This window comes from Ziziphus jujuba, chromosome 1 (genome assembly GCF_031755915.1).
Source record: "Ziziphus jujuba cultivar Dongzao chromosome 1, ASM3175591v1".
NCBI classification, from domain to species: Eukaryota; Viridiplantae; Streptophyta; class Magnoliopsida; order Rosales; family Rhamnaceae; genus Ziziphus; species Ziziphus jujuba.
In genome coordinates, this window is record NC_083379.1 from 9,083,157 (window position 1) to 9,155,245 (window position 72,089).

The 72,089-nt window shown below is 33.1% G+C and overlaps 3 protein-coding genes across 17 annotated transcripts; 2 read left to right on the top strand and 1 right to left on the bottom strand.

The window, feature by feature from the left end:
• Positions 1 to 15,599: 15,599 nt before the first annotated feature.
• Positions 15,600 to 25,676, bottom strand: LOC107435405 (disease resistance RPP13-like protein 4). Of its 15 annotated transcripts, none has more exons than XM_048472443.2 (6): positions 25,347 to 25,676; positions 24,996 to 25,240; positions 24,729 to 24,827; positions 23,717 to 23,808; positions 22,139 to 22,200; positions 15,600 to 18,399 (listed from the first exon to the last, which is right to left on the bottom strand). In XM_048472443.2, the coding sequence occupies exon 6, from the start codon at positions 18,368 to 18,370 to the stop codon at positions 15,809 to 15,811; it is 2,562 nt and encodes an 853-aa protein (XP_048328400.1). In that variant the 5' UTR covers positions 18,371 to 18,399; positions 22,139 to 22,200; positions 23,717 to 23,808; positions 24,729 to 24,827; positions 24,996 to 25,240; positions 25,347 to 25,676; the 3' UTR covers positions 15,600 to 15,808. The 15 variants fall into 15 exon arrangements, 14 of the variants coding, with proteins under 14 accessions (XP_048328400.1, XP_048328366.2, XP_060674846.1 ...); XM_048472409.2 differs by having other exon boundaries at positions 23,010 to 23,808; XM_060818863.1 differs by having other exon boundaries at positions 22,139 to 22,252; positions 23,010 to 23,808.
• Positions 25,677 to 28,315: 2,639 nt separating this feature from the next.
• Positions 28,316 to 29,235, top strand: LOC132799314 (tonoplast dicarboxylate transporter-like). Its single transcript, XM_060818766.1, has 3 exons — positions 28,316 to 28,388; positions 28,479 to 28,574; positions 28,690 to 29,235. Exons 1-3 carry the CDS (start codon positions 28,350 to 28,352, stop codon positions 29,206 to 29,208), a joined length of 654 nt encoding a protein of 217 aa, XP_060674749.1. The 5' UTR covers positions 28,316 to 28,349; the 3' UTR covers positions 29,209 to 29,235.
• Positions 29,236 to 37,903: 8,668 nt separating this feature from the next.
• On the top strand, positions 37,904 to 41,072 carry LOC132800396 (brassinosteroid LRR receptor kinase BRL3-like). The gene is made up of 5 exons (XM_060813965.1): positions 37,904 to 38,146; positions 38,450 to 38,606; positions 38,967 to 39,038; positions 40,526 to 40,597; positions 40,707 to 41,072. Exons 1-5 carry the CDS (start codon positions 38,020 to 38,022, stop codon positions 40,834 to 40,836), a joined length of 558 nt encoding a protein of 185 aa, XP_060669948.1. The 5' UTR covers positions 37,904 to 38,019; the 3' UTR covers positions 40,837 to 41,072.
• Positions 41,073 to 72,089: the final 31,017 nt, after the last annotated feature.

Consider the following 72,089-nt stretch of genomic DNA (forward strand, 5'->3'; position numbering starts at 1 on the left):
CCCACGGTTTGCAGATTGGTACATTGTATGGTACATTGTATATGTTTGTATATATTGTTGATTTACAAATATTGTGATGATTTCTGCATTTTCATATTTATTTGGTGGAACTGTATTTATTATATTTTATGCTCAAATATTTATATCATGATTTGAGACATTTCATAATATTACAATGATCGTTCATTCATACTTTTGAGCATCGGTTTTTATGATATTAATTGGGGTACAAGTTTGGGTTTTGTGAAATGATTTTTAAACCGGAAACTTTTCAAACAAGTGAAACGAGAGGTCTTGAGAGAAAGATTTTTTAGAAGTAAATCATTATTCTTCTATTATACTATGCCACTCACTGAGATTTCTTTATCTCACGTTTTATTTTTTTAAATTCGTTCCCCTAGGCCAAGGCAGCTAGTAGCAGTCTACCTCGCGTTTCCTTCCACTACAGCAGCTGTATTTATCCTTTCTTTACCTATTGTTATCTTATGGACTTATTTATTACTTATTTGTACTCACAGACTTTATTGACACTCTTAGAATGCTCTGATTTTAAATATGGGACTCAGTAGAGACCATGGTACTCATGTGTGTGGTTATGGCCTGTAGTACAGTAGGCCGATTGTGGACTTATTTATATATATATATATATATTGAGGTATTAGTGTTAATGCTAGTGTTTGATTATCTACGTTTTAAGGTGAGGTTCCATTAGATATTTTCTAGGAATTGTCCAGTGGGACTTCACTAGACGGGATCACCCGGAAGGTCCTGAGAGGGTTCCCGGGGTGGATCCTGTCAACTCTCACCATTCACTCCGTTGGAAAAGTTTCCCTTTTAAAACATTTTACAAAACCCGCTATTTGTATGCCACGAAAACCAAGGAAAACAATTAGTCAATAATTTTCCAATAAAATACGATAATTCAAGGATCCAAAATTTATAATGAAATAAATAGAAATAAAAATAACTTGTAACAATTACTAAATAATTAATGCATGTCATAACAATTAATACTGAAATATTAATAAAACTCACATTAAAACAATTCATAGAATAATTAAGTAATTAAAATAAATCAATTTATTGAACAATTAAGCAAAGGAAAAATTAAATCAAATTAAAACCTCCATTTGAAATAAATAATAAAAACAACATTAAATATATTCTTAATTTAAATACAATTTCAAAATATTAAATTTGAAATCCATGTTCTGAAAACCATTTGATGCACCACTATATACCAGTGGCGCCAACGGTACCCAGCGTCCCTAGCACCGCCAGAGAGGAGGTTAAATAGAGAAACCGGCATACAGTCGCATGGCGTCCCACCGCACCGCTGCAAATAGGCGTCCCAGCCATAGAGGGGCAGCCTACCCTCATTCGATGGCAACCACAGGACAATCCCATAATCACCTGTGTGCTATTCATACCCACTTGCGCACTCACCACATCCACCTGCGCGCTAATCATATCCATGTATAAAGAACATCAGTACGTGTATGGTGCATCTAAAAATCATAAAATACATATATTTATTTTCAAATCTCAAAATCTCATAAATACTACCGAGTTTATTCCATCCAATTAAACCCGTAAATTTTTCACAATTCCTTTATAAATCATCGTCATAAATCCATCACATAAATTCCATCAATTTCAAATCCATCAATGAAATTAACAACAATTTAAAATAAATATTCCTTCAATTCCTCAAAATTCAAAATATAATTAAATCACATAAAAATTCCAAAATTCACAAATCCATATAAATGCATTTTTATTGCTTGAAATAAACTTACAATAATTTCAATAATAAATCAAAAATGTTAAAATCATAAGTTCCTTAAATATCAAATTTTCATAAAATGAATTTCCATAATTTATCAAAATCAAAATATGCTTTAATGCACATATACATTTCAATTTATTCAAATTGTGCCATCAAAATTTAATTCACATTTTAACACATAATCAACATAGAATAAAAACATTCCAATATTAGAATATTTCAAAATATAATTAATTTAACATCCGAAAATAATTTTAAAGGTGGGTCACTCACCTCGAGCACGTAATCCAACCAAGATCCTCCATAGCATCAATTCTACGGCTCACACGTACTCCTAGAACAACAATATTACATAGGGTCAAATAAATTAATATTTTATTCAGGTAAATAATATCCCGTACCCGGGGGCTAACACAAACGATATCCAAAATTCACAAATAAGGTATCAAAGGAAAGCTAAGGAGATGAGGATCACATTACCGACCTCTGTTGGGCTCAACTCGATCGGAGGTGGCCGGAAAGTGGATGAAAGGTTTCAACCGAATTTCCCCTTCTTCTATCCCACAAATGGCTCGGAATTTGGGCAAATGGAGGTTATTTTCGGAACCAGGGGGTTGAAATCTAGGGGAAAAGACTAGTCTCACGGTCGAAAACCGCCGAAAAAGGGGTCAGTCGGAGGACCACCAGTCGCCGATTTTGGACGGTTGATCCCGGTGCGTCTGCCAGCCAAATGGCCTGAAAATTGGCCATTGACGTTGCCTGACCATGGGCTCTCAAGCCCATCGGCACGTGTTACCTTCCAACCGTTGAAACCTTGCCAAAATGACCGGTCAAAGAGAGAGGGGGAGAAAGTCAAAGGAGAGAGAGAGAGAGACAGAAGTCAATGTGTGTGTTTTGCTAGTGTTTGTCGGGCTCGGGGAAGAAGAAGGAGAAGGGAAAGAAAAGAAAAGAAAAGAAAAATGTTTTTCCCATGTGGGGAAAGGAAAGGAAAGGAAGGAAAAAGACAAAAAGAAAAAGAATAAATAAATAAATATTAAAATAATAATATATAAAATAAAGACAAAATAATATAATATAGTATTTTTTTATTGCTGACATGTGTCACTTCTAAAATATTACACATGGTGCATCCCACTTGGTGACACGTTGTGAGATCCCATATCAGTTGAAAAGGGGAACGAAGCATGGCTTATAAGCGTGTGGATACCTTTCCCTTCAAGAGGCCTTTTGCCAGTGGGACTGGCAGAAACAAAACCGTGAGGGGCTAGGTAGCTGGGGCTAGGAGGGCCTTGGGCCCGAACGCGGTGAACCCAAAGCGGACAATATCTTAATGCGGGTGGTCTGGACTGTCACAGATGGTATCAGAGCCGGACCAGGATCGGTGTGCTAGCGAGGATGCTGGGCCCCAAGGGGAGAAGGATTGTAAGATCCCAAATTGGTTGGAAAGGGGAACGAAGCATGGCTTATAAGCGTGTGGATACCTTTCCCTTCAAGAGGTCTTTTGCCAGTGGGACTGGCAGAAACAAAACCGTGAGGGGCTAGGTAACTGGGGCTAGGAGGGCCTTGGGCTCGAACCCGGTGAACCCAAAGCGGACAATATCTTGATGCGGGTAGTCTGGGCTGTCACACACGTGGCATAATTATTCACATTTTTATAAATAATATTAAAATAATACTATATTTGAAAAATTTTTGTAGGTCCATAACTTTTTAACGAAATGTCCAAACCAGATGTGCAGTCTATGAACTCGTGACAATACGTACTTCGCAGCAGTACTTCGGTCAACGTAAAATTCCACCGGGAGCAAAAAGTCAACATTTAACCCCTTCTTGGTCAACAACGGTCAAATCCGGTCAACCTCAATCAAATTTGAGAAATTTCCGGTGTAGTTCGAGGCGGGGTGTTACATGATTGGTCAATGCAATTAGATATCTAAGAATTCTTTGTCCGGTCCTCTCCTCGACTTCATTACTAATTAGACTTCTATCAGCACTCTGTAAGTGTTAAGTTTTCTTATATGGTTGATTAATTAACTTATTTGTTAATTAAAATCGATTATGAACTTTTGTGATATGTTCACATGGACAGCCTAGTAATGATAATGTTCACATTCTTCGTTATGTGAGGTCCTAAGTTTGAATAACTTTAATGATTAAAAAATAAAAATAAAAAACTTTTGTGATATAAGATTGATTTTTAGTTCCTTTTTTTTTTTTTATGATAGTAATTTAGCTAAATATATTTTTCTACACTTATCATGCAGCTCGCTCTATGGAAACAACTTTCATGGCAGGATACCTCCAGAAATATTTAATTTGGAAGGACTTAATGATCTGTAAGTGAATATTCATGCTATCTATAAGTTTTTCTTTTTTCTTTTCTTTTTTTTTTTTTTTGGGGGGGGGGCGGGGGGCGGGGAATAAAATGCTGTCTGTAATTGTTTGGTGACATTTGAGGTGTTTTGGTAAAACATTGGTTTTTGGATTTGGTTTTTGATATCTTGTACTTAATTATGCTTAATTTGCTTATTTCTAATGATAATAATTTGTATTAGTTAGAGTTTCATAAACATTTTAATTTTTCTACAAACGTAAGGAAGAATTTAAAACAAAAAAAAAAAAGCCATCAAATATTAAAAATAGTTTAAAACGGTTCTAAATTGATCAGTTTTTATGTCTTTGTGTTTTTTTAATAGTTTGTAGTCATTTTTTTGGGTGAAAATGTTTGTAGTATTATGAGGTATTTTTAAATAAAACAAATTTCACATACTTAAGTTAGAATTCAAACAACATGACACCTTATATTTTGGTTTTTAGTTTTTCTTTTTTATTAGAGAAATCAAACATACATGAATGATAAGTGACAACTATAATACTTATCTATAATGACCTAAAGAAAAAGGTTTATCAAAACGAAATTCGTTTTATAAATAGTTTGTGTTAATTAAAGTATAAAGACCTAGTCTCACATTGGCTACATTTGGAATGTCTAAAGAGTATAATCGGTTCAACTTTTTGGGCGGCAAGACTTAATACGGTTTGGAACAATTATCAATTTGGTACATTTTCTTTAATATTGCAGCAATGTTACAGCTTGTTTCTTTTAGCTTGTACTTAGATAAGAAGTCCAACAATTATTTAAAGTCCAAATCAATTATACACAACTAAAGTAAAATCTTTAAAAAAATAAAATTCAATATAAATAAGAAAGCATAAACATTAGAAATCAAGCACCTAGAGTTATGGTTTCTAAAGAGTTGAGAGGTCTAACTATTATTTAAAGTCCAAACAAATTATACACAACTAAAGTAAAATCTTTAAAAAAAATTAAAATTAAATATAAAAAAGAAAACATAAACATTAGAAATCAAGCAACTAGAGTTATGGTTTATAAAGAGTTTTCAATTTTTAGTTTTCTTTATTTGTTCTATTTCTTGCAGAATGATAAGTGAGGTATGGAACTCTTTTTTCCAATTCCCCCAGATTTCAATGCTAGCCGACATAACTCGTCAGTAAGTTAATTAATTAATTATTATTACTGCATGTTGCATAAAAATATTTGTTAGCAAACATTAATCTATTTATGACAAAAAGACAAATATTTATCCATTTATTGAAAATTCTAAACAATTTTGAAGATCTAGAGGTGTATCTAATATGGATTTTAAAAGACTTTCCGTTTAACTAAATGACTTTTAGAAAGTTGATAGACTTCTATAGATTTTTATAAAGTATGCAAAATTATAAAACGAATCCTATAGACTTTTTTAGCTTTCATTTGAAAAACTTACTAAATATTGATAAACCTTGAATAGTGTTTATGGTAAAAAAAAAATCATATTTTTTGTGCCAATAAAAATATTTTCTTAAAAGAATAAAAAAGAAAAGTCACCTGAAGAATGAAAAAAAGTGTTTATGAAAAAACAAAGCGGTAAAGATTCATAATGGTTTTGTATTTTTTCCAGAACTTTAAAATATAGGAGACATTTCATTTTGTGTATTTAGTAGAAGTAAAAGAAATCTAAAAAAAATAAAGAAAATAGCCGTAAGGCCCTTTTTCAATCCAAATTACAGATTAATTGCACTTTGGAATGTGTATATTTTAAAAAAAAAAAAAGGAAAAATCAATTTTTACATTCGTTTACTTAAAAAATATGAATTGTTTGTTTGAGAAAAATAAATCACTCTATGACATTTTTTTTGGTTAGGCCTTTCATTATAATTTGGAAATATCTACTCGGAGAATATTTTATGTACATTATGACATTTGACCCTCACAACCTCTTCTGGTTTCCACAGGGTAATGAGAAACTACGCGATCAGCGGTGAAATTCCTGAATACCTTTTTAATGTGTCATCATTAGAATATCTGTAAGTTAATTGTTATACTTATAATCCATTCAAATGACGTCCATAAAAATTTGTTTCACTTTATTAATAATGTCGAGCATTTATTGAAGTGGAAAAATCTGTTGATCAAATTTGCAAATCAATAATGCTTTACATAATTTTGCCTTGCAGAGACTTGAGCTTCAACGACTTAAATGGAGTTATCCCAAATCCTCTGACCGCCCACTTAAAAAGCTTAAATTATATGTAAGGATTTTAATATTTTACTAAATTTATTTTAGACTATTAAAACATCATTAACGATTCTATATATACATATGTCTATATAATAAGATTTAAATGAAATTCTTAATAATAAGATTTAAAATTATATATATTAATCACCGAGTTTTGATATGATTCACTTTCTTTAAATAGAGTTTTAATTTATATTTAAACTCATATTTGACTACTTTTTAAATTTTAAATATCAACTTTTGATATAATTCTATGATCATCAAGGATAGACTTTAGTTTAAAAAATAAGATAAATTTTACTTGAGACTAACTATATATATGTATATGTATGTATGTGTGTGTGTGTGTGTGTGTGTGTCAAACCCACATCAAGTTAACTTGATAGAGCAAAATTATGTTAGTTTAGGAGTTGATATTCCCTCCCCTAATACACATATAAAGATCCTATGTAGGGTCTATATGTATATATTGTAGGAGGGGTACTTTTGGAGTATTGAAAATTTTTTCAACATGATAATTTTAGCATTGAATTTTTTTAATTAATTTTTGAATTACTTCAAGAATTAAAATTAAAATTTAATTAATGACCTATTATAAATTTAGTAATATATTAAAATTCTACATAGAAAAAGTAAATCTTATAGAATTCAGTATGTAAAGAGATTTAAAAGTTAATAAAAAAAGCATGATAGTAAAGTTTGTTTGTGTATGTATATATATATATATATATATATATTTATTCTATGATATAGGTGTTACATATTAAATTAAAAACGTGCAGACATTTATAAAGATGATAATTTTTGAAAAAAACCATATGTTTTATATGATAATATATATATTAACGATAATTTTTTAAAAAGTCGTAATCTTTATAGATATTCGCATATTACAATTATGTGAAAACATCTACATCATAAAATAACCATGTATATATATATATACATATAATTTTACTAGAGCAAGTATTTATGACCCAACATAATGTGAACATCTAGTATTTTTATATGCCATTCTAGAAATTGGACATCCACCTTATGATGGAGGATAAGTGTCCATTGTATTGCAAATATATATATATATATATATATATATAATATCAATCAAGTGAGGAAGCTAGCTATCTTATGGGGTATATATACTTGAATCCACACGACATCTACAAGTTAGTGACTTCACCTAATAATTATTATATGCACATATATTTACTTTGAATCATTGTACATATCTTCTCATGGGCTTATTTTCCTACAAGAAAGAAAATGTATAATTCGTATTGTATTGCAAACAGTCTTGCGCATATACATCATGTTATCTATGTCAATATTACGCTCAGGTCGCTTGCAAATAATAAGCTTAAAGGGACAATTCCAGCTTGGATTGGTGATGGTAATTGGATTACGATGTAATGTTTTACCATTCAGAGCTTTGAAAATCTTCATTTTCATATCCCATTATTTTCTATCCATAATAAAATTTCATCCTATTTTAACAAAGCCATTACTTTTTTTTAACTCAAATTTTCATTTTTATTTTTTATATTGATGTTTTTAAATGAGATAGCATGGTATTAATAGCAAAATGGACAGCGATGGGACAACATTGAGCCAGCTTTCAACATGAAGCGTGATAATACCACAGTACATGTCGAATAGCGTGCTTCAATGATAATGGCATATAATTAAATTTCATTACTGGTTTTGGACTGGTTTACTGTCTTCTATATTTTTTACTTGTTTATTAATTATTGAAAGCATCTGCATATGACCCTGTACTTTTATCTTACATGTTGCACAGGAATATTGTTAATTCTCTTGTGTGACATGTCCTAGTGACATGAAAACTAATGTTATTACGTTTCATCGTATTTATATATCTCAGAGATCTTTCCTACAACGGCTTTTCAAACTCAAGCCCCGAATTACAGGCGAGAAGAGATTTGTAAGAATTGACGCTGATTTCTCAATTTTCTCCTCTCTGTCTCTCTCTCTCTCTATATATATATATATATTCAATATCATTGGTAACTTTAATTGCTGGAAATAGAGTAGATTGAACTTCAGTTATGAAAGTGATTAATTAATCCTCGTTTTTGCAGGAACGTGTTTCGATGCTGACCGCATTGTGTCAAATGCGTAGGTTATTGTTTGCTCTGTTGAGCCAAATAACTAAAAGAGATTTCTCAACAACTTTTTATTATTACTTTTTTTGGGTAAATGATTTCTAAACAATCTGATGGTTAAAATTTCAGGACTAATTTGAATCAAACGATAGAGGAAAGGTGTCCTGAAGGGAAACATCGGAGTAGGTTTATTTATTCTTCAAAATATATATGTTTGACCTATTGATGAATGTTTCAGTTTTAAGTCTTTCATTAATTATTGATTGACCTAGTAATTAAATTAAAATTTCGGATTACAAATGAATGAGTCTTTGGATCTGCTGAAGATTCGTTGTTCATAAATTGTGGTGGTGAGGAAATCGATCAATATGACAGTGATAATGAAACATCACAAGCTTTTATAAGCCCAAAAGGAAACTGGGCTTATAGCAATTCTGGAGGCTTTTTATCAACATTTTTGAATTCCAGTGAATATATCAAAAGAGAGAAATGTGCAATTCCTGTAGCTGATGCACCTCTATATGCGAAGGCTCGCCTCTCTCCTGCCTCTCTAAAGTATTCTGGATTTTGTCTGCGTAAAGGTCGTTACAATGTCACACTTCATTTTGCTGAAATTGTTTTTGCCGAAGATGAAGACTACAGCAGTTCAATGAAACGGATTTTCAATGTCTATATACAGGTAAATAACCAATTTTTTTTTTTTTATTCTGAAATTTTGTCAAAATTTTCTAATTTCAATTTTTGAAGAACTTATTAGAACTTGTTATAAATTATAGGGTGAGAGGGTATTAACAGATTTCAACATCAAAGACAGCGCAGGGGGTCCAAAAAAAATTATAGCAAAAAATTTCACGGCAAATGTCACTGGTAATGATTTGTTGGAGATCCACTTGTACTGGGCTGGAAAAGGATCCTCGACCGATACAACTCCTTTTAATGGGCCTCTTATCTCTGCCATCACAACTCTTGGTAAAATGTTTTGCCAAAAGATATGTGTATGTTCCTTTCAGTGAATATTATTGAGCATAAGAGAAAATTTGATTGTATGAATAGAAGTTCTCACATATTTTTTTTTTTTTTTTTTTTGTTAATTTTGAAATTTTTCATTGTTTTAATTGAGAATCCGAGAAAAATCTAACATAAACAGATTTTGCATTTTGATTTGCTAACATTGATCAAAATCAAAGGTAAGAAACTGTCTCCTCTACAAAAAGCATTGATTGCATTGGCATCAATAGTATTCGCTGCGCTACTTCTGTTGGCTTTGGCTTTGGCAATGGGCTGGTTTGGAAAAGAAGAGCTTCATGGTAAGATACAACACTATGGATACAGGATAATAAACAATCAATTAATTATATATGTTTAAGTAACATTTTATACTTTCTTTTGATTTTTTTTGTTATGGAACAAAAATAAATGTAGGTCAAGAGAAGCCTGTCACTCTCAAACAGTTAAAAGATGTCACTGGAAAATTCAGCAAAGAAATGGAGATTGGTAAAGGGAGCTCCGGAACAGTTTATAGGGTAACATTTTAAAGTGCAGATTCCATTTACCAAAGTATTTGATAAAAACTTTTGTCTAATTAATATCATCTTATCCGTGATACATCTAACAGTGTATAAATCACGCATAGTCATAATTATTTATAACTTCATTCTTAAGGAGGGGGGGAATAATAATAATAAATAAATAAAGAAGAGTATTTATAACTTCTTATATTTTTTCACACTGTTAGGTGTACTCATTCAACGTCCAAGATAATTTGTCATAGATTATTTTTGTCAACTATTTTGGTTCATGTAACAATCATCAATTTTCATATCCTTATCTATTGAGTAGAGGTTAATTTGGAGATTCCGAGGGGTAGGGAATCCCATTCTGAATCGTTGGGTTTTTCCTTTCTTTTTTTTTTTTTCATAAAAAATAAATAATAATTTGTCAATTGAATGGATGCAGGCTCAATTGACGCCAGAATATAATGTAGCTGTAAAGAGGGTTTTCATTAATTTGATTGAAGGGATCAACAAAACGAAAAGTGAATTTTATAATAGCTTACAAAATTGGCACATGAGAATCTGGTTCGACTATTTGATGTCTATGTGAGAAAGGGCATGTATTTGCTCATATACGAATATATGGAAAACAGATCCGTTCAAGATGTCTTGTTTGGCAGTATTCCTTTTCTATGTATAGCTACTATCATAGCTCCAGCATTTTGCCTCAAATACTCATAAAAAAAAATTAATAAAAAAATCCTATAAGAGTTTATTATTTATAAATGAATTAATTTAAATACTCATAAAAAAATAATAAAAAAATCCTATAAGAGTTTATTATTTAGAAATGAATTAATTTAAGGGTCTCAATTTCAATGAATTATTTGATTATAATATAGAAATTTTCAATTACTTAAAAGCGTTCTATTCTACATTAAAAAGAAAAAAAAAAAGAAAAAAAGTATCCTGTTCCAAATTACAAGACTTATACTGTAATATATACATAAATGGTCATTCTCTTATTTGAGAGAATTCTATCTAGAATGATCTTAAACATGTTATGTGACATTGTCCCCAATAATCCTAAACATATTTTGTCGGAGATGATCTTCTTTTTCTATTTTATTTATTTATTTATTTATTTTTATGTATGGAACCATATCATATAAATATGACGTTTATGGTTATGGGGTGGTTATACTCGAAATTGTTTGTGGGAGGAGAAATGCAGAACAAAAATTGAACAGGGATGAGCTCGAGTATCTTGTAGATGATGTAAGCAAACAAAGCAGACTTATGCCTTTTCCTTTTGTTGTCAAATTTAAGGATTTATATCCCATTTGTGCACTTATTAAGCCTTCATTTTGTCTTGGTAATTCACATAGTATATGCAAGAAAAAAGTGCTAGAGAATTTTGTTTTCAATCTCTGTACAAGCTGATAACATTAGATAAATATTGCTACAGGTTGTTGTTGCAAATTCACAGGGAAGGCTACGCGAGATGGTCGATAAAAATTTATTGGGGTATGATGAAAAAGAAGCCATGACAATTCTAAAGTTACCAATGAGGTGCATCAATATATCCACTAGTTTCAGGCCCACACTGTCTGAAGTTGTAAGTGTTCTGATAGGTGAGAAAATTATTGACGATATTTGGAAGCCTGATTCCACCCAAAATCTTTGCCAAAACTGTTTAAAATCTCTACGTGAATATGACAGTGTAGTAGAGCATCCACGCGCCTAGCTTTTTCTGGTGATTAATGTGCAATGAAAGTGTACTATTGTTGATTGTGTGTGTTGGTGTACTAAATTTCATGTAAGAAAGTGTGAATTTCACTATTAACACTGATGATGTGTGTAACAAGGATTGTCAAAAAATAAAGAATGTGTATGTGAAAGTTTAAAAAGATAACAAGTGTGAAGAAAGAAAAAGATACTAAAGCTGAAGTGAACAGAGAGAAACAAGTGAAGTGAGGTCCATTTGGTGCTCTCGCTTGTATTGTGAGTGTATGTTAGCAAGTAAATTGTGTATTGTGCTATTCTAAAATAATTTGAATCCAATCGCTTGTGATTTGAATTTAAACCTATCTCATAGAAATGTACAATTTACCGTGTATTGACATGCTTTCTTGATCATTTATGTTTCTCACTAAACTTTTTAATGCACGCTGTCATTTATTATCACTTTCTACTTTTCACCATCCTTTCAATTTCTTCTTTTTGTCTTCAAAAATGCTACTTAAGATTTAGCAAAGATATGGAGATTCGTAAATGATAGGACCCGCCCCAAAAATCTTTTTCGAATCTCCCAGGTAGTCTCGCTTAGTGAAGTCCCACTAGACTATCTCTAGAAAATATCAAATGGAACCCCACTTAAAATGTAGACAAGCTAACACATGCAATAACAAATAATTTCTCCATATAAAGATAAAATCACAACATCATAACTATACATATATAATACGGTCAATACTATATCCAATGTCTAGATTAGAGCATTCTAAGTGTATTTGTAAAATTTAAAAGTACAACTTATACAAATAAGTCTCAAAAGATAAAGATAAATAGAAAAAGACAAATACTGCTGCTGCGATGGAAAGTACAAAATAACAAGTGATGTATAAGGTAGACTGTTCGCTAATTTCTTGAACCTATGGGAACAAATATAAAATAAATAAAATGCGAAATAAGAATATCTCAGTTAGTGGTATAGTATAATAAGAAAATAAAAATTTGTTTCCATAAAAGTTTCTCTCAAGATAGCCACTTTTAAAACTTTGAAAGGTTCAACTTTTAAAAATCATTTCACAAATCCTTAGCTTGTACTCTAATCAATGTCATAAAACCAATGCTCAAAAATTATAAAGTGAACGATCATTACAATATTATAAATGTCTTAATCATAATATAAACATTGAACATAAAATAATATAAACACAATTTCACAAATTAATTATGTAAGTGTAGTAACAACCACAATATCAGAAAATCAACAATATACTCAGAAACATAGACAGTGTATCATACAATATATCTAGCGCTATCAGGCGATGAACGGCATCCCAGAACACCATCAGATAGTAAAAAAAATAAAAACCGTAAACCATAGGATATACCCACCTCACAACCCTTAATCTACGAGAGATATCGTGGCAATAATAAACCTGTGGAATGAACTCAACCTCATAACACCATGACAATACTAAATCTATGGGGTGAACCCAATCTCACGACATCATGACCATAATCAACCTATGGGATAAACCCACCTCACGGCGTTTAATGTACTACATGCATCATGGCAAACTTGTATACTATAATATAATACTGATCCCAAAAACAAGTACTATATGGTACACTAATTAAAAATAAACAATACGGTATTCGTAAAACAATATTGTAAAATCATACTTTTCTAAACAATACTGTATTATAAATTATAATTTAATATTCAATTCCAACCATTTATTTAAATATTCTAAAAATTTCAATTCATCATTTCATGGCAAAACCAGAAATTTCATAGTGAAATATATATCACCATAAATTAATTTTAAGGACATAAATTATAAAATACTTGAACATGCTAAAATTATATAATTTTCAATCTACCTTCTCAAAATCAATTATTTTCCAAAATGATTTAAAACCTCAATTCAAATATCAAGGTACTTAAATACCACAAATTCATTATAAACTCATTAGAATTGGAAACCATTTAAAATATTATCATAATTCACATAAAATGATAATACATATATAAAAATGCGGATATTTATATATGCATAAAGTAATCATTTAAATCAAATGATACATACATAAGATAACCAAGCTATATATATATTATACTGCATAGGCAAAATATTTTAAAAATATTACCACTCACAGTACTGCAGATGCTTACTTCTGCGCCCTTGTAAAATCACCTCCGAGCTCAACACGAGTGCCTGTAATATAATAAAAATATTTCTCATGCTCCAACAATTAAACCAAAGACATTCATGTACATCAAAAGTCTTAAAATGATTTTTACAATTATAAAATTATATATATTGGATATGGCTGATCTAATTATACTGCGTATCCTAAAGAACCGGTATCCAAAATTGGAACTTTTTCACCTTAAGGCCAATCTTTTAAAATTAAACCATCTAATGGGTTCTATTAATATCTAATTTCACTAATCTAACTTCAATTTTGTGCAATTTGACCAATTTTTTCCAAACATAGTCCGAAATTATTCGGTATTTAACTAATTGACCTAAAAATGAAAAAATCATCAAATGATGTCCAAAATTCACAAATTTTATATCAATAGAAAGCCCAAGAGACAAGAAAAACAATGGTGTGCTCACCTCATTCCAAAAGTGTCATCGGTGGTCGGAAAACTTGTCGCATAAATTGGCCAAACTCCCTGTTAATGTATCTCTCAAACCATGAGAAATCTTGGCAAACGGAGTATGGAAATGAGTTCAGAGGATCAAAAAATGGGGCAAGGGTGTATGGCTTGGCCTAGAAGGGCAAAAATGGCCAAACGGCCAGAAAATGCCAAACACAGTCGATCCCGACGCGTAGTCTGGCGGTTTGGATTGAAATTTGGCCTATATGGTCACCCAAAGGTGGGTAACAAGGGTGGCTAGCATGTATAGATAGATGGTGGCTGGAATTGGGCAAAATAGTGATGATCCGGTTGAGCGTTAAATGGGTTCGTGGCGATCCGATTTGGACCCGTGGATCTTGAGAGAAATTTTTCGGGTTTGGAGGATAAAATGAATATTTTGGGACTTATTTCCTGTTGGGCACACTTTTCAACATTCATATAGAGTCTTGGGTCACTAATAGACAAAAATCTGAAATTGATTTAGACACTGATATAAAACTAATATTCAAAACTTCTCAAAGCCATAACTTTTTATCCGTAAATCGGAATTTGATGTGTCACTAGTCTATGCACTCGTATCGACAAGCTCTACATGATACATCAGTCAAACCAAAAATCTTAATCATAGTAAAAGTCAACCTTTGATCCATACACAGTCCATTTGGTCAAACCTGATCAAAATTATACAACAAAGGTATTTTGATACGAATTGTTATAGTAAATGGCATTTTGGCACACTTTATGGTGTTAATTTCATATTTATATAATTGAGTATATGTAAATTTGTGATTTGAAGTGTAGGGAATTTATGTTCTGCATCTTACAGCTTCATAACCAAACATTTGTCAATTTCTTGGATGCAGGCAGAACTGCCAAATCACAATGTAGCTTTGAAGAGGTTTTTCACTCTTTTTGACTGCTACAATTTGCAGCTAGAAAAAGAAATCTCTTGAAGATTGTGAATAAAAGTTTTTTTTATTAATTGTAAGATACAAAATAAGTGGGTGCTAACATATATCCGCCAAGTGTGACACCAACAATATTTATAGTGGAGTGTTATGACTGTTAGTTAGCTAGTAGAAAGCGAGCCCAATAATATATATCAATGTTTGAAGTTTTGAGTGTTGTGGCGATATTTATGTTCCTTCATCCAATGGAAGTGGAAGGCATAGAGTGGAAGACATTCCTCTCAAACTTCTTAAAAACTTCAATAAAATTACTATGGAATCAACAAACTTAAAGTTAAATTTATTTCAATTATACATAAATACGCCAACACCAATATTACAAAAGAGGATCAATACAATAAAGCATAAAAATATCCACACATCACACATATTACAACAGTAGCATCAATGCATAGAAAGAAAATAATATTTATAGTGACATCACACAATTAAAGGACTTCTTGGACATTGTGATTTTCTTCAATCCTAATTTTTTCTCCAAAATCCTGATTTTTTCTCTAAAACTGATTGAGACTTAACAGAACAGGGGAAACCTTTCAGTTTGTAGCAATGACTAACCTCCATGTAGCGTAGCACCGGCATATCATTTTGCAAGTCCGTCCAGTTCACATCCAATCGAGCCAAGAACTTCAAGCATAGACCCTCGATGTTCCAAGCAATGTGATGATTGTCATCCTCAACCTCTGGGGCTAAGTTGATAAGATCTCCATTTTCAATGGAAAGGTATTGCAATCTAGTAAGCCGGGAGGGACAAACCCACAATGGTAGAGTTGAGTGACGGTAATTCCTAAGATACAGCTCCTGCAACGCTGGAGGAGGAACTAGCCGATCCATCTTCTTCAAGATCTCTGAGGTGTTCCTCTTACAATTGCCAGCATCAATACCTAGAACCTTGAGGTTTTCAAGATGAGCTAGGACGTTCAGCTCGTTTTCTGAGACTTCAGTATCATCACTTAAGTTGATTCGAAGTACTCTCATCTGTTTAAGTTCTCCAAGCTCAATAAGTTGGCAGCAGTTTCCTTTCGACTGACTCATCACCATGAATCCAGATAGTTCTTGAAGATTAGATAACCCTCCCAATCCCCTGGGTAGGTTCTCAAGTGGACAAGACCTCGAGTCTAATAATATCAGCCTCCTTAAAGTTGTAATTGATGGATGTATACTTTTCAGATCGACGCATTTGGTCAAAACCAATAACTGAAGATTGAGAAGTTTTCTAATTGAAGATGGCACTGATTCTAAGCCTCGAACTCCAGCAAGATTCAGATTCGCTAATCGTTTGAGGGAACTAATCCACTTAAACAGCTCTTCTGCATTGATCTCTTTCAAGTTGCTATTTGAGATATCCAACACTCTAAGGGATGTCAGTGAGCCGAAATTCTTTAAGTCATGCTTCACGATATTTGACACCAATAAAATTAATGCTCTGATCTTCGACTTGTTTCCTAGTGGCTTTCCTTGCATGGCATTGCTGAAACCTAACCACCGACATTCCTCTGTCAATCTTTGCTGGCCTTTTTCATCAAAGCTACAAAATGCCTCCTCCTGAGCATTCATGCTGATCAATTCCCGCACCATATCATGTATCTTACAGTTGTAGATCCTCCCATCATAGCGTCGTTGTTGCATAGCTTCGACAAGACACCTTTTCACTAGTTGCAAGAGGTATTCGTACCCCATTTCAATTGCTGATTTTGAGCCTTTGCCCTGGATAAGACCCTCACCAACCCACCAATGGATTAGTTGTTCGGTTCTTACCTCGAAGTCTTCAGGGTAAATGGAGAAAGACAATAGGCATTGCTTTAGATGAGATGGGAGTTCATCATAACTCAGTTGAAGAGATGCCATAACCGATTTATTTCTTCCTTCAGTTGTCAAGTCATGAAAACTTTCCCAAGTTTGAGTCCAACTAGCAAGGGATTCAATCTTTGGTGCTAATAAAGCTCCTATTGTCTTGATTGCTAGTGGAAGCCCCCCACACTTCTTCGTGATATCCTTGCCTATTTTCTCAAACTTGGGATTTGGACAAATTCCCTTATTAGAAGAAAATGCAAATTTGGAGAATAAAGACCAACTGTCGATGTAATTTAGAAAATCAGGCTTATGGATTCGCGAGTTTTCAATGCCCATATCATTAGCAACATTTTCATTCCTTGTAGTAATTATGATGCAGCTGCTTTTACCATCTCGTCTTGGAAAAATGGAGCACAGGGTTGTCCACCATTCCATATTCATTTCCCATACATCATCCATAACAATAAGGCAAGTCTTATCAGCAAGAACTTGTTGAAACTCTCCAAGCAATTGGCTACTATCGAACCCAGATACCTTTTTCCCTAACCTTTCCAACATGCGCTTTAGAACATGCTCCTCCCTAAAAGCTCTTGAAACAGTAACCCATATGATCTTATCAAACCGACTTAGTACCTCATTATCATGAAAGATTTTCTGGGCAATGGTGGTTTTTCCCAAACCCCCCATCCCCACAATGGCAATTTGCAAAAGTGTTTCTTGGGTGTCAAGAATCCACCCTTTGATCTTCTTCAAATCAGCTTCCAATCCAACTGTCTCGGATGGGTAGGAATCCTGAGACATGAATCCTCTAGCATGGCTTGAATCTTCAGTGTGAATGGTATGATGTGGGTCTCTTTGGAAACTACCCAAGCTCTTCTCTATCTGCTCAATTCTCGTATTGATGTCTTTCAATTTCTTTCCTGTCTTATACAAAAACAATGGATCAGAGAGGTATGAATGGAAGCAAGAACGATATTTCTTGTATTCATCTCTGACAATGCAATCAGTAAGAACGTTATCAGCATCATAAATCATTCCCCTAAGCTTGATTATAGCTGCCTTGGCAACTTCATTCTTATTCTTGAGATTCTCAGTGTCAATCATGAAGGCTATCATAAGATCAAGGCGTGACTCCATTTTATCAAACTCAACTTTGAAGTCCAATGCGTATTGTGCCTCGTTCTTTACTAGTTGAAAAAGGTTTTGGAGCATAGCATCTACCGGCTGAGACATGATTGCTTCCTGCTTAATTTGTCTTCTACCTGTTACATATAATTAATTTCACAGTGCTGTTATCTTATTTTATCCCTCACTTTCATAATTAGAATTTAAAATATCAACATATAAACAAATAAATAAACAAAACTACAAATCATCACTCTCTTTTGTGTTGAAAAATTAATATTAAACTTGGATTAGAAGATTTGAAATGAAAGCGTTCAAGATATATTGAAGTAGTAAATTTGTATTTGAAATTTAAATAACTCTAGATTAGGTTGTAGTTAAATTTAAATGTATAATATATGTCTATTTAGAGACTTATATTTTATGTATTGAAATGTGAAAAAAGGTGCGAAGAAAAAAAAAATAAGTAAAAAAAAAAAAAAAAAATTTGAGAAATAAAAATATTTGTTTAGTTCTTGTGAGTTCTGTTTCCTTCCTCTAAATTGATATTTTTATTAAAAAAAAACCAACAATGGTATTAGAATAGGATACTACACTAGACTTGTGATTAAAAGGGCAAAAAAAAAAAAAAACAAATTCTCTGGTTGTTACAATCTGTAGGTAAGAAAAAAGAATTGAGAAATAAAAATATTTGTTTTGTTCTTGTGAGTTGTGTGTCCTTCCTCTATATTGATATTTTTATTTTAAAAAAAAAATAAAAAAAGAACCAATACTGGTATCAGAACAGGTTACTACACTAGACTTGGAGTATCTGAACAGGTTACTACACTAAACAAAAATTCTATGGTTGTTAGAATCTGTAGGTAAGGGGAAAACAAAAAAAAAAAAAACATGGCGGCTCCAAGTAACTCTATTCTAATTCCTTAAAATTATCTACTTTATTTTTCAAAGGTCAAGAATATCAGTTTTGGAGTATCAGAATGAAAACTTTATTTGTTGCCTTTGACTTATGGGAACTAGTTGAGAATGGTTATACAAATTATGATAACAAAGAATGAAGAGAAGCAAGACCAACTGCAGCACAACTGAAAGAGTTGACGGAAATAAGAAAAAGGATGTTGAGGCTTAATCTATTATTCAACAAGCTTTGGATGACACAATATTCCCAAGGATTATGGGTGCAAGTTACTTCGAAGTGAGTATGGAGTAGCGAATCAGGTAAAAACTATGAGATCGCAAATACTAATTCGTGACTTTGAAACTTTGTTCATGAAAACTAGGAGTCAATTGATTTTCTTGCTATGGTTATTGGTGTTATAAATCAATTAAAATCACTTGGCGAATATTGGATCAAAAAGTTGTTGAAAAGGTGTTGAAGAGTTCAAATTCTAAATCTGACAGAATCGTGGCAGCAATTGAAGAATCAAAGGATTTATTTCAATTATGTTTTTCTAGACTTAATGGTTCTTTAAAAATGCATGAAGAAAGATTGCACAGGTCTATTGAAGTTTGAGTAGAGCATCCTTTTCAGGCACGTTCAGACTACAAAAGAGGTAAATATCAAAATTTTTCAGGGTTGGAAAATCATGCAAAACACAAAAATTAGGATTTTCAGAATAAAGGACAAGTTGAGGCAGAAAACCAAAATGGTGAGAGGTATTCTCGTAAGGATAATGGTATATGCATACTTATCATCACCGTAAGAAGATTGGGCATATTGAGAAAAATAGCTGTTATAAAAATAAGAATTCTAATATTCCTTATTGTTCCTCTTGTGAAAAATATGGACATAAGTTAAAAATTGTTGGCATAAACCAAAAACAAATGTGAATTCTGTTGAGGAAGAAAGTGAACAAATAATAAACAAGAATTGAAAGAAGAAAGTTCGTTTATATCTTGTGTTGCTGATATAAAAGAAAATAGTTGGTATATTGATACTGGATGCAGTAATCATATGATTGGTGATAAAACTGTGGTTTTTGTTTTAGATGGGTTTAAGAGCCAAGGTAAGGGGAATTGCTTTGGTTGACAGTGGAAGAATTGTGCACAATGTTATGTATGTACCAGGTTTGGCTCTACATTTGATAAGCTTGGGACAGTTAGTGAAAGCAGGTTATTTTGCAATTTTTGGTGAAGAAAGTTGCACGGTATGCAAAAAGGAAGATAATGAACCAGTGATGGTCCAACAAATTTGGTCAGAGAGGGCACAATTGAAAACAATTGATAATAAAACTAAAAAATACTTATTTATGAAGTGCATGATTAGTAATTTATATTTTCTATTTAACTATAGTGTTCTAATATAAAATCATGCAATAGTTATAATAGAAATAATATTTAAAAAGACAATATTTTACATTTAATAAACTCGAAAACTATATAGAAATTGATTTTTTTCTTTTTTTTCTTTTGTATAAAAACTAGTTTAAATGGTGAAAAATATTCACTAAAAAAATGGTAAAAGATATTTTTAGATATTTTTTTCTAAAAGAAAGAGATTTGTAGGCTTACATGACAATTTTAAAAGTGTTTTTGCAACGTTTAAAAGAGTAATATTTAGTGTTAGATTAAACAAATTCATTAAGCAAAAGAGGAAAAACTAAATAAAAAAAGGAAATATGAATTAAAGGGGGCACATGCCTAACTTTAAGTGAAAATCAACCAATAGGAAAAAATAAATTAGCCAAAGTGTTTGAAAAAAAAATTAAATTGAGGAGGGCACTTATTTTCTCTTGATTTTTTGTTAGACGATGAGATGAAAAGCTAGATTCAAAAAGGTGGAAAAAGCTTGAAAAAGTCTTTGCAATTGAGAATTCACAAGCTGTGGACAAGATGTTGATGTTGATGCTGATGAAGTTTGAATTAACGAGATATTTGGGTATCGACAAAGCAAGTAGGAATCTAAAATTCTTTAGAAAAGTAAAATTTTCTTTTGTTTGAATAATTTTTAAAAGCAGGAATTTATAGACTCCAACAGAAAATAAATATCACAATGTGGAAAACTAAAATGGAAAGTGAATTTTTCTAAAGAAGTTTCATTTTAAAATTTTTTGAGAAATTACTTTTACATAATTTTTTTAAATATAGTTTTATCTTTTAATTTTAATGCACAAATTTATTTAATTACTTGTAAGTCTTATTTTCTTCTATAATTAACCAAATACTATAAAACAAATCCTAAAAAAATTCACTTTCAAAAAATTAAATTCTAGAAAACTGATTCTTGGGAATCAGTTTCCTTTAATACTTTTTCTTTTACCAAACAAGCTATAAGGGACGGTTTATTGGAAAATTGATTCAAATTTGTATTCAAAAATTTAAATAAGTTAAAATTAGATTGTTGATCTTACTATTTTCGCTTACAGACCCATAATATCTATAACCACAACTTTATGTGCGCTGGAGGCCATTGCATGGCAACTACACAATCCATGACCAAGTATTTCTATGCATAGAATATCTTGTATATGAACATGTCGTGTACATCAATATAATGCATGCCCATGTATATCTTCAATAGTCAATCTCAAACGCAAATATTTTATGCATATTATGTAATCATCGAAGTCTAACATAGTCAATATAACACATCAAATAACACATATTGGTTGAGGTGAAGATTTACTTACCTTCCTACTTGCACACGCTAGAGAAGAATTTTATGCTTGCTAGGAGATCTATTACTTAAAACACAAATCTTGGAACAAAATCACTTAGATTTCTACTTAAGGAAATCTCTCACTTGCAATAAAAGGGCTTGAAGAGAAATTTTGAAAGACTTGAAATGATAGCTTTTTCCCCCCTACTACCCTAAAGGCAAGAATTAGAATGAATGAACTTATTCAATTACTATATTGGTTTGGTCTCCAAGTTTACCTGGCTTGGTACTTGGCTTGGTCTGCAAGTCTACTGGACTTGGTCTCCAAGTTTTACTTAGCCTGTATATAGAAGGAACTTAATTAACGTACAAGGCAAATCAATTCCCACCACCTGTCAGATAATAAGCATGACTAATCAAGAATGAATTCCATATAAATATGGCTAAGCAAACTGGATTCCATGTATCGAAATTCAAGTATGACTAAGCAACTTATCCAACCATCTGTCAACTGCCAAACAACTCCTTTTCCACTAGGCATTAATTAAAGCTTATGCAATGACTAAGCAAAAATTAAGAAAATACATAAAACTTATAATCAATTTAAGAAATAAATAGTAAGACGACTTATGATTGTACGGTAAAACATATATGTTAAACTAGAATATTACAAAAGGCTAGCATAATTTATTTCAAATGTTAACTTGAGGATATCGTGCAAACTCGAGTAATTTTAGAAGGATATTTATGTATTTTAATTGTATTTTGAAATATACATGTATCAGTAAGTTAACTTTTTTCACATGAATTGGACTATATATATATATACATATATATATGCTGATCACGTGAAATACAGGATGGATTAACTAAGATTAGACATATTTAATTGGCATATTATTCTTGTTTATATTTTTGTTCATATGTTTATAACAAGTTGATTTTTTTATTTTTCATTTTTTATTTTTTGTCTTGCTAAACTTTACTAGCTTAATTAAGGTGTTCTTTATTAGGAAGAATTATATAAATTAAAGGAATATTGACATAATTACAACTCAAACTGTATTAAATTTTGCACACTGCATCTTAAATAATCTTTTTTGGCAGCACCATTTGTCTTCTATTAAAGTGTCAAACGGAAATACTCACGTGCACGCACATGATTCTCCAGCAAGTGTGATCGATCTCATTTTACCCACAGCTCATCTCTCTCTGCAATTTTTTTTTTTTTTCTTTTTCTGGGGGAAACAAAGGAAAATTCCACTGAACAAAAGCAATTAGATCAGATCAAAGAAAATAAAAAGATTAATTCAAATCAAGATCCTGGAGGCTGAATCTCACGTTTCTATATACTTAAAATTCGCAATGAGTTGAAGTTCGAGTAGAACTTAGGATCCACAAATAACTTGGCTGAAGGCTGATGCAATAGCTTAAAAACCATTATTTACAGGTTGTACTTTTTTTTAAATTTTGATGCTAGAAATTAGATTCCATTCCCACGGAGTTTCTTAATGTCCAAGATTTAATATCACCTATTAAACTTAACCGTACTATATAAAATGCTATCATCTAAGTTCTGAAATATCACCTATTAAATGCATCGTACAGGACATTTGACAAACAGTTAAAAGACTATAGCACAAAATAGCAACATAAATGTTATTTCAAATCACATACTCAGGATAAGTCAATGACAAAATTAGACAACATAAAAGTTTATGAATAAGGTAAAACGACATTTGTTCACAAAAGTATTATAATGTAGCTGCAACCTGCAGTAACTAAAATAGAGAGAGTCAATAAGGTCTACCAACTCTAAATGAAGAATTCTTTACAGCTGTCTGAGACTTCCTTACCTCCACACCTAAATTCATGCTTAAAAATACTGAATCTTCCTTGGCTGAGACACTAAACTACAGACTGGATATCTCAATGGTACAGCCATAATCTGTACAAAGTACATAACACAACAATCATATTACAACATTTTCTCTCTGTCATTATTAGTAAATGCGAAACAGCCTCACTAAGAAAAGCCCAAATTTAAAGCATGCAAGTGACCATTAGGATTTGGTCAGCTTCATTTCACGTACGTGTACTGCTAACCAGTTCGATGTTCATGGAAAGAAATGGATAACAACAACAAAGTAACTCATATATAAAATTAGTAATAATAATAATAATAACTAAATAACCAAAAAAGCTATAAGCCAAAATTAGTTTGCATCATAGCCAATTATTACTATCTAAGTTTGCATCATAGCCATTGCTGATAGAACATAACAGGAGAAAACAAAACCCAGGTCCATGAGCCTGCCTACGTAAGAAATGTAAAATGAAAAGAAGAATGAAGTAAAATCACCATGAATACAAATTATGAAAGGATGTAATTCGCTGACAATTGTAACCTCTAAATACGTAAACCAACATGATTTTTAATCAGATATTTATCTAATTTTGATTAGTCAAGTATATTTACTGGAATACATAAACCAGAAACAGATCAAAAGAGGAATCATGCATTTTTTTGTGACATGGTCAATTTTATGAACATTACCAAAGTTGACAACATTGTTTTCGCATCAAAGTCCAAGTTTCTGTTTATTTTCTAGTAACACTAATAGCAAATTACTCTAATTCCAATATCAGATTCACCAAACCAGTAAAGTTTCCCCAATAGTAAAAGGAGGATCTGTAAATTGAAAAGGTATACAGATATGGATGCATGAAAAATGAAATAACTACCAAAAAAACTAAGAAAATATAAATTTCTTTTCAAAAATTCAATATAGAAGATGCCAGAATACGAAGCTAATTGAGATGGAACATTAGTATCACACACAATAGCAGAAATTGATCTGACAGTACCGCTTCCACATGCTGCGGAACGTAGCTAGGTTAACCTCCAAGGTCCGACAACTTTGTTGTAACATTCCCTTTTGTTACCTTTTTCATAATAAATCCTACCTGCAGATTGGTATGTATCCAGTATTGTAATAAATTAATTTAATATATTCCCAGATGGAAATGAAAAGAACTCATTATAAGTGCAAAATTTACAAGCATTTGATTTATCCTTACTATGCAAAAATTAATGGTTATTAGCCATAAACCTTTTCAAAAGGTGCAACTCACCTTAATGATCATATCAATTTTCATCAGCCCTTGGAATCAGACGAAAGAAAAGAATATTAATACAGACAAGCGAAGTCTTTCTAGTATTCTAAATCCTATCGAAGATAGCTCCATTTCCTGCTTGAAAAGGAGGCTGAAATTTAATTCAACAATGAAATTGGCACAAACACCGCAAACAGCTGATACATTGAGGTTAAACATCATGAAAAGGCAAACTGATGATATTCCTGAAAATTTTGCCATCGCTGCAAAGAGGTTTTAGGTGCAATCAAAAGAGACATCTATAAAAAATCTGTTGTAGAAGCCTAGAACTAATTTCTAAAATAAAAGCAGTAAAACACACAAATTTACCGGGGTTCAGTCAAAATCGACCTACGTTCTCGTTGCTCAGGCGTCAAGCTTCTGCACTATATGAATATTATGTTTACAAGCTTAATCACGGAACCTTTAATGGTGGATTCACACAAGAATTTCCAAAACCAAACCCAAAATCCCAATAGACCCATTCACTCTTCGATCGCCATCGAGATCTCTCTCAAACCCACTCTGAGAACACAAAGAAAGACAAAGAAGAATGTCTCCGAAAGCTAAAGGGATTTCTTTTGCACAAAGCTCTACACGGTCTGCAACATTCTTTTTACTCTGTTTTTTTCCCTCAACTCCAAATAGAAGAAGACCAGACTATTTAGATATAAGTGTATATATATATCCAAAAGACCAGGAAACAATGCTTCAATTAATTTCTTCAACAGCTTCTACGTGGCAAGCAACCTGTGGTAACTAAAACCCATGCGAGATGACCTTTCTGCCCTTCGTTAATTGAAGGCAGCAAAATGATGCCGTTTTGATCCTGGTGTCTAAGTCTGTACTTTTACTCGTCTTTCTTACCTGATCATTAGCTTATGAACACAGATATGGACAGCTTGATTTGAGGATTATTTTCTTACAAAATCAGTTTCTATCTGCAGTCACAGCTGTTAGCATTAAACTAGCTTTACATATTGTAGGACATACATTGACTGCTAAAAATGTCCAGATTCAGGAATCAAACTGAAAATTCCTTTTCTTTACCATTTTAACAGTTTTAAGTGATTTGAGTTCCATTATCAAGCTGCAATACATGCTCTTACTCTATAATGCTCAGCAATATGAAGCTATATATTTTGTCATTTTCTTAATATTCTTAAATCGTAATAGCCAATCTGGCAGCTGTAACCGTTCCATTCAAGTTCCTTTTTCTTTCCTTTTTCTTTAAACAAACCCCCTTTTTTTTGTTGCCAGTAGAATATATTAGAACCACTGAGAAATTATAATATCATTTCAAACTAACATTTGGACCAGTAGAAATGCACAAGTTGAACAAAGTGCCAAATTTCACATACAGGGAATGTCATTATATGGACATCCTTCGATAAAACAGAACTAAAAGCAGAGCATTCTATGGGGAATTTTTATGCAATTGACTGCTGAAAACAATTGAGTTTTACAAAGTGTAAATATTTACATTTTAAAACTTACCTAAGCTATTAAAAGAGATATAGCATATGTTTGCTAAAGATGCAAAGTTTTAATGGTTCAAATTATCTTGCATAATCTGTTGTTTGGTGAATTTATTGTGTAAAACAGATAAGCAATTTCTGTGACTGACTCCCGTAATGAAGGGTAGGATTTCATCTGACGTAGTGGAAAGGTGATCCAAGAGCAACAGATATGATGGTCATTTGCCCTACACATGATAAGCAAGTAACCTTGAGGCAATACAGAAAAAGAAAACTCTTGGCAGAGAGTATAGTAACTTGATTCAAATCAGTTTGGGCTAATAGGATTTTCTTTGCCATGCAAGTATGCAACCTTAACAGTTTGATTAGCCATGTCAGAAACTCTAATGATACAGAAAATGACAAGTTAAAGATCTTTTCTACTATTTTTGAAATCACAGAGTTTTATACCCAAACATGGAGTCGAAGGCACACTAAGAACTAAACATAAGGACATTTTCCTAACTGAAGCAAAACCTTTGCTAATATCACCAAGGTCCGAAAAATAAGGAATTGACTGCAGCTCATTGACAACATAAGGACCAGCTAATGCTGGTTGAGATCCTTGAAGTGTCAGAAAGCCAAACAGAAGCAGTCTTCAGAAAACGACCAACTGAATTGTCCAGTAAAAAATTATTAGAAAAAAAAAATTTAAAAAAAGGACATCCCCAGCTACGAGAAATTCCCCCTTTTTAAGTTATTCTCTACAATTTCTTTATCTAGGGAATCATAACCATCCATAACATGACTTGATTCAGTGGCTTCCCTGCATCTCTTGTAATCAGCATATCTTAACTCCCGCTCAAATTTACATTACTAAAATAAAAATATGTATTGAGAAAATAAGGATGAAAATTATAATGTAACAATTACTTAGAAAACAAGTTTGGCATATGGCACTAGTAAAACTAATTCTGCGCATTTTATACAAGGAAGTCTAAAGTCTTCTCTGGATGCCAAGTAATTACATCATTGAGGAAAAATTCAATGTATTTTGAAAACAAGAAAAATCAATATTTAAAATGCAAGGCATGAACATAATGAACTTTTGCATTAAACTATGTAAAATAAAGGATAACTCATTCATGTATTGCAAAGAGTTTATGGTTTCTGACCATGACAGAACAGAAGTTAGCCATCCATGTGACAATCTAAGTAGACCAAGTAAGTAGGACTGACACAACCGATAAGGTCCTGTGGAAAAGTTATCCAATAAGAGACTCATTTAATGGTAAGTAATTTTTGTACCTGCAAGGCTAATCAATCTTATAGAGTAGGACTAAGCAACTAATTCTTTTAAAACATTTAACGCAGTATGTATTCATAAAAATCTGATCTTAGTTCAACTTTCAATTTTTGAGGAAGGACAAGAAGAAAAACATCCACTTGTACCGGACTGGAAAAGGGTCCCTGGGCAATCCACCTCATTTTAATTGGGCCTCTAACGTAGGCAAAAACTGTAACTCCTGGTAAAAAGTTTTCTAAAGAAAGATTTTGGTCATATAAGTAGAAGTTTCCACGCTCTTTTTTATTGTTTTAAATGAGAATGTCAAACAATCAAACATCAATTTTTTTTTTTTTTTTTTTTTTTTTTTTTGTGGCTGGCATGGTTTCATGTATATCACTGAATCAGAGTCAAAATTGAAGATGACGATGGACTATCTCCCCGCAGATATTTCACTGATTACTTTGGCTTCAATCGTGTTTGCTTTGCTGCTTTTATTGCTTTGGCTTGGCCAATGGGCTGGTTTGGAAGAGAAGAGCTTCATGGTCAGATATATTGTAATAATTTTCTGTATCGATATGAGCAGGTCCAATGGCATTTGCAGAGAAGATGGTATTGGCAGTGTTTTCGGTGCGTTTCCAAAATACTCATAAATGTTTTATTAACACTGCCTCTCTTGGCTGTTCTTTTCTTCCATATAACATAGCAGAATTTGTGCAGGTGCTAATAGTTCTATGGATGACAAGAAGCATAACAGATGATATTCCTGGTTGGGCTGCACTCTTCAATGGGCGAGCAGGTGATGGAACTGTCAGTGTAAGTTTCTCTGCTTTCAAGAAAATCCCAAATGCCATCCACACATATATAATTCCTTATCGAATTCAAATTGATTATTTATTTTTTATCTTCTAACTCTGAAATTTGAGAATAGGTGATGATGGCAACCTTCTTGTTTATAATTCCAAACAAGAAGCAAAAGGGTGAGAAGTTGATGGACTGGAACAAATGCAAGAAACTACCTTGGAACATCATATTGCTGTTAGGTGCTGGCTTTGCCATAGCTGATGGTGTCTGGACTAGCGGCCTGACAGATATATTGTCGAAAGCCTTGGATTTCTTGGAGGAAGTTCCATATTTAGCCATTGCCCCTGCTGTCTGTCTTATAAGTGGGACTATCACTGGGTTCACATCAAACAATGCCACTACAACCCTTGCGATTCCTCTGCTGGTTCAGATTACACACAGTATGCATGTCCACACACTTTTGCTTTTGGTTCCTGGAGCAATTGGTGCACAGCTTTCATACTTGCTCCCAACAGCAACACCTTCAAATGTTGTTGGGTTTTCAACTGGCCATATTGAAATCAAAGATATGACCAAGACTGGTATCCCACTTAAGATTGCTGGAATTGCTGCACTTTCCCTTTCGATGCCTACACTTGGTAATTAATTACTAATCCATCCTTTAATCTTTTGCTCACCTGTTTCATTAATCTTAACAGATTAGAAAATTTGTAAGCATTATACTGTATGTGTGTCATTAGTAACTGAGTTTTGCTTGTGCAGGAGCTTATGTATTCGGGACGAACGAACCAGTGAAATAACTGGCAAATGCTTGCACATTATATATATATACATAGTTGTTGTGAAATTCAGAGAATCAAGAACACAAAAACAGCAAAGAACACAAACAGTTTAACGAGCTTCGGCCAAGATAATGCCTACGTCCTCGATGCTCAGGTCTGAGCCTCTGCTCTTATTATCTAATGAGGAAATACAAGCTTCACAAAGTCTCCAGTGGCGTTTACACAAAGAACACCCAAACATCACTTTGTGATCCCTTTACACCCTCACTAATCTCTCAACGTTTTCACAAAGAAAACTACAAAGAAAACTTACAGAACCTTTCAATGAATTGAATCAGTAAAGAAAAACCCTGAATTTCTCTCTCTCAAACCCTTAGTCATATCAAGATACGACAAAGAACTATTTATAAGATCAGCAACAATTTGATTGTTCTTGGGACGACGAAGTTTATCAGTTCCTGGTGTAGGAAAAGGTCAGATCATTGTATAGGCACCATGAAAGAAGTCACTAGAGAAAATGAGAGAAGGGAAATTTTTTACACATTAATTTTCTGCAACATTTTCCCAGTATCGTTTTATCTTTCCATTGTTCGTACGTAGTCTTCGTTTGTATAGCTATATAACGATTTCTGTTTTTAGAGATTGGAACCGTTTTCAGTCTGAAATTTCATAATGTGAAATATGTTTAGGCTTAGACTCATTCATGCTCCTTTCGAGTAATTTTGGCTGCTCATTTCATGCCCAAGCACATTCTCATTACAGCATATTTTAAAAGAAACTACAGAAAGTACAGCTGCTCGGTATACACCTTTTGACGCAGAGTTGAGGACATCCCTCTCAAACTATAAACTTACTTCTTTGTACAAGGTTGGCCTGCCAAAATTTGGTTCTCTTAAAATTATACAAACTAGACTTAAATTTCATTTAATGGTACACAAATACATCATCCTTTACAGAAAGGGGCCTACAGAACTTAGAAGTACAACACCCAAGAAGCATAACTCCATTGCATACCGAACATATATTTACAGTGGCAATGTCAATGTATAGAAAGCAAATATAACAATCTCCAACTCATACAATCAATGGCCTTCCTTGACATCGTGAAATTTTTTTTTTTTCCCCCTGTAAATCAATTCCTGAATCTTGATTTTTTCATCCCAACCCCTGGAGACTTAAAGAGTAGGGGAAATCCTTCAATTTGTGGAATGACTAACCTCCAAGCTATCTGAGGCTCTTAGAAAACTACCCAAGCTCTTTTCTATCCGCTTCATTCTCATATTGATGTGTCTCAAATTTGTTGCCAGTCTGGTGCAAAAAAGAAGGGATCGTGAAGGGATGAGCCCAAACGCGACACAATGTTTCTTGTATTCATCTCGGAGAATGCAATCAGTGAGAACATTGTCAGTTTCATAAATGATTTCCCTGAACTTGGTTAAGACTGCCTTGGCGACTTCGTTCTTATGCTTGAGATCCTCAATGTCACTAAGAAAGGCTTTCATAAGATCAAGCCGAGTCTTCATTTGCTCACAGTCCTTTGAAGTCAAGTGCAAACTGAGCTTGGTTCATAAAGAGACGTGAATAACTGCTGCATAGGGGGTCTGGACTCTAGAGCATGGCATCTACGATAGCCATGACTTCCCACTTAATTTGTATTTTTGTCTGTTACATATATACAATTTGGTAAAAATTTTGGAAAAGCCTATCTTATTTTTATTTATTATAATTTAGTTTCTCCTAAAAGTAACTTTTGGCATAATTCAGAACTTGTAAACTAAAGCTAATTGCAAATTTTAATTACAGTATGAAGGAATGAACCGCAATGAAACTAATTAGATAATTCGTCAGAAGAGACATACCCAAAATATGCATATATATAGATGTAAAATATATTGAGAGATCCAAGTCAGTTCGGAAGTGAGAGAGAGGGTGGAGGAGTGCTTCAAATGCTGTGTTCAAAAGCCAAAATGATTAAATATATCTAATATCAAATTACAATGAGGTTGATAAGTTTTAAGTTTGGGTTTCTCTCACCCTCTCTCTCTTCCTGAAGAAAAGTGGCTTAAACAATTAGGTGGGAAAGTGGGTGAAAAGTGCGGTAAATTAATAGTTTTCTGAAGGAGAAAACATTGACGCTAGAAAACAGATATTAAGCTAGTACAAGATAGTGATGGATGGCAAGTGCTAATCACATATGGAGATCTTTATTTTTATTATTACTATTTATTATTATATTTTCGGCTTCCAGCAAAGTAAGGCCATTTTTTTTTCCCCCTCCCAAGCAGCGAAAAAACCAAAAAAGAAAAGAGAGCCGGAGCTCATCTATCATATTGATGATTTTATTTCTCGGGAAGTAAAATTCAAAATTATGATAAAAATATGAAAGTTCAAAATATAAAAAATATTTATAAAATTATCCCAAATTATCCTTAAAAAAATTAATGAAAATGTAAAAAAATTAATGAAAATGTATTTCAAAAAATAAAAATTTTGATTAAAATTTTAGAATTAATTAATTTAATTAATTAATTATTAAATTGCCTATTAAATTATAAAAATATTAAATTTCTCTTAATCAATCAATTTGTAATAAATTTTAATAGTTAAAAATATACTATTATTAATAAAAAATATAAATTTAATAAAATTATTTATTAATTAAAATATATAAAATAATTATTACAATTACATTATATTTTATAAATGTCATTTCAATACTATAAAGAACTTTTCAGTTGAAAATTATTTATATCTTTCTAATTCTCATTTTAAAATATAAAATGTAAAAAGTAATTACTAAAATATATGTTTCCTTAATAATTTTGTATATAATTATTAATATACCATTGATATAAATATTTGAGAATTAAATTTCTATGTATTAAATATCATCAATATCGAAGTTTTAAATCATTATTTACAAAAAAATATAATTTCTGTATATTTTTCAATTTTTATCTACTTTCTACTTTCTATATATTTTTTAATATTTACACAAATATTAAATTTATTATTATAAAAAAATAGATAGGTAAATTTATAATTTGTGATACTAAATTTTTTTTAAGAATATAATAGATAAACTTATCTAATATAATTTTAGACATTATTTGTTAAATGTGAATTTTTTTATTTTTATTTATCTAATTATTGAAAGACAATTAAAAAGTAAAAAAAATAAAGTTATCAATAATATTAATTTGGAAAAAAATTTTATTAAACATCAATAATATTTATAAAAAATATTTGATAAAATTTTTTTTGAAAAAATCATAAATATTTTCAAAATTTCAATGAAAAATTATAAAAAATTTTGTAAAAATTTTAAAAATTTGCATGAAAATTATGGATTTTTTTATCCAAATTATGAAGGATTTGATGTAGATATTATAATGAAAAATTTTATTGAAATTGTGAAAAAATATCAAAAAATTTGATAGATGTTATGAAAATTATTCCTATTTCCACTTAGAAGCTAAATTTTTTTTTGATATATTTAAAAAATAAAAATTTCATAGAAAATTTTGATATTTTAAAATATAATATAAAGTAATTATAGACTTCAATATGAAAAAAGAAAAAAAGTAGTTATTATAACAAAAAGAAAAAAAAAATAGAAAGGTAAATCTAACAGTGTAAAATGAAACTCAAAAAACGGCTTTAGGCACCTAAGGTAAGGTAGGCACTACTCATGAGTCATATCCCCACGGTCGGTTAAAAGATTGGAAGTTTCAAACTAAATGATGAATCAATTATAGACGTTCGTACCATCTTCAATAATAAATATTATTTTATTATTATTATTTTTAAAATTAATATGACATAAATTTTTAATAGTAAATATTGCTATCAATGCAAAAAAAATGCATTTTTTTATAATGATACATATTAAAAAATGATATAGTTAAATTACAAATATTATTGGCTAATTATCAGATTTATTTTTATTAGCTGAAAAGTAAAATTTATAATAATTTAAATATGAAGTTAAAAAATATTAAATAGCGGTTGACCTCGTTACAGTAGAATCCACTACTAAAATTTGGTAATTAGTAATTACAATTACCAAATTTTGTAATGTATCATTAGAGAAGACCTATATCAAAATTTAACATTTCAATGACAAAATGAATGCCATTAGAGATGCTGAATGTTTTTTTTTTTTTTTTTTTTTGAATAACCTTATCCAAATGTTAATTTATTTTTTTGGGGATAAATTCCACTAATGAATATATATATATATATATATATTATATCATATCATGTTTCATTTTGTTATTAGTTAGTCAATGAATATATATTGAACCTAGATTGTTTCGAGGGATAAATTAAATATCTTCAAATAAAATCTTGCTCCAAATTCAGGAGTATATACGAAACTGGTCTTTAAATATTTTTAACTTTTTGCTCAAATAATGATTGATTGCTTTGAGATGTCCTTGTCAGATAATATAATAGTAAAAATAATAATTTCTTCGAATAATAACTCTCTCGAATTCCCACCTCTAATATGTATTCATATATATATATATACAGATTTGATTATTTTAAAGTGTCCTTGATGGAAAATCTAATACTAAAAATAATTATCTTCGCAGATAATAAGCCCTTTTCAAATTCCCTTCCCCCTCCCCCTCTCTAATATATACAATTTTGTTAAGCCAAACGGTGAGTTTCACATCTTGCCTTAAACCACGCACCATCGTTAACAAAGAGCTTACATCCTGCCTTAAATCCCAAAGAGCTTAAAAGTTGAACCAAAGAGCTTAAGAAACCCCAAATAGAAAGGTACCAATTTTAAGTAAAACTAGTGGAATAGAAGATTCAAAGTTGATGATGGAGATAGAGATGGTCCTGATTCGAAGGTGTAGAGGTGTTACTGTGGGTCAGCACACTCGGGATCATCGTCACTTCCTCTTGCAGTCAAAGATTCTGTGGAAACTTCCAGAACTGAATTGCAGTTAAAGTCGGACAATTTCAGAGAGAAGAGCAAAATGTTTCACAAAATCGTGTTATTTTTCACCTTTTTCTGGAGAGTGGAAGATAGGGATCGGTATTTTGCTGATCGTGCTTTCTAAAGGACGAAGAAGAAAGCGTTCTATAAGGGACTTTGGAATTTTTAGCGCAAAAATAAGGCAAACAAAGAGCGCACCGTTTATTTCAAAAAACAAAAAAGAGCGCACCGTTCAAACAAAAACGTAAACACATTTAATATATATATATATATATATATATATATATATATATATAAGGAAAAAACACACCGTTTTATTAAAAGGGTGTTAAAAACTGGCCTATAGCAATTTCTGTTAGGTGCTTTTTTCTTTTTTTCTTTTTTTTTTTTTTTTTTTTTTAAATCAACGACAGCCGCTCTCTCCTGCGGAACTGTATATATATTTTAGGAAAATATATATAAAGCTTAGTACGAAAATATATATAAAGCTTAGGACTCGACATTATCAATAGTTAGAAAATATCAATCTATTTTTCCAAGACTTCACCAAAAATTTTAAAAACTATCGCTTAGGACCTTGAAATTAACAATAGTTAGAAAAAAACATTTATTTCATATTCGTTTTTTTAATCATTTTATTGATAGCAATGTTATTATAAGATGAAAAGTATGGGTCGGTTTTACGCACCTTTCATGTAGATGCAGATTCATCCCCCAAAAAAAAAAAAAATAAATAAATAATGTAAATGCGGTAAAAAACGAATTTCATCATTAAAAAAGAAATTAATAAAATAACCACATCCCTCTCCTAAACAATTATGTATAGGTTCTATAGCACTACATTATAATATATATCACTGTTCATTTAATTGTTACAAATATCTAAGATAATATAATAACATTTTTTTAAAAAAAAAAAGATAATATAATAATTCCAGACTTTATTCTAATATCTCAAATCCATTTTCAGTTTAGAATTTTGAATTCACAATCTTCCAAATATTTGGAATCTACAATTTTCTAATAGTAAATATAAATGTTTAGCAATTAAACTAACTATAATATAATAAAGATAAATTGGCCAATTTAACATCTATATTCAAAAATAAATAAATAATGAATTGATGTTTAAGTTCTTAAGAAGTGCATAATTTAAAGGAATTCGTGATCATGGATTCATAAATGCAAATATAATCATAACATTGCTGACGCATATACAGCGTTGTCATCTATAGTTTTAAAATGTAATTCAAATCGCAATGCAAGTTGGGAAAATGTGTCCTCTTTTTTCTTAATCAAATTGCCAAGCATTTCTGATTGATTTTTTCACATGAAAAACTTAAATTATTATTAGGAATACTGATAGTGTTGCATTCCTAATTATATCCAATTTTGCATATTGTATTATAAATAAATTTTTTTTTTTAGTATTTTATGTTTTGAACTAGCGAATACAATTAAATATAATATGTGATAGATGTATTTTTTTCATCCATTATTAACATGTAATAGTGTAGACAATTTCTTCTTGAATACACAGGATCTTTTAATTAATTTTTACTTGATAGATCTGCGTATAGGCATACCAGATCACAAAAAAAACGAAAAACTTAATCTGAAAAACATTCTAAAAACCTTACAGTTTCTGTTTTTCTATCAAGGTGCTTGATTTTATCATTAAAATTCTCAATTTCTAAAAAATAATATATAAAATCTTATATAACTGAAGATTAGTAAACGATGTATTTATAGACTACTAATCCTAATTCTCGTAAGATTTCATAACATCTTGAACCAAATTAATATCGTTTTTGTATCTTAACAACCAGCTAAATTGGCTCTATAATTTAATAAGGTAGTTTGAGAATTCTATAGTCTATTATTAATTAAAGCTTATGATCAATGGATTAACATGCTCCAAAAGCATACTAACCAAAATTTTTTACTGTAGTGGTAACGTGCTCCATGAGCAAGCTAACCAAAAATTTGCACTGTGGTGGTTCGTTTTGCATTTTTTTAATCAAAAAGTTGACAGAAGTAGTGCGTGATTATCGCTTGAGTTTAGCACAAAGTGCAAGTTCGAGGACTGGTCCTGTCATAAGGAAAGTTAGCGGATTTGCTGGTCTGGGAATTTGGTGCCGCCTCGTTTTCATTGTGAAATATGTTGTTTTCGTGATTGGATTGTGGCTTTTCAATGGGTTTTCCAATGACATAGTCCCATGGAATCAGAAACCCAAAGAGAGAAGAAAAATGAAGTGAAGAATTAAAAATAAAGGTCAAAAGTTCAAAGGGTGATTAAAAAATAAATAAAAAAAAGGGGAAAAGTGTACAAATTTAGACCATTAGGAGGGAGAAGACGAAGGGAGAAGATAAATTTAGTAATTAAAGCTGAAGAAAGAATTTTTAGACACAAAAAATAAAATAAAATACTCAGCACAGTCGATTTATCACAAAATGATCAGCTCATGAATTCCCTGAAATGCAATTCCAAGGGAAGTCTAAAGCAAAAGAGAAAAGCAAAATTATAGTTGAAGAAGAGAAGGAAATGATGGTGGGAAGCAATTGCAAGGGGAAAACCCAATAAAAATTCTCCAACGAGAAGGAAAGAGTGAGAGGTTTAAAAAAAAAAAAAAAATGAAAACAAAAATAAAGAAGAGAAGAGAAGTAAAAGCAAGGAAAAGATAATTAGCAGAGACCGCAAGGAAGAAACCAAGGGCCTCCTTTTTTCTGCTTTATATAAGCTTTTCTTTTATGTTTTTGCTTTTGGTTTCGTGGCAATATCACTTTTATCTTGGGGGAAGAGTCTGTTGGACTCACTCTGTTTGTTCTATTTCTTCTGCCTAATAAAATAAGTAATAATATAATATTTTTGAGGGGTGGAGATGACAGAAGAAGAGGGAATATTGGAAAGAGTAAAGCAGAGCATAGTGGAAAGCTTCGGAGAGAGAACAGAGACAGTCAGATAATAAGCTCATTATGTTCTACTTTTTTCCCTGTAAAAATAACTGAAGAAATTGTTTGCAAAAAGGCCCATTTTGCTTTCTGTACTAAAATTACGTGCTAATCGTGTGCTATTTCGGTTAAAGTTTTTACAGAAAATGCAAAAGAATCTATGATGTAAGTTTTGAGTAATTCAAGATGTAAAATGTTAAGGAAAAAAATATATATATACATATATGATACAAGCTACAATATCCAATAATTTGAAACGCAATAATGTCGATAATATTATTTTTGTTGCTGTTGTTGGTGAAATTTTTTTTCTTATTATTATTTATTGTTTTTGAAGATAATTCATTGACAACTACTTACGTCACTAGCTCTGTGTACTTTAAGTCAGTCTCCCAACGTAAAGAGAAGCATAAAAAATTATAAAACAAATACTTTATAGTAGGACCGATATAGATTGGATTTTTTTTTTCTTTTTTTTTTCTTTTGGCTAAAAGTAGAGATTGGAATCTTTAGACAATATTATCCTCGAATTTTAATCAAAATTCTGTCTCACGCATCTAGATCTTTTTTTTTTATGCTCTTTATTCCGTCTCCATCTCTTTTTTCTTTTTTTTTTTTTTTTTTTTTTTTTTTTTTTTGGTGGGAATTAGTAGTCAAGAACAAACCGAAAGGGAGGGTTTCATTTTCATTATATAGCGGATTAGTGGTGATGAATTGCTAGTTAAGCTGATAACCACTCACTCACCGGAACTGACTATTCTTTGTGAAGATGAGTAGTGAACCTTCTCTCTCGCATTTTACTAAATTTAATTTTCTCCTCTACTTCTTCCTTTGGCTGCTGAGTTCCCAACTGATCAAGTTTCAGGTTGTCGCTCAGCCCTTGAATGATGATGATGGTACGTACTAATTGATATTTAGTTTTGATCATGGAATATAAATGAGTGTAATTACGTGTAGCTGTTGGATTATATATGTTTGACATAACGTATAATTCACCTGTTTTAAATAATTATATTCATTTATTTTTATACAAAAAACTAAAAAATCAAAAATATTTCGGTCTAAACTGGACGACATGGTTATGATATTAAAAAATTAATGCTTTAAATTCAACGCTTAATGTACTTTAATTTTTTTTTTTTGGGTAAAAAAATTTTTAGAGGTCAGTGACAATAAAATAATGTTTGCCATGCATGCAGTGTCAGCTTCGGGCATAATAGCAGAAAAGTTGGATTTGAAACCACTACCAGATTTTGATGAGGACCAATATTGCAACAACACTGCCGCTGCTTATGAAGCGGGCGTGTATTGCGACTGCAGCTACAACAGCTCCACCCTTTGCCACATCGTTGCCATGTATATAATACATGCATGCATATAAATATTAGACATAGAGGGTCCCGTGGAAAATATGTATTCCAATTATAGTACCTGCTATAAGTGATACTTTAATAAATACTTTAAAACTGAAAATTCAATTGAAAAAGTTGAAACCTTTAACAATTAGCATTTATTCATATCTAAATTTAATCGTTATTTTCAAAATAATTTTTGAAAATCCAAATCTATATAATACATATATATATATATATATATATAGAGAGAGAGAGAGAGAGAGAGAGTATTTGTTAGTTTTTTCATTTATTTACCCAGTAACCCTTCGTTAATTAATTAGCATTTGATTATTCATCATTTTCCTTTTTGTCATGTACGCAGTTCGCTGAGCAATAGAGGCTTGACCGGAATAATTCCTGCTGAACTGGCCAACCTTACGTATCTAGAAAGACTGTATGTATATACTACGTTGATTTCTTTTGGCTTCTTATAATATTAAATTATCAAAAGCAATATTGTTTGACTGAAGTTACAAATCTACTATTAAATTGTCATGTTTTGAAAGTACTAAGAATAATTGATGTTATCGAAATTTAAATTTAAGTTATATAAATATATTCTCAATTTTAAAATTGTCATTCCATATTAATCTGTATAAAAATCATTTATGATTATTAATTAAATATTTTATTAGTTTAGTTTTTCTCTAAAATAATTAATTTTTAAAAGAAAATTTTACATTTTATAACATTTAGTTTTGTTTCTTTCTATAAATACGACTTTATTTACTCGATGTTATAAACTTTTTTTGGGATAACTTTTGTTTTTGTTTCATTTCATGAACACCAATATGTTGTTTATAAACCACTATTTGGCATAACTTTCCTTTTATTGCTTATTATTTTCTAAGAAGAGATTATTATTACAGTCCTTTGGTTTGAAGAGTTTCTCTATTCCATGGAAATTTCAAAAGATTTTTTACTTGGATCTTTATAATTTAAAATCTCTTTTGGAATCTTTTTTCTCTATGACCCTAATCGTGGAATTTTGTTTAAATCTTAGAATAGAATCTTCATGATTAAAAGTCTTTTTTGAAGAATCTTTGAAAATCTTTTAGGATCTTAGTCTTATGTCTTTCCTAATTTGCTTCGCATCTTAGTTTGGTGAAAATATTTCATATTTTTGGTTGTTTTCTTCATAAAAGGTCTCTTCCACCTATGTCTAAGAAAATTCAAATTAAAGGTTTATTTGATTCATGAAATTTTACCATGTTTAAATTTAAATTTATTGTCACATGCTAAAAATATATAACTAACTATAAAATTTAACATTTAATTAATTTTTATCAAATTTGAACATTGGCTAAACCTTGATTTTAAGTAAATATTTTTACCAAATATATAAATAAAAATTATCAATTTTTTATTTTTTATTTTTATAAATAACTATTTACCTAAGTATGATTTGAAGACCTTAAACTATATTTTATATCTAACAATATACATAAGGTCAAATAAGGTTGATTTAGTTAGTATATCTTTTATATCGATATGTATAAAGTTGTAGATTCGGATTTTACTATATTTCACAAACTCTTATAGTCCTCCAAAACAATTTTAAAATTCAACTGTTGAAGTAATTTAATAACTAATAATACAAAGATTGATGGAAAAATATCATGATACTTTTGATAGGAAAATGACTAAATATAAATTTATATATGTTTATTGTATATAAAATATTGAGATGATGACTATAAAATATCATGAAAGAGTAATAAACTTGGAGAATTTAATTAATACCCATTTTTATATTAATTTAAAAAAAAACACTAGTACCTATTTTTGAAGGTCCTCAATTAAAGATCTAGTCAGGCTTATATTTAATGTATTATCCAAATGTACATATATATAATAATTATATATTTCGTCGATCTGCAGCGATCTTTCTAACAACAAACTTCATGGTGAAATACCTGATGAGTTGGGAACTTTGAAGTTTCTCTACATTATGTAAGTGCGTAATTTAGTATAAGAAAATTAAATTTATTGTTAAAGACGAAAATAAAATAATTAATTGATTGGAAAACTAAAATGCTGACGGAATTTTATGCACTTCCAGAGATCTTTCAAATAACCAATTGACTGGGGAAATTCCACGTAGTCTTGGGAATTTGAATCCTTATGTGATGCGAATCCACCCGAGACTGCTCGACCAACAACCCGTTGGGGTGCTGACCCAATACAAATGAAGGTGAGACCGATCACTAGGGCCCAAGCCAAGAGGTTCAAGGACAATCTTGCTGTCTTCATACAAGGAATAAGTCATAGCCAAGAGGGGTTGGCCACATCTAAAGAACCAAGGCCTGTTTTACTCATACAAGCAATAGAAGCCAAAACAGGGTCGGGTGACGTTTTTGGTGCTAATAAGGAGGCCGGGTTGTATGAATTGGAACCCCATCTTTATGGGTTCAATTCATATGGAGGATGAGTCATAGAAACCAGCCAAAGCAGCTTCAAAGCCGACCAACAAGGTGGTTTGCGCACAAGGAGAAGGAAAGGCCGGATTTGCTGTATTCTTTGCGGGTTTTACTGTATTTTACTGTATTAACCTTTTCTCATACTTCCAAGCAAGGGCAACATGGGGAACTTCACAATAAGCTTATTTGGCATCCTACAAAGCATATTGAAGCTGATTTGGAGCTCAATTTGGTCAAAGAATAGTCAAAGTCAAATTAGTCAAAAAGCTAGTATTATAGTTTCCTAATTTTATTGTACTTTTTGTTTTAGGAAACTACCTTTACTTTTTAATTTTATTTATTTATTTTCTGGATAAATAAGTTTAGGAAAGTTTTTATTTTATTATTTTCATTGTAAATTAATTAATTCCTAAATTCAAAATAAAGGAATTAATTAATCCAAATTAGTTTAGGAATAGGAAAGTTTCGGCCAAGGTAGAATTCTTCTTTGTGTGGCCGGTTTTTCCTAGGGTTTTTAGGGTTTATTTTGTTTCTTTCAAAGCCTATTTAAAGGCTTATTTTTCATTAATAAAAAAAACTTTTAGCTTTGATTTGATTAAGAAAATACTTGTGAGATTAATTATCTCTTTGTTCTTTGAGAACACCTAAAGCACCATTAGAGAATTGGTTGTTTTAGCTTGACTTATCAATAGGTTTTCCATCCCCTATTGTGGCGTCTTCATTATACCAAGGTTTCTAACCACAGGTTGGTTAGGGGTTGAGGTCCATTCCATTAGACCTTGAACTTAATTAAAGATCCGGGCTAATATAATACGGGTTTAGGAGCAGGTCGTCCTAGGTTCGTATCATTTGGTATCAGAGCTAAATTTTGTTCAGGTTTGATCTATCTTTATTTGCTTTATTTGCTTTTGTGTTATTCTACAATTTTAGCATTAGGTTAAGGTTGCATCCATCCTATACACGTTCAGCATCTTAAAAAAAAAAAAAAAAAAATTCATTCCTAGTTGAATTAGGATTTCCTAGTTTTATCGTATTTTTGTTTCCTAGTTTGTTGGTTGTCTTTTATCATTGTTCTTGTTAATTTGGTTTTTGTTGATTTTTCTTTGCTGTTTTAGTCTTAAATATTTGCGTTCATATATTCAAAAAAAAAAAAAAAAAGAAAACAAGAAAAAAAAAAAAAGAAGTTTGCGGCAACATTTAAAAAAAAAAAAAAAACTGCACATTTTGTTTATTTGGAGGTCACGGGTTTGGTGTTTGTTTTGGAGTTGGAATTGCAATTTTGGTAATTATTCTTGCTACTGCAGTTGTTTATGTTCTGTGAGTGAAAAAAAAAAAAAGAAAAAAAAGAAGGTAAAGCCGAATAAAAAAAAAAAAAAGAAGAAGAAAAAAAAGTATTTCGGTTTGTTGGAGTTTGATTTGTTTGCTGGAAATTTGTTGGAGCTGCTGGTTTTTTTTATTTATTATTTATTCAATATTTGAGTTGCTGGAGAATTATTTTTGCTGCTGGATATTTGGATTTTGGGTGCTTAAATTATTTGGATTAAAATTAGTTAAAGGAATTGATACAAAACTTGAATTACAAAGAACAACAACCAACAACTTTTCTATATTTTTGTTCTCTTTGATTCTTGTTCTTATTTGAACTTATTTTTCTGGAATTTTATTCTTGAACTCATAATCTACTACCATCTGGTGCAGTTTTCAAAAATTCCAACGTTTTCCCATTATTTTGTGTTTTCTTGTCTAGAAAGCCGAAAAATTAGGATTTGTTGGATTCTTTCGGTATTGCCTACTTTTTGCTACTGCTTTGTTGATAAGTTTAACTAAAACATACTAGTGATCTAATTTATGTTTTGTGGGTGTTTTAATTAGAACTTTGAGATAATTCATTGAGTGGAAAAAGGCAAGAGTGTGTGAGCTTAAAAGAGGGTAAAAGCCGAAACTAGTGTGCAAACACGAGTGTCGAGACCTTGTTTGAGTGAAACACGTGAGGGAGTGAATATTGTGAGGATTTATTTTATTTTTGCAGTATTTTACTAACATGGCAGATTCTAGAATAAGAAGAGGGGATCCACCCTTGAGGATCAATGAGGAAGAGTCCGTAGCATTCCATGGCGATGACCGAGCTACCGGGAGTGGAGACCAAGTGGACATGAGAGCTATTTTGGAATCAATACAGCGGGTTAGTGCTTAATTTGAGCATGTAAATCAAAGAGTGGGAAGACTAGAAGCCTCACAAGGAAGGCCGAATACAAGAAATAGGCAAGAATTCCATGGAGGACGAGGCCGAGGACGAGGAGGTCGTGAGAGGTCGAGAGAGGAATTTGATGAGGAGCCATTCGACGGCGACTTTGAGGAAGGTATGGACGAAACCTTTGCTGTCCAAGATAGAGCTGGCCATGGTAGATATAGGAGGGAAGATACAGATGAAGATTTGGGAAATATCAAGGTTAATATCCCACCTTTTATGGGTAAAAGTGATCCCGAAGCTTATTTGGAGTGGGAAGAGAAAATGGAGATGATTTTTGACTGCCACAACTATTCGGAAGGTAAGAAGGTGAAGTTGGCAGCAATGGAGTTTGGCCATTATGCACTCCAATGGTGGATAAATGAGCAAAGCACCCGAAGGAGAGTTGGTGATGACTTAATTACAACATGGCGACAAATGAAAGGAGCCATGAGGAAGCAGTTTGTGCCATCCCATTACCAAAGGTTGCTGCATCAAAGGCTTCAATCTTTGTCTCAAGGAAGTAGGTCTGTGGAGGATTATTACAAAGAGATGGAGATGCTAATGATGAGGTTAAACATGAGGGAGGATAGGGAGGCAACAATGGCAAGATTTCTTGGAGGGTTAAACCGAGACATTGCCAACCAACTTGAATTACAACAATACTTGGAATTGGAGGAGATGTTGCATGTAGCCATTAAGCTTGAGAACCAATTCAAGAGGAGGGGTGTTAGTACACGGTTTGGAGGAGTTTCTAGCAGTGGAAGGACAAGTTCAAGTGGCTGGAAAAACAATTCCACTTATGAAAACAAGTTGAGGCCGAAATTAGGAGAAGAATCTACCAACCGGCCAAGAAGGGAGGTCAATACCGAATCTGTCCAAGCGCTTAGAGGTGAGATAAAATCTGATCCTAAACCTCAAAAATCTAGAGAAATAATTTGTTTTAAGTGCCAAGGAAGAGGACACATATCCAGCCAATGCCCAAATAGAAGAATCATGGTATTAAAGGGCGATGGTGAGCTGGAATCCGCAAGTGAAGAAAGTGGGGCTGAAACCGAGCAAGAGGAGGCTTGTAATGAAGATGAAACCGAACCTGTAGATACATCTAATGCCGAGTTAAGCTTGGTTTCAAGGAGAGTACTTGCTGTCTACAAGGATGAAGAGCAGATACAAAGGGAAAACATCTTCCACACTCGCTGCGAAATACAAGGTAAAATTTGTAGCATGATTATAGATAGTGGGAGTTGTACTAATGTGATAAGTAATCTTGTAGTTGATAAATTAGGCTTGAAAACAATTAAACATCCAGAACCTTATAGATTACAATGGCTTAATGATAGTGGTGAGATGAAAGTAAACAAACAAGCCAAAGTAAAATTTAATATAGGTAGATATGAGGATGTAGTTTTATGTGATATTGTGCCTATGATTGCCGGACATATACTATTAGGTAGACCATGGCAATTTGATAAAGATGCTACTCATTTTGGTCGAGAAAATAGTATTGTTTTCAGGTTTAAAGGGAAGAAGATCAAGCTGGAACCATTATCTCCTAAAGAGGTTTACAAGGACCAATTACAAATGCAACAAAGGAGAGAAGCCGAAAAGCTCAAGGAAAAAGCAAGCATAGCACCAACGGCTTCACCATCCATTCAAGAAGGTAAGATTGAGGTTGCTGACCAAGGTAAGGGTTCTAAGGTTCATATTGAGTGGAAAGACCAAGAAAAAGCTGAGAGAGAGGTGAGAAAAGAGAGCAAACCCGAGAGCATAAAAAAACTAGAAATTTCCGCCAATGAGAGCCAAACCGAGGAAGGAAAAAGAAAAGAAAGAAAAGAGAGGAAAAACCAGAATTTTTATTTGAGTTTAGGGGATATTAATAAGGTTATTGAGTGTAAGAAACCTTTGCTGGTCATGCTTTACAAAGAAAATTATTTTAATGATCAAACTAATTTTGAAGAACTTGAATTGCCAAGTTCAATGATTTCTCTTTTGAAGGAATTTGGAGATGTCTTCCCAAGTGAAATTCCAAGTGGACTACCACCTATTCGAGGGATAGAACATCAAATTGACTTTGTTCCAGGGGCTGCCATACCAAATAGACCAGCTTATAGGAGCAATCCCGAAGAAACAAAGGAGCTGCAAAAACAGGTAAGTGATTTGCTTGATAAAGGGTATATTCGTGAGAGTTTAAGTCCATGTGCTGTTCCTATTTTGTTGGTACCTAAAAAGGATGGTTCTTGGAGAATGTGTGTTGATTGTAGGGCTATAAATAATTTTATCATCAAATATAGACATCCCATTCCTAGATTAGATGATATGCTTGATGAGTTGCATGGTGCTTGCATGTTTACAAAAATTGATCTTAGGAGTGGTTATCACCAAATTAGGATGAAAGAAGGTGATGAATGGAAAACCGCATTCAAAACTAAATATGGACTGTATGAATGGTTAGTTATGCCTTTTGGATTATCTAATGCACCTAGTACTTTCATGAGGCTTATGAATCATGTAATGCGTCCATTTATTGGTAAATTTGTGGTTGTTTATTTTGATGACATTTTAATATATAGCCGAAATTTGGATGACCATGTGGATCAACTTAGGCAAGTTTTGCAAGTTCTTAGAAAGGAAAGATTATTTGCTAACATTAAAAAATGTGACTTTTGCAAAGAAGAGCTTGTGTTTCTAGGTTTTGTAGTAAGTGCTGCAGGAATCAAAGTTGACCAAGCTAAGGTGAAGGCAATTCAAGAGTGGCCGGTTCCTACTTCCATTACCCAAGTGAGGAGCTTTCATGGCTTGGCAAGCTTTTACCGAAGATTTGTCAAGGATTTTAGTACCATAGCAGCACCATTGAATGAAGTTGTCAAGAAGAATGTTGGCTTCAAATGGGGGGAAGTACAAGAAAAATCTTTTAATTTGTTGAAAGAAAAATTGTGTAATGCACCTTTGTTAGTTTTGCCAAATTTTTCTAAGACTTTTGAAATTGAGTGTGATGCTTCGAGTGTAGGTATTGGAGCTGTTTTAATGCAAGAAGGAAGGCCCATAGCCTACTTTAGTGAAAAATTGAATGGAGCTGCCCTAAACTACCCGACTTATGACAAGGAGATGTATGCTTTGGTGAGGGCTTTGGAGACGTGGCAGCATTATCTTATGCCAAAGGAGTTTGTGATTCATACGGATCATGAGTCTTTGAAGCATATCAAGGGTCAAGGAAAGCTCAACTGAAGGCATGCTAAGTGGATTGAGTTTATTGAAACATTTCCATATGTGATCCGCTACAAAAAAGGTAAGGAAAATGTGGTTGCCGATGCATTATCCCGAAGGTATGTGCTCTTTTCTACTTTAGATGCTAGATTGCTTGGATTTGAACAATTGAAAGAACTTTATGAGCATGATAGTGACTTTGGAGAAATTTTTAGAACCTGTTTGAAACATGGATTTAATAAATTTTACATATTTGAGGGATATTTGTTTAAGGAAAACAAACTTTGTGTGCCTAATTGTAGTATTAGGGAATTATTGGTTCGGGAAGGACATGGGGGTGGTTTAATGGGTCATTTTGGTATTTTAAAAACTTTATCCTTGCTGCAAGAACATTTTTATTGGCCTAACATGAGGAGAGATGTTGAGAGAATTTGTGAAAGATGTTTGAAGTGCCGAAAAACAAAATCAACATTGAAACCGCATGGATTGTATAAGCCTTTGCCGATTCCTACCTATCCTTGGGTAGATTTGTCTATGGATTTTATTCTTGGGTTGCCTAGGTCAAGGACAGGTAAGGATTCAATATTTGTTATAGTAGATAGGTGATGGCACATTTTATTGCATGTAACAAAACTGATGATGCATCCAATATTGCTAACTTATTCTTCAAGGAAATTGTGAGATTGCATGGCATGCCAAGAACTATTGTGTCGGATAGGGATGCTAAGTTCTTAAGCTATTTTTGGAAAACATTGTGGGCTAAATTAGGTACTAAGCTTTTATTTTTAACTACTTGTCATCCACAAACTGATGGACAAACCGAAGTAGTAAATAGAACTTTGTCTGCATTGTTGAGAGCATTAATTAGTAGAAATTTAAGGACTTGGGAAGAATGTTTGCCACATGTTGAATTTGCATATAATAGGTCTTTACATTCAGCAACTAAATTTACTCCATTTGAAATTGTTTATGGTTTTAATCCTTTGACTCCATTAGATTTAACACCTTTGCCTTTAAGTGAGCGTGCTAATCTAGATGGAAAACAAAAAGCTGATTTTGTAAAGCAGATTCATGAGAAGACTCGAGCAAACATTGAGAGAAGGACCGAGCAATATGCAAGGGTGGCTAATCAAGGCCGAAAATCAATGGTGTTTGAACCTGGAGATTGGGTGTGGCTGCACTTAAGGAAAGAAAGATTCCCCGAACAAAGGAAATCAAAACTCATGCCGAGGGGTGATGGACCTTTTCAAGTTTTGGAGAGGATAAACGACAATGCCTACAAACTTGATCTACCGGGTGAGTATAATGTTAGTGCCTCCTTTAATGTTGCTGATTTATCTCCTTTTGCTGCAGGTGATGACTTCGATTTGAGGACAAATCCTTTTCAAGAGGAGGGGAATGATGCGAATCCACCCGAGACTGCTCGACCAACAACCCGCTGGGGTGCTGACCCAATACAAATGAAGGTGGGACCGATCACTAGGGCCCAAGCCAAGAGGTTCAAGGACAATCTTGCTGTCTTCATACAAGGAATAAGTCATAGCCAAGAGGGGTTGGCCACATCTAAAGAACCAAGGCCTGTTTTACTCATACAAGCAATAGAAGCCAAAACAGGGTCGGGTGACGTTTTTGGTGCTAATAAGGAGGCCGGGTTGTATGAATTGGAACCCCATCTTTATGGGTTCAATTCATATGGAGGATGAGTCATAGAAACCAGCCAAAGCAGCTTCAAAGCCGACCAACAAGGTGGTTTGCGCACAAGGAGAAGGAAAGGCCGGATTTGCTGTATTCTTTGCGGGTTTTATTGTATTTTACTGTATTAACCTTTTCTCATACTTCCAAGCAAGGGCAACGTGGGGAACTTCACAATAAGCTTATTTGGCATCCTACAAAGCATATTGAAGCTGATTTGGAGCTCAATTTGGTCAAAGAATAGTCAAAGTCAAATTAGTCAAAAAGCTAGTATTATAGTTTCCTAATTTTATTGTACTTTTTGTTTTAGGAAACTACCTTTACTTTTTAGTTTTATTTATTTATTTTCTGGATAAATAAGTTTAGGAAAGTTTTTATTTTATTATTTTCATTGTAAATTAATTAATTCCTAAATTCAAAATAAAGGAATTAATTAATCCAAATTAGTTTAGGAATAGGAAAGTTTCGGCCAAGGTAGAATTCTTCTTTGTGTGGCCGGTTTTTCCTAGGGTTTTTAGGGTTTATTTTGTTTCTTTCAAAGCCTATTTAAAGGCTTATTTTTCATTAATAAAAAAAACTTTTAGCTTTGATTTGATTAAGAAAATACTTGTGAGATTAATTATCTCTTTGTTCTTTGAGAACACCTAAAACACCATTAGAGAATTGGTTGTTTTAGCTTGACTTATCAATAGGTTTTCCATCCCCTATTGTGGCGTCTTCATTATACCAAGGTTTCTAACCACAGGTTGGTTAGGGGTTGAGGTCCATTCCATTAGAACTTGAACTTAATTAAAGATCCGGACTAATATAATACAGGTTTAGGAGCAGGTCGTCCTAGGTTCGTATCATTATGTTTCGTAAGTCTTTTTAATGCTTTGTTAAATGTGAAATGTGCGAAAAAAAAAAAAAGTAATAATAATGATAATAAATATGTTAGAAGATATCTCACAACGATCCGTAATGTATGTTTCATATTGTACGTCTTTTTCAGTTTTTACGTTTGATTTTATTTGAATTTCTAATTTATGTTTTACTTTTAGGTAGTACTGAGGATACCGGTAAGCCTACAAAAAATTTACTAACATTGTATTGTAAAATAATGTGTTATTATTTTGTTAATTTAAATATAAATAAATGAACAATTTGTTATTATTTTTTAAAAATGATGTAATTATATATAAATTAATAACATTTCTAAAGTCTTCTTAAACAACAAAAACTTTGTCGCAGGGATCTATCAATGAACGAACTAGAAGGGCGCATACCAGAATCCCTGGGAAACATAAAAGTGTTAAGTCACTGAAGTCTATTCTATATACGTCAACTTCCTAAATTTCTTTTGTGATTGATCTGTAGCACGCTGTCACATGAACTTTTACTCGCAAACTGTCAAGCCTCTTTTGGAGTTAAAGGGATTGTGAGGGATCGGGCTTCCTGTTTGTTACGCTGCCCATATGGCCGTAAGGCCCATTACAAACAACTAATTGGTTTTTGATATTTAAATTGCAGTACTAGTATTACAAATAATTAAAGTATAAATTAAACTAATTATTGTAGGAGAGTGGTTGCTGGACAAATATTAAGAATATTACTAACTTTTCTTTGGAAAACCATCATATAAGCTTTTAAATTTTCTTGTCTAACGGTTGATGGACATATAACTTTAATTAAAAACTTAATAAACTATTTTTTAATGAAAAATTTTAATATATTGTAATTTAGTTAATGAACAATAATTATGAACCATTGGATAAAATTAGCAGTATAAGGCACAACAAATTATTTATCAAATAATGTAGCAAATGACATGATTATATATTAGTGATTGTAAAATTCATATAGCATAAACATGATAACAAATTAATTACAAATTGTTCAGTCATTTGCATGTATTGAGTAAATAAATTTAGCAAACAATTTGATTTCTATAACATTGCTTACATTGAATAATAGTAGACGTATCTAAAAGTCTACCAATATACTTATTATTAAGTGATAAGTTGCTATTTTTTAAGTGATTGGTGAATAATGCTAGAGCATAAAAAGTCTATTAAAATATTTATCAAATAATGAAATGTCAAACACTGCTTAGATTGAATAATAGTAGAGGTATCAAAAAGTCTATCAATATGCTTATTAAGTGATAAGTTGCCATTTTTTAAGTGATTTGTGAATAATGCCAGAGCATAAAAAGTCGATTAAAATATTTATCAAATAATCAAATGTCAAATATAACTTATATCTCCCCATATTTTATTTATTTGATTGTTCACTTATTCATATTTATGTTATATTAATTTTTCAACCAAAAAAATAATATCAATCAAAATGTCTACTAAGATTACAAAGGATTGAACTGTAATGTTTTTAAATAGTTTATATTTAGCTACACTTAGTGATCTAATTTTTCATTTATTCATAGTTAGGTTATCTTAATTTTTCAACCAAAAAATAATAATAGTCACATTGTCATATGATAAACATGTTGGCGAGATTTTTGGTACTTTTTTTTTTTTTTCAAAACTTATATATATTTTTAAAAAATACTATATATTTTCAGTAATTTAATTTAATTAATTTTACAAAGAAAAAAACTTAAAATAAAAGAGGAAAACACTGCCTTTCTCCAACCAAAACAAGACCCTGCATTTAAATTTGCATGGCTATTTCAATTTAGACACGAAAAAAAAAAATTGAACATATATTTTATAAGGACCTAATGGTTTTTGAAATTCTGTTTAAAATGTACCATAAAAAAATAAAAGAAAATCCTTATAAAATATAAAATATTTCCAATTAAGAATGGTAGAATTTGAAGTTCATCAATTTTTTTTTTCTTTGTGAATAATTTGAAGTTCATCATTAACTACAGGATTGTGCCTAGCTGTGATATATATATATATATATATATATATATATATATATATATTCATTTTTACACAATTTTCAGGAAAAAAAATTATGAAAAGATAAATAGTTTTTAAAAAACTAGTGTTGCCTTTTTTTTTTCTTTTCTTCTTTTTAAAAGGTTAAATACATTTTAACTACCCTTTGATTTGAGAAAAGTTCATGTTGGGTTTTGTTTTGTTGTTTTTGTTTTCTTACGTTTTTTTATTTTTTGGTTCCTTTTTTTGATTTTTGTAATTTTTTTATTTTTATATTTATGTCAGAACTCGTCTAAAATTTTTCATTGGAACCCTAGACAAGCCCTGATCCCAGGAAAAACCCTATCGAACCCTCCAATGGAAAATCCAGCAGAACTGCCCCTAAGGGTTGGACTTACGACAATTTCTCTGCATTGAAAATACACTTCTATATACACCACCTTATTCCTCCCACCTTACTACAATTTACATCTACAAGTTTGCAGGACTTCAAATAAATGACAGGGAACCAGTGCATAATTAAATAAATAATCATCCAAATAGTACACAGAGCGTTATCAGTACAATTGAATATGAAATTTAATACAATACAAGATAAAAAGAAATAATACAAGATAGAAAGGAAAGAAAAAGCCTCTTGGACTTTTGGCAACGAACCAAGACGTCGAGCTTGCTCCCGGACGATCAATATCGACTAACTTGGGCCTAAAGGAACGGGGTTAAAAAACGTGAGATGCTAATCATCTCAGTGAGTAACCCAATCTACTATACAATAATAATAATAAAAGGGTAAATAACTTAGTTAATTGATTAATAAGAAATAAGTCAATAAATAATAGGTAGTTAAAAAATAATATTTTCCCTCAAAACTCTCACAATTCATTCAGTTGGAAAAGTTTATTTTTTAAAACATTTTTGCAAAACCCAACATTTTATGCCCCAAAAATCTAGAAAATATTTAATTAATAATTTGCAAATAAAAGACAATAAATTAATAATCCAAAAATTTAGTGAGAAATAATTATAAAAATAAGACTAATGACAAATATCAAATTGGGAATAAAGTATTGTAACCAATTAATACGAAAATACAATAAAATTTACATTAACAAAAATGGTCCAATAAATATTTAAATAAATAAAATAAAACCAAATAATTAACAATAGAACTCAATTTAGAATACCAAAACAATTTAATTTATAAAACACTATTAAAAACATTTTAATTTAAATAAAATTCTAAAATATTGTATAACTAAAATCATGTCATGAAAACCATATGATGCACCCATTATATACCAATGGCACTAAAGATACCCAGCATTCCAAGTACCGCTAGACAGGAGGTTGAAGAGAGAAACCGGCATACGGTCGCGTGGCGTCCCACCGCACCGATGCAAACAGGTGTCCCGGCTATGGAAGGGCGGCCTACCCTCGTCTGATGGCAACCACAGGACAACCCCATAAATCACCTGTGCTCTACTCACAGCCACCTGAGCACTAACCACATCCACCTGCGCACTAATCATATCCATATATACAGAACACTAGTACGTGTATGGTGCATCTAAAAATCATAAAATTAATATATTTATTCTCAAATCTCAAAATGTTATAAATATCACCGGGTTTATTCTATCCAATTAAATCCGTAAATTTTCCACAATTCCTTTATAAATCATCATCATAAATCCATTGCACAAATTCCATCAATTTCATATCCATCAATGAAATTAACAATAATTTAAAATAAATATTCCTTCAATTCCTCAAAATTCAAAATATATTTAAATCACATAAAAATTCCAAAATTCGTAAATTCATATAAATACATTTTTATTGCTTGAAATAAACTCACAATAATTTCAACAATAAATCACAAATGTTAAAATCATAATTTCTTTAAATATCATATTTTCATCAAATGAATTTCTATAATTTATCAAAATCAAAATATGTGTTAATGCACATATACATTTCAATTTATTCAAATTGTGCCATTAAAATTTCAAATATAATTTTACTAAACAATTAACACATGAAATATCACATTTTCAAATAATCAATTATCACAAAATACATATAATTAAACACCCAAAATTAAGTTTAAAGGTGGATCACTCACCTCGAGCACGCAATCCAACCAAGATTCTCCATAGGATCAATTCTACGACTCACACATGCTCCTAGAATAACAACATTACATATGATAAATAAATTAATATTTTATTCGGATAAATAATACCCGATATGTCAGGACCCGTCCAGAATTCCTCCTCGGAACCCTAGACAAGCCCTGATCCCAGGAAAACCCTACCGGACCCTCCAATGGAAAATCCGGCAGAATCTCCCCTAAGAGATGGACTTACCACAAATTACCTGCACTGAAAACACACTTCTACAATCACCCCCTTATTCCTCCCACAAAACTACAAGTTGTTCCACAAATTTCAGCACTTCTTAACAATAACAACAGTCCAGTGCATAAATAAAACATAAGTGTCCCAATAGTATACATAGCTTTAAGAAGTGCTAATCAACAGAAATACAACAAGGATGAAAGAAATAATACACTGAAATGAAAGAGTACAAAGGTACTTCTCGAAACACGATAGTAGCGGAAAAATTTGGTTCGCTCCGGAAGAACGTCTACCACCACTTGCACCTAAGGGAACGGAACTTAAAAACGTGAGATGCTAATCATCTCAATGAGTGACCCTAACTACTGAACACTTCTAATGAAAATAAAATAATAATAATAACAATTAAGGGAATTGAATAGATACCAACAATTAATAAATAAATAATAACAACTGTTGGAAATAATAATTTCCCTCAAAACTCTCACCAATCGCTCCGTTTGAAATGTTCCCTTTTTAAAACAATTTCACAAAATCCGATGTACGTACTTCCCGAAAACCAAGGGATTAAACCATTTGATAAACAATAAATAAATAAATACATACCCCAATATATAATTAAAATTTAATAAATTATAATAAATAATTTTTGAACACCTTTGGGGTTTGAAACATTATTTGAAAATTACACTTGACGCACCACACCATATACCGGTGATGACCTCTGATACCCAGCGTCCCAAGAGCACCGATTGTCGGGGGGGTTAAAGAGAGAAACTTGCAAACGGCACTTTGGTGTCCCGACAGTACCGCTGCTGAAAACCATCATCCCGGCCAAGGAGGGGGGCGATTGTGGCCAATAACAAACTTGCCTGCCCACGGTCCAATGGCAACAACGGGAGAAATAATACTTGCGCGCTAAACCACATAATACTTACGCGCTACCATGTGTCCATACACCAGAACACCAATACTGTATGAGTGCGTCTAAAAATAAACATTATTAACCAACCGTATCGTTTTCCAAAATTACCGTGGGAAATATATTAAATTCTCACACTTACCATCCCACATATTTTTATTTAACAAATCGGTACGAAACATCGATAACACATAAACCACAATTTCCTCGAAGTACGAGGTTCAACAATAAAAATACCACGGGCATAATTTATAAAATTTAAACAAATATTTTCATAAAATATTTAACCCAATTATGCCCGAAAATAATACTTAAAACCACGTACGATTATTACCGAAATATAATTTGCTCATGCATAATAAATAAATTAAACCACAATAAAACCATAACCAAATTGTACCACATGAGCATAATTTAAATACCAATTAAACATAATTAATTGCCCAAAATAGTTTTTGAAGGTGGGTCACTCACCTTGAGCGCGTAAATCAGCTAAGATCCTCCGCAGGATCAACTCCACTACTCGCACGCGCACCTAAACAATCACAGTGTACCAACCAAATATATTAATATTTTATTCGGGTAAATCCCAAATGGGTACCCGGGGAACGAACACCAAACGATATCTAAAAGTTACAAGTTATATACCGAATCGAAGCTCAAGTGATGAGGATCACGGATTCGGTCTTACTTTCCGGTGATTGGACCCGACGGGGTCGGAATCTCGCCGGAAAGCTTTTCGTGTTTCGACTCTGCAATTCTCCCAAACCATCACGAATTGGTGGAAATAGATGCCGAATTCGGGTTTAGGAGGTCGAACACAGTGGACAAGGGCCGACCGGGAGACTGGGTACTCACCAGAACAGTAACTTTCGGCGAGCCGCCGCGGTCACCGGCAACCGTCGCCGGCGGCGGCGGGTGCGGTGGCCGTTGGCTGAGATTTTTTGCAAATTTGTAGATCGAGGGGAGAGCAATCCAACGGGACCGGCGATGAGGCAAACGGAGGCCGGACGGCTGAAAAATCGCAGTTTGAAGAATTCCGGCCCCTCGCCGGAAAAAGCTCCGATCCCGGCGCGTCGGTGGTCCGGTGGCCGTGAAATTTGGTGGGTCGGCTGGACTTGAGGAGGTGGTGATGGCTAACTAGCACTTGTGGCCGAAAAATGGCCGAAAATGGGTCAATCGGGGGTGGCCGTAGGTGGAGGGAAAAAGTCACCGCCGATTTTCGCCGCCTCGATCCGGGCGCTTCCGGCGGCCAATGGCCGTGAAATTTTGGGGTTTTGTCGAAAATGGGGAGGGGATTCTTGCTGGCCTGCGCGTGTCGGGACCCGTCCAGAATTCCTTCCCGGAACCCTAGACAAGCCCTGATCCCAGGGAAATACCACCGAACCTTCCAATGGAAAATCTGGCAGCACCTCCACTAAGGGTAGGACTAACCAAAATTTACCTGCACCGAAAACACACTTCTAAAATTGTCCTCTTATTCCTCCCACAATACTACAAGTTGGTTCCACAAATTTCAGCACTTCAAAAGAAAACAACAGCAGCAACCCAGTGCATAAAGAACAACTACACGTCCAATACAGTATACAGAGCATTATACAGATAAACATGAAATTTATAAAATGACAGATAAGAATGTAATACAAGATAGAGAGGAAAAAGGGAAGAAATACTTCTTGGACTTCGGCAACGAACTGAGACGTCGGGCTCGCCCCGGACAATCAACGTCTCCAACCTGGACCTAGGGGAACGAAATTTAAGAGTGTGAGATGCTAATCATCTCAGTGAGTGACCCTATCTACTATACAATATAATACCACGGTAATAAGTAGATAAATAATAATTAATTGGAAATAATAATTTCTCTCAAAACCCTTACAATTCTCTCGGTTGGAAAAGTTCCCCTTTTAAAATCTTTTCACAAAACCCTTTGTTCGTATTTCCCAAAAACCAAGACATCAAATAAATACCAGAAACGGTAACAATTATATTTTTAATTCCAATACAGTTTCCAAACATTTTATTTTTAAAACACAATTCTGAAAATCATTTGATGCATCCACTATATACCAGTGGCGCCAACAGTACCCAGCGTCCCAAGGTACCGCCAGACAGGAGGTTATAGAAAGAAACCGGCATACGGTCGCGTGGCGTCCCACTGCGCCGCTACTAACCTGGTGTCCCGGCCATGGGGGGTGGCCTACCCTCATCCGATGGCAACCATAGGACAACCTCATTAATATCAACCGCGCGCTACTCACACCCACCTGTGCGCTAATCACATCACCTGCGCGCTAATCACACCCACCTGCGCGCTAATCACATCACCTGCGCGCTAATCACACCCACCTGCGCGCTAATCACAACCGTGTGCACACTAACCATATCACATATAAACAGAACACCAGTACGTGCACGGTGCATCTAAAAATCAGAAAATCCACATATTTAATTTATAAATCAAAACTCACATTTTTGCATAAACACAGCGGGCATAGTCCATTCGCTTGAACCGGGAAATTCTCCACAATTTCTTTATAAACAATACCATAAATTCCATGATTTTCAAATCCACCAATTCAAATATTCATATTTTCCCAAGCATAAATAATTCTCGAAATATAATAATCAAATCTCATAATATTCCATGGGCATATTTTATAAAAATTGAAATCACCAACATAAGCAAATATTTTCCTTGAAATATTTGAAAATCAAATCATGCCCGATTTAATGTTAAAATCACAAGAATTCCAAAGTTCTCAAATCCATAAAATAATTTCACATGGCATAAATTTGTAAAATGCATCTTTTCTTAAATCCAATAAATTCACAAATAATTCCACAATAAATCAAATAAATATTTGGCACATAAAAATTAAATTCCAAATATTTAAATCACACATAATATATTCACCAATTAAATTCCCAAAATTAATTTGAACGTGGGTCACTCACCTGGAGCACGCAATTAACCCATGATCCACCACGGGATAAATTCTACGACTCACCGGTGCTCCTAGAACAAAATTCACAGACAGTCAAATAAAATAATATTTTAATCGGGTAAATAAGACCTGGTACCCGGGGGGTCAAACACAAACTTTAACCAAAATAGGCGAATCATATACCGAATCGAAGCTCGAGTGATGCTAATCACAGATCCGGTCTTAATTTCCGATGATCGTATCCGACGGGGTCGGAATTTCACCGGAAAGCGTTTTCGGGTTTCGGCTCCGCAATTCTCCCAAACTGCCGTAAATTGGTGGAAACGGATGCCGGATTCGGGTTCAGGAGGTCGAACACAGCGGACTGAAGCCGGCCGGAAAACTGGGTACTCGCCGGAACAGTACTTTCCGGCGAGCCGCCGCGGTCACCGGCAACCGTCGCTGGCGGCGGCGCGTGCGGTGGCCGTTGGTCGTGAAATTTTGCAGACTTGTAGATCGTGAGGAGAGAAACCCAACGGGACCGGCGGTGAGCAAAACGGAGGCCGGACGGCGAAGAAATCATCGTTTGAAGATTTCCGGCCCCTCGCCAGAAAACGCTCCGATCCCGGCGCGTCGGTGGTCCGATGGCCGTGATTTTTGGTGGGTCGGCCTGACTTGAGGAGAGGATGAAGGATGTATGGCGCGTGTGGCCGGAAAATGGCCGGAAGTGGGTCGATTTGCTGTGGCCGGCGGTGGAGGGGAAAAACTCGCCGCCGATCTTCGGACGTCCGATCCGGGCGCGTCTGGAGGCCGTTCGCCGTGAAAATAGGTGGTTTTGCCGAAATGAGGAGGGCAACCTTGCTGGCCGGCGCGTGTACAGTAACTCGGACTCTCTCTCTCTCTTTCTATCTCCTCTCTCTCTTTCTCTCTCTTCCCCAAGAATTTTAACAAATAAAAACCCCTGGGTGATACTGTTCATGCCACGTGGACCAATCAGAAGCTGACACGTGGCATCACTGTGCACTTAAGCCAGATATATTAAAATAATATGGTATCCAGCGAATTTCAAACGTCCATAACTTTTTAACCAAATGTCCAATTTAAGCGTGCCGCTAGTCGACGAGTACTTTACAACCATACAAGAGTCAACACAAAATTACATCACAAGAAAAAATCAACTCCCGGTAGCTTTTAGACAATTTGAACTTCAACTTGTTTTGCCCATAACTTTCAAACCGTAGCTCCGTTTTCGACGTGCTACTAGTCTACGAACTCAGGGCGTCATGCCCTTTGCCACGGTACCTTGGTCAACTCGAAATTCCAACTGGAGCAAAAAGTTAACTTTTGACCCCTTGGGTCAACGGTCAAAGTCAACAGTCAACTTCGGTCAACGTGCAAAAATTCCGACATGGTTCGGGACAGGGTGTTACAGTGCGTGTAAGGTAGATCGGCCGGAAAAATTGAAAAACACCGGTGGCCGGTCGGACTCTCTCTCTTTTTCTTTCTCCTCTCTCTCTTTCTCTCTCTTCCCCGAGATTTTTGTCAAATAAAAGCCACCGTGTGACACTGTTCATTCCACGTGGACCAATCAAGAGCTGACACGTGGCATCACTGTGCACTTAAGCCAGATATAATAAAATAATACGGCATCCGAATTTCAAACGTCCATAACTTTTTAACCAAACATCTGATTCAAGTGTGCTGCTAGTCTATGAACTCGTATCGACGAGTACTTTACAACCATACAAGAGTCAAAACAAAATTACACCACAAGAAAAGGTCAACTCCCGGCACCTTTTGGACTGTTTGTACCTCAACTTGTTTTGCCCATAACTTTCAAACCGTAGCTCCATTTTCCACGTGCTATTAGTCTACGAACTTGGGGCATCATGCACTTCGCCACGGTACCCTGGTCACAAAAAGTCAACTTTTAACCCGCTCGGTCAACGGTCAACATCGGACAACGTGCACGGATTCCGGTGCGATTTGGGACGGGGTGTTACATGATACCCAAGGGAGCTAACAAAAATGATAACAAAAATTCACAAATAAGGTATCAACGGAAAGCTAAGGGGACAAGGAATACGTTATCGATCTCCGTTGGATTCAACTCAACCGAAGGTGGCCGGAAAGTAGATGGAAGGTTTCGATCGAATTTCCCCTTCTTCTATCTCACAAATGGCTCAAAATTTGGGCAAATGGAGGTTATTTTTGGAATCAGGGGGTCGAAATCTAGGAGGAAGAACCAACCATAGGACCGGTGACCATCGAAAAACCAGCCAACCATCACCTCACCGATCGCCGGCTTTGGGCGTCAATCCCAACGTGTCCATGGGCCAATCGGCCAGCGACTCGGTGCTCGAATTCGTCCAACTGTGGGCCACCACACCATCCTACGTGTGTAGCAGTGCGGCTGCCAGAAAAGATGCAGCAAGGAGAGAGAGAGATTGACGGGAAGGAGAAATGAAAAGAGAAGGAGAAGAAGGAAGAAGAAGAAGAAAGGAAGAAGAAGTCCATGGGGGCATTTTCCTACGTGGGGGAAAAGGGAAAAAATGAAAAAGAAAATAAAAATAAACATATATATATATATATAAAATAATATTAAAATAATATAGTATTAAAAAAAAACTTTGTAGATCCATAACTTGTAAACCACATATCCATTTTTGGCATGCCACTAGTTTATGAACTCGTATCGATGAGTACTTCACAACCGTGCATGAGTCAAAACTCATCTTTGCATGAACAAAAAGTCAACTCTGGCACCCTTTGGGCAGTTTGGACCTCAACTTGTTTTGCCCATATCTTTCAAACGGTAGCTTCGTTTTCGACGTGCTACTAGTTTAGGGATCGAGTTGATGCATACTTTGCAATGATATCTTGGTCAAAGAGAAATTCCATCCGGATCAAAAAGTCAAATTTTGAGCCACTCGTTCAACATGAAGAAAATTCCGATGTTGTTCGGGACGGGGTGTTACATTTATTTTTTGCATTTGATACCCTCTATTTTCTAAAAGTTACTAATGGACTTCTTACTAATGGGTGGTAAGGTATTTCTAACCTTAATTTTTAAAAGAGTATTAGTATTTATCACTGTTAATAATCATCATCGTGGAGCTATGCTGTTATGCAAATAATGGATTGGGTGCATTTAAGATTTTTTTGATAAATAAATTATCTTGTGGACATGTAGAATTATCAGTGGTAATCATCAATAGTGATAAATAATATTTTTTTAAGGGTAACTACATTTTTATACTTGTGAAAGGTAATAATTTTTTTTTTTTTTGGTGGGTAATTTGCCCTTTATATTATAAAAGCCTTCACATCACCCCCTCAACGATTACTTTTTGTTAAATAAGTCCAATCATATATTTTGATAAATAAGTATGATGAAAAACATTTCGTATAAATATCACGAAAGTAACTCATACTATGTTTAGAAATTATTTTGTTTAATTTAATTTTACTTTTTCACAATATGCATCACTAATTTTATCTTAAGCATCAAGCATAAAATAAAATTAAATGATTGGACTAAATTGACAAAAATATAAGAGCTCAGGGATCATAAAGGGATTTATAATTTGATTAGCATATTACCACGGGGTTAGGCCAGTTTTACTTTTGGAACATGTTTCCTTTCTTAAACTTCTTTTTCCCAATTTTTTCGAATATTTTTAAAATAAAATTGCTTATTGATTTTCCCAACATCAATAATCTTCCAACTTCAGGAATGAAAGCTTGGGCGCTGTTGATTCTCTCTGCTCAACCTTTTCCATGTAAGTTTTGATAAACTAGCTAGCTATCTCTTTCCTCATAAGTTACAGGTGTATATATATATATATATATATATATATAAAAGTAAGACTCATATCAAACTTTTTTTATTAGTTTGATTATATCAAAAGTTAAAATTTAAAATTTAAAAAATGATCAAATAAGGATTTGGGTAACATACTAAAATTTTATTTAAAGAATGTGAACTTTGTTGGAATTTGATTATTAATAAATATAATTTTAAATATTATGCAATCCAATGGTTGAAAAAGGAAGTGTTGATATTAGTCCTAATATTAAAAAGAGTGGTTTTTTTTACAATTCCAAAATTACTTTTTACAGTTTCATTTTTTATACATTGCTACATTAATATATAAAAATATAAAATTATTTAATACAATATTATTTATTTCTAAAATATCCTTAATTCATACCATCCCAAAATTATATATCTTTTATAAATAAAATTTCTTTTTACAATTCTAAAATAACTTTATACCATCTCTTATTTAAAATACTCATTTTTTCTTCTTTCTCATTATGAACTAGGATTGTTTTTTTTTTTTTCACTTTTTTTATCCACCCGATTGTTTATTTGAAAGAAAAAAATCAACAAATACAGTAATGGTGACTGGGATTGATGATCTCAATTTTCAAAACAATTACTCTTTTCAAGATAAAAAATTTTTTTATTAATATTTTACCATCTCATTAATTCAAGACAAGACAAAAATGGTTTTATTATTATTTTAATCCCTTTCTCGTTTCTTTTCTTCCAAAACCATAAGAAAAAAGCAAAAAATTCTCTTTCACTCTCACTCTCTCTTTTTAACATTTAAATTTTTTTGGTTTTGAGCAAAATGGAGTGCATGATTAGCAGATAAAGTTGTAGCAGAGTTTGATTAGAAAAATATCAATCTTGAATCGTTGTTCATCATCTTTATGTGTCCTATCTTCTTCTTCATTCAACAGATAAAAGCTAAACAATATAATATTGTTCGGATGGACACTTCTGAACTATTAAAAAGTTTGGTTTTAAACTTCTAAATAAAAGATGAATTTTAATATACTAGATCAAATATAACTTCATGGTCGTTGGTAAACCATAGCCGATTAAACAAAAAAAAAAGGTGGCATGTTTCATAATGTACGATATTTAATATCTGTACTTACATAAAATGTTCGATAGATAAAAACTAAATATTTCAATAATATTCGGATGGATTCTTCTGAACAATTAAAAAATATTCAGTTTTAAACTTTCAAATAAAAGACAAATTTTAATATGTTCGAACTGGTCGTTCGTAATCGGTAGAAAAAAAAAATCTAAACTAAAATAATTATCACAAAATAAAAAAATAAAGAAAAAAAACTAAATATATCTTACTTTTTCATATTTTTGAGCTTCCATACTTGGTGAATAATTGTTGTCTTTGTAACTCTAATTTTTAATGGGGTATAAAATAGATATATGTTTGAGAAGAAGAATGAGATTGTATAAAGAAATTATTTAAATACGTTTAGTTAACAAATGTCCTTAATAGTTAACTTAAATGGGGATAAAAATATAAATCAATAATGGAACTGTATTGAGTCCAAATGGTAGTGCAACTAGAAACTCCCTATTAAAAAAGCTGATTTGAGTTTAATTATATATATATATATATACAACTAAGTTTTTATCAAATCAACGGATGGTTTCATCATCGAAACTTTATTTTGAACTCTTGAATCTATTTAAGAGTTGAGATTTAAAAATTTATTTATGGTCATCTAGGTCCCACAAGATTTATTTTGCCTAAGTAGAATTTTAGAATATTACTAAACTCATATTTGATCAATAATAAAATTTTAAATTCCAGTTCTTGAAGTGATTTAGATGCTAATAATGAAGCCTTCAGTTTGACCTGATATGAGCATAGTAGTGGACCTAGGAAATTTTTCTAAGGAGTTGTTAATGTTGGAATTTTTTTTTTTTTGAGGGGCATTATATCATATGATAATGTTTACTTATTTTTAAACTTATAGTGTGTGAAATACAAGCATATACAAAAACACAACATTTGTATTTTGCTATATTGTAGTCCAAGTTAGATTATCTACCAAATTATGGGTTAAATTTTCTTTTTTTTCCTTTTTTTTTTCTATAAATTTCTTTCAAAGAAAAATTTAATCTTCACTGCTTTGGTAATAAACAATAAATTGATGGCACAGTTATAAACTAGACACACTTCTTAAGACAAAAATAAATAAATAAGTTTTAATTTTGTTACAATTTTAAAAATTAAAGTAGTTGAAAACCATAAAAGAAAAATAACAAAAGATACCTCATAAAAAAATGACAACTTAACTTCTTTATAATTAAAATGAAAATGAAATAAAAAATTATATTAAGAATGTTAATTAAATATGTTTATTTCACACATTAAGTGGTTTATCATACAATCGGTTGAGTGGAGGCATACCGGCAAGTCTCGGGACTTTGAAGTTCCTTACATCCCTGTAAGTTTATACATATATAAAATGCTATCATGTCACGTAATAGTTATCAATGGGATTAATATGCCTTTTGATAAGTTAAATGACTATAATTTACTTTTTCAATTTAATTTTCTGAAATAAATAATCATTGCATATTAAATACTATCAATTAATCATATAAGCAATGTTCCATTAATATTTATTATCACCGGTGATAAATAAAAAAATTCATATGTATAATCTTAATTGGAAAATATGAACATAAATAAAATAAATAAATAAATAAAAATGCTCAGTCAATGAACTTGGTTGACATTTTGTATCTCAAAATCAGTCAGGTAAGCATTTCCAATCACACATATATGCAGTACCAGTAGTTCAAGTGATAAATTTTGCAATTTTAAATCATTCTCACAAGATCAATATTGTCATTATGGAAGGGAGTTGGGTGAGAATAACCTCAATGGTTCTTGTGAAGTCCCACATCAGTTGGAAAGAGGAATGAAACACTCTAAATAAGTGGGTGTGGATACCTTTTCCTTGCGAGACCTTTTAAAACCTTGAGGACTAGGTTGTAAGAGGATTCTCCAGGCCCAAAGAGGACAATATCGCATGCAGATGGTCTGGGCTGTCACAGATGGTATTAGAGCCAGATCCGGATCAGTGTGCCAGCGAGGACGCTGGGTGTCAGGACCCGTCCAGAATTCCTTCCCCGGAACCCTAGACAGCCCTGATCCCAGGGAAACCCTACCGAACTCTCCAACGGAAAATCCGGCAGAGCCTCCCTTAAGGGATTTACTTACCACAAACTACCTGCACTGAAAACACACTTCTAAAAACATCCCCTTATTCCTCCCACAAACTATTTCAAGTCCGGATAGATCCAACAGGATCAAGTCTGCTTCCATCACTTGATCTTCGATGCAGAAGAAACATTCCTTGATCAACTGGCTAGGCCACAAGGATTCTCCTGCAGGAGTGGCTATTTCTAGCAGACATCCTAAAGGAGTAGGGGTCATACCGACCCGAACGACAGACTCTCTTGAGATAACCGAATGTGTTGCTCCCGGGTCTATAAGTACACATGTGTCATTACCAAAAATATTCAAAGTACCTGTGAAATCATCGGGCGTAGTCCTGGCTCCCTGCTGCGTCATAGCAAACACCCGGCCTTGACTTGTCTGCTGGGGTCTCCTTCCTCTACCTCGACTTGATCCTACAGACGGCTGGACTGATCCCGAAGAAACTCCTATTGGCTGACTCCCCTGGGAACTCTGTCCTGGAAATACCCTCGTATGCTGTGTCCGTCGACCTGCTTCTAGCACACTGCTGCTACCATAAGGGCAATCCCTCCTTATGTGGCCTGGCCGCCCACACCGAAAGCATAACCCATCCATCTGACACTGCCCAGAATGATTTCCCCTACAAAGTGGACAAATCCGTGGAGAACCAATGCGTGACTGCTGATACGAGTTTGCATCCACACTGATCGAATGGCGAGCTGGCTGGGGCATACGATAGCTATCTCTCCTCTGGAACCTGCCTCGTGGGCTTAACCCATCACTGTCTGAGCCTGAACTATGGCTCTTCTTAGCTGCCCCCTGTCGAGGTACTCCGCTATACGAACCTTCGAAAGATCTGCTCCTCGAGGGTCTGTGTATCTCTGCTTGTCTCTCTAGCTCGAGCGCTGCATCCCTGGCAGACTGATAGGTGGGATGTACTGATCCAGAAAGGGTGTAGCCGATGCTCTCTTTCAATCCGTCTATGAACCTCACCTTCTTCGTGTGATCGTCGGGAATCAGGTGCATGCAGAATTCTGATAGTTCTCGGAATCTCCTCTCGTACTCGGTCACTGTCATGTTCCCCTGTCGCAGTTCCTCGAACTCTCTCCTTCTTGCCTCACGATACGCAGGAGGACAAAACTCAGTAGAGAAGGCAATCTTGAACTGATCCCACGTATGCCTTCTGCGAGTCTTCTCTATTTGCCACCACTTCCGGGCGTCTCCCTCTAACATGAACCCAGAAATCCTCACCATATCTTCATCGAGGCACTGCATCCCCTCTTCCAAGATTTTCTCCATGCTGGATAGCCACTTCAAGGCTGCAGCTGGGCCTTGGCTTCCATCGAACTCCATGGCTCCTAAACGTCGAGCCTGATCCACAGATCGATTACTAGAGCTTGAACCCTCTAAGGCTCTAGTTAGTTGAGAGACCAGATTTCTAAGGCTAGAACGACTCCCGGAACTCTCAGCTGAGCGTTCCCGAGTTCTACGTGTGTCCCGCCGACTCATCGTAGTAGATTCTGAGGAAACAAACAAGAGTTTAGAAACAGGGACACTTAAGCACGATTATGAAAGGAAAGAATTTACGGATGGGCTGTACAGCAATGCACAGTCCCTTAGGATTACAAGAACCTATGCTTTGATACCAACTGTCAGGACCCGTCCAGAATTCCTTCCCCGGAACCCTAGACAAGCCCTGATCCCAGGGAAACCCTACCGAACCCTCCAACGGAAAATCCGGCCGAGCCTCCCCTAAGGGATTTACTTACCACAAACTACCTGCACTGAAAACACACTTCTATAACCATCTCCTTATTCCTCCCACAAACTACAAATTGTTTCCACAAATTTCAGCACTTCTCAAAAGCAACAACAGTCCAGTGCATAAATAAAACAGAAGTATCCCAATAGTATACAGAGCTTTAAGAAGTGCTAAACAACAGAAATACAACAAGGCTGAAAGAAATAATACACTGAAATGAAAGAGTACAGAAGTACTTCTCGAAACACAACAGCAGCGGAAAACTTGGTTCGCTCCGGAAGAACGTCTACCACCACTTGCACCTAAGGGAACGGAATTTAAGAGTGTGAGATGCTAATCATCTCCGTGAGTAACTCGACCTCCTGAACCTGAATCCGGCTTCCGTTTCCGCCAATTCACGACGGTTTGGGAGAATTGCGGAGCCGAAACTCGAAAAGCTTTTCGGCGAGATTCCGACCCCGTCGGGTTTGATCATCGAAAACTAAAACCGAATCCGTGATCCTCATCACGCGAGCTTCGATTCTGTATATAACTCGTAACCCTTAGATGTCGCTTGGTGTTCGCTCCCCGGGTTTCCATTTGGGAATTACCCGAATAATATATTAATATTTTTGGTTTGTGCACTGTGGTTGTTTAGGTGCACGCGGGAGTGGTGGAGTTGATCCCGAGGAGGATCTTAGTTGATTTGCGTGCTCCAGGTGAGTGATCCACCTTCAAAAATTATTTTGGGCAATTAATTATGTTTATTTGGTATTTAAATTGATATTTAAATTATGCTTATGTGGTGTGGTTTATTTATGGTTTTATTGTGGTTTAATTTATTTGTTATGCATGAGCAAAGTATGTTTCGGTATTAATTGTAAGTGGTTTTCAGTATTAATTTTTCGGGCATAATTGGATTAAATATTTTACGAAAATATTTGGTTATATTTTATAAATTATGCCCGTGGTATTTTTATGGTTGCATCTCGTATTTCGAGGAAATTGTGATTTGTTGATTATCGCTGTTTCGTACCGGGTTATTGAATAAAAAAATATGTGGGATGGTGTTTTGTGAAAATTTGGTATACTTCCCACGGTGGTTTTTGGAAAAACGGTACGGTTGGTTACTTATGTTTATTTTTAGACGCACTCATACAGTATTGGTGTTCTGGTGTATGGTGTATGGACACGTGGTAGCACGTGGTTATTATGTGGTTTAGCGTGCAGTTATTACTTCACCCGTGAGTTGCCATTGGACCGTGGGCAAGCAAGGTTATTGTTGCGCACAGCCGCCCCCCTCCTTGGCCGGGTGATGGTTGTAGCAGCGGTACTGTCGGGACGCCAAAGTGACCGTTGCAGGTTTCTCTCTTTAACCCCCCGCCAGTCGGTGCTCGGGACGCTGGGTATCGGAGGGCATCACCGGTATATGGTGTGGTGCGTCGGTGTAAATTGCAAATAATATTTTAAACCCCAAAGGTGTTCAAAATTATTTACTATAATTTATTATATTTTTATTATATATTGGGGTATGTTTTTATTTATTTGTTGTGTATCAAATGATTTAATCCCTTGGTTTTCGGGAGGTATGTACATTGGGTTTTGCGAAATGGTTTTAAAAAGGGAACATTTCAAACGGAGCGATTGGTGAGAGTTTTGAGGGAAATTATTATTTTCCAACAGTTATTATTATTTATTTATTAATTGTTGGTATGTGTTATATTCCTTAATTGCTATTACTATTATTTTTATTATCACAAAAGGTGTTCAGTAGTTCGGGTTACTCACGGAGATGATTAGCATCTCACACTCTTAAATTCCGTTCCCTTAGGTGCAAGTGGTGGTAGACGTTCTTCCGGAGCGAACCAAGTTTTCCGCTGCTGTTGTGTTTCGAGAAGTACTTCTGTACTCTTTCATTTCAGTGTATTATTTCTTTCAGCCTTGTTGTATTTCTGTTGTTTAGCACTTCTTAAAGCTCTGTATACTATTGGGATACTTCTGTTTTATTTATGCACTGGACTGTTGTTGCTTTTGAGAAGTGCTGAAATTTGTGGAAACAATTTGTAGTTTGTGGGAGGAATAAGGAGATGTTTATAGAAGTGTGTTTTCAGTGCAGGTAGTTTGTGGTAAGTAAATCCCTTAGGGGAGGCTCTGCCGGATTTTCCGTTGGAGGGTTCGGTAGGGTTTCCCTGGGATCAGGGCTTGTCTAGGGTTCCGGGGAAGGAATTCTGGACGGGTCCTGACACTGGGCCCCAAGAGGGGAGGATTGTGAAGTCCCACATTGGTTGAAAAGGGGAACGAAGCACTCCATATAAGTGGGTGTGGATACCTTTCTCTTGCGAGGCCTTTTAAAACCTTGAAGGCTGGATTGTAAGAGGATTCTCCAAGCCCAAAGAGGACAATATTGCATGCGGATGATCTGGACTGTCACATTCTCTTCCAACGACACTTGGAAATTTGACTTCACTATCATCCCTGTAAGTATATGTCCATAAAAACATATTTAATTCAGTAAATATACTTTAGGAAAAAATATTTTTTTGTGTTAAAAATACCAAAATACCAAAATTGAGAGTGAGAAGTTGGATATGTTTATATACAAATTTGAATATGTGACTTCAGCTGGTTGCAATCCAATAATTTCACCAGTCTTTGCCAAAGAGTTATGGTAAACTTTCGGGCCTCGAAAGATTGTAAGTTAATTTGCTTTTCCACAGTTAATTCACATATAATCCAGCTTAATTAAATTTAACATTTAAGAAACGCTTGATTGGTCAGTGCAGTTCAATATCTGGGAATTCGTTGTCTGGTCATTTCCCCGACTTCATTACTAATTAGACTTCTATCAGCACTCTATAAGTTTTCTTATATGGTTAATTAATTAATTAACTTGTTAATTAAAATTGGTTATAAACTTTTGTGATATGTTTCTTTACAGAAACAATCTAATAACAATGCCTACATTCTCTTTTGTATGTGAAGTTGTGAATTTGAATAATCTAATTATTAAATAAATTTTTTTACACTTATCATGCATACAGCTTGCTCTACGGAAATGACTTTTCGGGCAGGATACCTCCAGAAATATTTAATTTGTCAGGTCTCAGTGATCTGTAAGTTTGTATTCATGCTATAATAACTTTTTCTTTTCTATCTACAACTTGTTTGGTAACTATTGACAATAAAAATATTAAAAAAAAGAGAAAAAAGAAAGAAAAAAAATTGTTTTGTAACATTTTAGGTATTATTTGGTAAAACATTGGTTTTTGATTTTTATACTTAATTTTATGTAATTTATTTATTTCAAATGATAATTATTAGTGTTAGTTAAAGTCTTTTAAACACTTCAATTTTACTAAATTTAAAGCATAGGAGATTAAAAAAACAAAAAATAAAAAATAAAAAATATTTTGAAATGGTTTTACGATCTATTTTTATGTTTTTTTTTTTTTTCAAAGTTATACTTATTTGATATGTCATTAAATAAAAAAATTATGTAGAACTAAGTTAAAATCAAAGCAACAGGTGACACTTTATATTTTGGTTTTCAGTTTTTCCATTCTATTTAAGTAATCAAACATACATGAATGATGGACGGCAACGACAGTACTTATTTATAGTGACGTAAAGAAAAAAAGTTTATCAAATGAAATTCATTTTACAAATAGTTTTCGACTTTGTGTTAAAGTATACTAACCTAATCTTTCATTGGCTAAGTTTGGAAAGTCTAAAGAGTATAATCGGTTGAACTTTTTGGGTGGAATCCCAAGACTTAATATAGTTTGAAACAATTATCAATTTGATGTACGTTTTCTTTAACATTGCAGCAATGTTATACCCAATTTTTTTTTTTTTTTAATCCTGTGATTATATGAGAAGTCTAACTATTATTTAAAGGCCAAACCAATTATACATAATTAAAGTAAAATCTTTTAAAAAAATAAAATTTAATATAAAAAAATAAATATTAGAAATCAAGCACCTGGTTATTTGTTCTATTTTTTACAGGATGATAAGTGATGTGCTGTACTCTTCTTTCCAATTCCCACCGGTTTCAAAGCTATCCGACATAACTAATCTGTAAGTAAATTAATTAATTATTATACTGTGTTGCATGAAAAATATTTGTTAGCAAACATTTATCCCTTTATGACAAAAAAACCATTATCTATTCATGACCCAAAAAAAAAAAAAAGGTTTATATAAATATTGAGAATTTTGAACAATTTTAAAGAATCAGGGGTGTATTTAATATGAATTTTAAAAGATTTTTCATTTTATTTTAAGTAAATGACTTTTAGTAAGATCACAGACTTTTATTGATTTTTATTGAGTATACAAAATTATAAAAAAAATCCTATAGACTTTTATAAATTTTTATTTAAAATAATATAAAAAATTTTAATAGACGTTGATAAACTTGCATTGAATAGTTTTTATTGCAATAAATTATATTTTTCATGCTAATAAAAATATTTTCTTCAAAGAATAAAAAAGAAAAGTCGCTTGAAGAATGAAAAAGTGTTTAAAAAGGACCACAAAAAAAAAAGTAAAATTCATAATGGCTTTATATTTTTTCCGGTACTTAAAAATATCGAAGAAATTTTACTGTGTATGAAGTAAAGTAAAAGAGATAATAAAAAATGATAAAGAAAAAAGACCTTTTTTTAATCCAAATTACTGGTTCATTGCACTTTGGGATGTGTATATTTTTTTTATTAAAAAAAAAAACCAATTGTTACATTCTTTTACTTAGAAAAAGGAATTGTTTGTTTGAGAAAAAAATATTCTTCTGTGACATTTTTGTGTTTTTGTTAGGCCTTTTCACTATAGTTTGGAAATATCTACTACAAGGAACTATCGTATATACATTATGATATTTGACCCCCACAACCTCATCTGGTTTCTACAGGGTAATGAGAAATTGCGAGATCAAGGGTGCAATTCCTAGATACATTTTTAATGTGTCATCGTTAAAACATTTGTAAGTTATTATATTTATTATCCATTTAATATGAGGTCTATAAAAAAGGGTTTCGCTTTATTAATAATGTCAAGCATTAATTTAAGTGGAAACATCTGTTCGTCAAATTTCCAGATAATAATGTATGCTTTACATAATTTTATCCTGCAGAGACTTGAGCTTCAACAACTTTGATGTGATTCCGCCCGAGCCCGCTCCACCGATAACCCGCTGGGATGCTGACTCGACACGGATGAAGACTAGGCCAATCACAAGAGCTCAAATTAAGAGATTTAAGGGCAACCTGGGAGTATTTATACAGAGGGTAATCAATCTCAACAGAGCTTGTCCATACTTGAAGATACAAAGCCTATTCGAAGCATCCAAGTGGTGGAAGCTGATACGAACCCGGGTGACGGTTTTGGTACATTTTTGGAGTCCGGGAAGTATGAAATGGTTCCAATGCTTTATGGGTTCAATACATATGCCTAAGAGGTCATGGCATCAAGTTAAAGCAGCCTCAAATGCAATCAAAAAGGGCTTGTACGGACAGCCTCAACAATTTGGCCGAATTTGCTGTATTGCTTGCTGACTTTACTGTATTTTACTGTATTAGCCTTTTCTTATTTTTCCAAGCATGGGCAACGTGTGGGACTTCATATTCAGCTTATTTGGCATCCTAAAAATCATCTAGAAGCTGATTTGAAGCTCAAAGAGGTCAAAGAATTGGTCAAAGTCAATGTAGTCAAAAAGCTAGTACTTTAGTTTCCTAATTTTATTCTACTTTTTGTTTTAGGAAACTACCATTATTTTTAGTTTCTATTTATTTATTTTCTGGACAAATAAGATTAGGAAAGTTATTATTTTATTATTTTCATTGTAAATTAATTAATTCCTAATTCAAAATAAAGGAATTAATTAATCCAAATTAGATTAGGAAAAGGAAAGTTTCGGCCAAGGTAGAATTCTTCATTGAGTGGCCGGTTTTTCCTAGGGTTTTTAGGGTTTATTTTGTTTCTTTCAAAGCCTATTTAAAGGCTTATTTTTCATTAATAATACAA

Excerpts from the sequence above, each read along its gene's own strand:
- LOC107435405 (XM_048472392.2), bottom strand. The coding sequence starts at position 24,793 with ATGTTACAACAAAGTTGTCGGACCTTGGAGGTTAACCTAGCTACGTTC. Across the intron at positions 22,201-24,728 it reads TTCCGCAGCATGTGGAAGCG|GCTAAGTAAAACTTGGAGAC; the intron begins GTACTGTCAGAT and ends TTCTATATACAG. Across the intron at positions 18,400-22,138 it reads CAAGCCAAGTACCAAGCCAG|GTAGAAGACAAATTAAGCAG; the intron begins GTAAACTTGGAG and ends TATATGTAACAG.
- LOC132800396 (XM_060813965.1), top strand. The coding sequence starts at position 38,020 with ATGAGTAGTGAACCTTCTCTCTCGCATTTTACTAAATTTAATTTTCTC. Across the intron at positions 38,607-38,966 it reads CTTTGCCACATCGTTGCCAT|TTCGCTGAGCAATAGAGGCT; the intron begins GTATATAATACA and ends TCATGTACGCAG. Across the intron at positions 40,598-40,706 it reads TTGAAGTTTCTCTACATTAT|AGATCTTTCAAATAACCAAT; the intron begins GTAAGTGCGTAA and ends ATGCACTTCCAG.
- LOC132799314 (XM_060818766.1), top strand. The coding sequence starts at position 28,350 with ATGGCATTTGCAGAGAAGATGGTATTGGCAGTGTTTTCG. Across the intron at positions 28,389-28,478 it reads TGGTATTGGCAGTGTTTTCG|GTGCTAATAGTTCTATGGAT; the intron begins GTGCGTTTCCAA and ends GAATTTGTGCAG. Across the intron at positions 28,575-28,689 it reads CAGGTGATGGAACTGTCAGT|GTGATGATGGCAACCTTCTT; the intron begins GTAAGTTTCTCT and ends ATTTGAGAATAG.